Raw genomic sequence first — 72,089 nt, 5'->3', positions numbered from 1 at the left:
TTACATTTTAGTGTCAAAATTATCTCACGAAAATAATTTTACCGATTTGAAAAAATTTCAGTGTAAACACAGTTTAACAGAATTTAAGAAACTTTAAAAAAATATATCTGATCTTGAATAATTTTAAGAACAAAAATCGTTCTTTTTTCAAAATAATTTTGTATTTCCAAAAATTACGTTTTTGAATTCTAGTTCTTTTTTTTTAGAAAAAATTGAAACTTTCTTAAACAAAAATGTAAAACCCTTCTAATTTGTAAATTTTTTCAAACGCAATGGTTTAATTCCCTGATACCTGGTAATATATAAGAAAATCACGTGGAAAAGTAAAAATTATTACGAGCGAGTTTTGAGGGCAGCAATGGAAGGATATCATTGCGGGTGTCTCATTCGAATCATTTTTTTAAAAATAAAATTACTATCCTTTTGCATTTTATGAATATTCACCTGCCAAATGTCATATATAATTTTAAGAACAAAAATCGTTCTTTTTTCAAAATAATTTTGTATTTCCAAAAAATTACGTTTTTGAATTCTAGTTCTTTTTTTTTAGAAAAAATTGAAACTTTCTTAAACAAAAATGTAAAACCCTTCTAATTTGTAAATTTTTTCAAACGCAATGGTTTAATTCCCTGATACCTGGTAATATATAAGAAAATCACGTGGAAAAGTAAAAATTATTACGAGCGAGTTTTGAGGGCAGCAATGGAAGGATATCATTGCGGGTGTCTCATTCGAATCACTTTTTTAAAAATAAAATTATTATCCTTTTGCATTTTATGAAAATTCACCTGCTAAATGTCAAAAGGCTTTGAATAAAATGCTAAAATTCAAAATCAGTTTTATAAAACCGTTTTTAGGTTTGGAAGATTTTTTTTAACGTTGTTGGTTTTTTCAGTTTTGAACAGACATCCAAGTATTTACCACAATCATGAATATCGTAAATATCGAAATTCATGAAACAGGACTTATTCAGATCACTTTATGTCCCCTAAAAATAAAACAAAAATATTTGAGTTACCATGTCTAAGTTTTCAAAACCTAATTTTGATGAAAAACTTAAATGTAGACTGATGTCATTTAATATTGAAGACAATAACACATTTTATTTCAAGTTGTTTTTTGTTGAATATTTTTGTAAGAAATAATGTCCCTCAAAAAAATTACCATGGCTTAAGAGCGTACTAAGTCATTCCACGTTCGCGTAGTACGGCTAAGAACGAGTCTCTGAACTTCATAGTACGGCAGCCAAACCGTCTCAGTTAAAAAAAAGGTGTGGAAAAACGATGTTCGAATGCCAAAATTGACTTCACAAATAGTTCTTAAAGCCTTTCTTTGAGTTCTTCATAAGAGGCTTAAGTACGTTTCTGGATCAACATACCAGAGATGCAATGTAGACTCCTTTTAACTTGTATCATATTGGAACTTTTTTTCCATTCGTAAAAATTTCGAACTCTATATTTTAATTTAACATAGCATTACCATGGAAGAGAAGGCGAAAAAAGTGGGTCCCCCGATTCCGTCGGTTTGTCTGTCTTGTCCCCTACAACCCACGCTGCTTCTTCAAACTGTTCTTGTAGATTGACTACGAAATCTGACCATCAAAGCTTGGATGATTTACTTCTCTCTTCCTTGAGCACTCATCAGAAGGTTCTCTTTCATCTTTTGCACTTTTTCTTTTTCATTTTTTAGGGTTTCTATTTGTTTCATTTTCTCGAAACGTGCATTTTGTTTTTCGACGCGCTCTTCGACGTTTTCGGACTTCGAAGAGAAAATACAACTACAACAACCTATACAACTTTTTTAGTAAAAAATCGAAAATTCGAATTTTCTTAAAAACAAACCAATCTTTTTAAATTGTCGCTTCTTTCAAATATTTTTGTATTGCTTCAGAAGGGTACCCCCCATAGAACCGTTATTTTATTTTTAAATTTTCTCAAGAACTAAAGAACGGATTTCAATAATTTTTGCCTGCACAAGCTCTTATACTTTCTCGAAGCATGTTTAAGATACATCGATTTTTTGGCCAAATAAATCGACTTCTAAAATGGAAAGTAATTAGAGTTCTTTTAAATTGTCAAATAATTGTTAATAACAATTAAACTTTGCAACATAGGAAACATTCTTGGTATATTTTTAAAGAGAATATATTTGTCCATATGTTTTAAATGTAGTCTGTTGAAAATTGTCTTAGAAGGGAAGACTCTCAGTCAGTTTATCTTTTTTGTATTGATAAACTGGACTAAAATCATTTCATCATTTAATTAACTTTATGATTTGTGTTAACTTTGTTTAAATATTTTAACTATTAAAAAAGTGTTTTTTAAAAACTTCAACTAGCGCAGATGTCTTTAAAAACATCAACTCCTTAAACACTAAATTCCCTCCTTGCTCCTTAATTATTGTCACTAAATTCATAAAATAAAAACTATTGACATTTTTCGTATCTACGAGTAAACATATGAAGTTATCATGACATAACCATCCGTCGTATAATCATCAACATCATCGTCCGTCGTTATATTGTTGTCTATTTAAAAGCGAATATTGCTGACATCTGCCCAAGAGACGCATTACGATCATAATTTATTGTCAAAATAAAAACGAAATTTACAAAAAAAACCTTAAGCTATTCGATAGAGAAGAATCAAACGATAGAAAAATAAAACTAATGACATAGATGGGCCTCATAAAGAAAAGGGTTCGCGCTCGTGATGTTTTTTTTTATTTTGTTTTTGATTAAGTCTTGTAGCCGAATGGTGTGGTCGACCGTTTGTCTCACTAATGAAGACATTTTTGGGAGGACCCAACCAACTAAAAATAACAAAACGAAAGGCCATATAAAAGGGTTAGAAACATTTAAAACGATGGACGATGGGCAATAAATTAGCTATATTCCAATCGAATGTTTAATTGTTGATTATATTAATGTTTAGGACACATAAAAGTCGTATAGAGAAGAGGACTTGAGGCAATAATCTTCGTTATACCTGAATGAGTTTAATATCCGGAAAAATAACGACTTGAAAAATATATACACAGTTTCCTTCTTTTCATATCACAAATGTTAAATATAAACATGCCTTTTGAATGAGACGACAGGACGCATGAAAGACACACAATAAACACCCACCATAACCGCCCAGAGTCTGGCTAATTTCAGCCATTGAGTCCACTTAACACTCGCCCACACTTGACGCGTCGCCGCGCCGCGCGAAAATAGGCGAACATTTTCAATCCGGGAAGTAACAAAGTGGCCATACACAATATTCGCCATTACCGCATATTCACAGAGCTCCACAAATCTAGGAAAGCAACATTTTACGGTTGCCAACTGAAGTTTTTCAAGTTTATAAGTTCACTGTTTTTAATAAAATGGAAGGATCAGACATTAAACCTTGAGTGAAAATTTAAAGTTTTCGAAAAAATAGGATTGAACAGGATTCAGTTTACTTGAAGAACTTGACGTGGATTCTGCCTCCATTTTAGCTTTTGGTTGATAACATAAATGTGATACCATTTGAAAAATGCTCAACATTTCAATATTGATCGAACAAGTTATACAGCAACGTTAATGTGGTTTGTATCAAAGTATACAATCAACATTTTAAAATATCCCTTAAAGGTTGACTTTTTGTGTGAACTACTCAAACAGATGTATTTGTAACTGTCAAACCTAGGTTAGGTTAGGTTAACGTGGCTGAGGATTAGAATCCACACACTTAGGCTAAAAGAAAGGCCCATTTAAAGACCACATGAATCTAGAGAATTACTTCTTACTAGTTGAACCATTTTGAACTTGAGTGTCCCGTAAGACACCTATTAGGGAGCTAACATGAAGTCTGCTTTGAGATAACAAGTCTTTAGAGCGCTTTAGGTCCAGTGAAGGCTATATGAGTTTTTTGGCTGCGCATGTTGGTAAGTTGTGCCACCTAGAATAGATTTTTTCAGCATAAGTTTACATGTACCTATGGGTATACCTATTTCCTCCCTTTCAGGTGAAATAGGCATGACGGTTCCATGTTTAGCGAGTTCATCGGCTCTACAATTTCCCGTGATATCTCTGTGGCCCGGCACCCAACATAGGTGAATGTTAAATTGCTGTGCTATCTCCATAAGAGACGATCGACAATAGAGGGCCGTTTGAGATTTGGTTGAGACACCATCAAGAGATTTAATAGCAGTCTAACTGTCAGAGAAGATGCGGATATCAGAAGTTGATATCACGTTTTCTTTTAGCCAGGAAAGAACCTCTTTGGTCGCTAAAAGTTCCGCTTGAAAGACGCTACAATGATTAGGGAGGCCTCATTCGTCTTGGATCCATCTGTATAAAAGTGAATACTCTTGTTATCCAGGAGTTTTTTGTCTTCCCATTCATCTCTGGATGGAATGGATACCTGGAAGTTTTTTTCAAATAAGGGTTTAGGAATAGTGTAGTCTATGTACTTTGGTATAGAACCAAAGAGGTTCAAAATGATGGAATGCCCCACATTGTTGTTGGTCCATTGAGATGAGGCGTCAAGTCTTATCGCTGTACTCGCTGCCACTTCTTTACTGAAGATGTCGAGGGGTGTCAGATGGAGGAGAGTGTCTAACGCTGCTGAGGGTGTGCCCCGCTTATGCAGAGACATGCAGTGCGTTGGACTCTGCTGAGTTTGTCGTCATATGTGACTTTCTCCAGTGCAGTCCACCATACTGTAACCCTGTACATAAGTATTGGTCGGATGACCGATGTGTATAGCCAGTAGGTTATGCGAGGTTAAAAACCCCATTTGCTTCCTATGGCTTTCTTGTAAAGGAAAACAGCTGCTGTAGCTATTTTAAGTCTTTCCTGAATATATTGTTTCCAACTTAATTTTTTGTCCAATATCAGACCAGATATTTGGCTTCATTGGTAAAAATTAGTGGTACACCTTTTATGGAAGGAGGAACAATTAGTAGGATCTTGTATTTCCGTTCCGTGTGAAAATGACGAGGTCTGTTTTTTGAGGATTAATACTAAGTCCGCAGTGATCAGCCCATCTAGTGAGCATATTGAGTGCATTTTGGAGGAGGTATCTCAGTGTATTAGGATGTTGCCCTGTGACGGCGATAGCAACATTATCGGCATATGCAACCACTTTGTAGCCTTCCCTCTCAATTGATGTTAGTAGTTGGTTAACCACTATGTTCCACAGGAGAGGGGACAGAACACCACCTTGCGGAGTGACTCTGTTGTACTGACAGACCTTTTTGTGCAAAAATCTCCAAAACTAGAGTTGATGATCCTGTCAAACCTAACTGCATAAAAAAAATGTCAACACAGTTTTAAATTCTCAACTGTCAACCCAATAGAACTGTTGATGTACCTAGAAATGTAGAAAAGTTGGAAGGTTTTAAAGATGCATAATGGCAACCATTGGCCATTTATACTTCATGGCGTCGTTGTCGTCGAGGCTCCAGTGATCGATGCTAGTGCGGGCGCATTTAAAGATTCGGGATGAACATCTCAGCGATCCAAGTTTCAACAAAAAAAAGGAGTCTCCACCATGCATTGGTGATTTACTTGCTTTAGGTTTAGAATGAAGTCTGAGAGGAATCAGCAGCGCAAATCGCCTAAAGCCTTAGCTAGATGCTAGACTCACAATAGAATACGAAATGAGATCATCAAATCTGATTCTGATTTCTGACTTCGACTCCGACTCTGTTGTTGTTGTGCACAGAATGCAGCTTTTGAAAAGGGTGGTTTACGTTTGCTTGACTGACGGGGGAGCTCAATATAATAAAAACCTGGAGAGATCTTAAAGTGTTGTTAATAATTGCACAGCTTCGGGGCTCTATATAAGCATTATAATGATGATAATGATGATGGGGGCGAGGGCTATATTCGCGCCGCTCCATTCGGTTCGCGTAGGTATATATTGCTGCTTTGTAAGTTTCCGCGCGCGCGGCATTGAATGTGGATTTCATCAGATGCTGGATGTGGTGATTTGGTAATTGGATATCGTGGGAGGGAGAGAGGCTTTTTTTCTGTTGCTGTGTTGTATAGAACTGACATGGGCCGCCTCACCATCAGAGCTTGGGCCAGGCATTTATACAAAAGTAGATAAAATATTTGCTTTTGTAATTTGATCTGAAGCTGAAGGAGTGAGGTCTTCTCTTTGGCGACCTTCTTGTGCAGTATCTAGGTACACAACATATATAGTATTTTTGTTGTATTATGTTGTAGGTAAATTTTTATAGAATGGGTAAAGAGAAAGGCTTTACACGCGCATTCACTTTATCGATACCTTATGATGATGAAAAAAAAAAAAATCGTGAGTTGTATTAAAAGTCTTTAGATTCTAGTTAATTACTACAAGAATATTATTTTATAAAATATATAAGTGGATATAAGCATAGATAGTGAAGTTGGGTTAAGCTAAAATAAAGCCTTGGCTTGACTTGTCTTTGACTCTGGGGCGTGTGTAATTTACTTGATCAATTTTGTAAAAGCTTAGGAATTTTTATATGTTGGGAAAATAATTGTGGAACAGAGAATTTAATATCAAAGCATGAGAGCCTAAAGTTAGTTCGCGGTCATTATGTTAAAAACTTGACTAAGAAGAATCCATCACACTATACAGAAAATGTTGAATTCCAAAACGGGATGCAATATCACTGTAAGAAATGTCTGTTTTTTTTAATTAAAAATATAACTGGAGGCGTCACACGTATAAAATGGCTGATTTGAAATTGCATCACACACTAATGGGATTTTAACTACCTTTAGTTCTTAGCTAAGAGAGTTTTTCATTGGTTTAAAAATTCTTATTAGTGGAATGCCAGCAAAAACCAGAGATATCCCATATTCTTGATGTGCGGCTGAAAAATTAATCTCTATACTTTAAAGTAATAAAGCGTAAATTCAGCCAGCTTTTTGGATAAAAGTATTAGTAACCATAACGAAAAAGTTAAAACATAGCGTCGGGGTTTGAATTCGTAAGACTGGAAGTACCACTCAGCGAACACCGAAGAGAACAGAATGTAGTCGGAAGAAGACAGGTCTAAAAAACAAGAGGGTTGGGATTGGTTTCGACAATTTTTTATTCGATGGTGCGTTGTAGTGGATCAAGGTAGCAAAATTCCATCTGCCTTTCATTCAATTCATGTGGCACCTATTTTTCTATGTTTTAGACTAATCCCATGGCACAAAGATGACTTTAAAGGATGGCAATTGCTCGGTGAACATTTCATACAATTGGACATTGCCCTCATCAAAAGAGCCTCCAATTTATGGTGCTTAACCTTCTTGCGCCGTTTTTTTTTGTTGTTTGTTCGGTTGGACACAATAGGCCTGCACAAGCATTCGATCCGTTGAGATTTAACAGCCGATATCTTCGAATTGAATCAGAAAAGCAAAGTATCTTGCGTATGCACTTTATTGCCCAAGTTTAATTTGACTTTGTGTTATGAAAATGCTGACAATATTTACTGATTATTGTTGACAGACCTCAAACTTATGAAAGAAAAATAATATGTCCATGGTATAGTTTAATACGTGCTCTAACGCCGTCTATGAGCAAGATCGCTTTTTACTTTTGAAGTTATTCACCTCAGGGCCGGATTTAGAGGTCCAGATGCCTCGGGACAGTAAAAGAGCAGAGCCCCTCGCCCTAAATTATTTCCAAAAATAAAGTATACCAATTTTTTTCACTCGAGTTTTTCAATAAATAATTTCTTGTAAAGCCAAATAGATATAAACAGAAAAAAAGAACTATCTAAAATTTTAGGGTTAACGAACGGAACCTTTCTAGTTTTTTTCGACAAAAAATCTTTGATGGTTTCGTTGAAATCCAGTTCTCGGAATAAATCGCTTTCAATGCTCAGAAGAGAAAGCTTCGATAGGCGGTTTTGTCCCATCGTGGATCGAAGCCTATTTTTTATAATTTTCATTTTTAAAAATAAGAGCTCTCCAGTGCAATTCGGTACCGTCAACCCCAAATACATTCTTAATGCAATTTCGAGATTTGGGAATGTAGCTCTAAAATTTTGATTTTCGAGAATTTGGCGATTGATCTGTTCCATTGTCCTTTTCCTTTGTGTATAAGTCAATCAAAGCCACAAATTGAACCAACTCATTACCAAGACTAGGCTCGAAATCATCCGAACATACTTTTACCAATGCCTCTGTTGCAGCGTGCAAATGTTCGGAATCCATCTTTTTGATGTGATTCAGGAATCCAAATCTCGAACGTACAGCTTCATAGGCATGCAATCTGTCAGTAAGAGAAACGGATAGCTGGTCAATCACTGGGATGAAGGCGGATACTTTGTATTTTTCCATGGGTGACAGATTTGTGTCTTGTACTTTCCCGTAATCGAGCGGATTCAAGCTCATATTTCTCGTTCTGGTGCGATAGTATGGGATATTTTGTTGTCTGCTTCCTCGTATTTATCAAAATCATTTGGTTTGAATTCCACGAATGGTTTCAATGATTCTAGCGCCGCATTGCCGATTCAAGAATCATTTTTGGATCATGCAACATCTTGTTTGTAGCTTTGAATCGCTCCAAGATATCGTTCCAAAATGTTGTTAACAAAGCGGTTTCATCTTCTGTAGAAGGTGCGTTGCTTCATTCCTCACGATGTCTTTTTGGTCTTTATTGGAAGATATGCTGGTTAGAGCTTTACCGATTTCCGAATTGCCGTTGACTAAGGCTTTCGTAGCTTCAGCTCGACAAGACTAACGAGTATCGCTGAGCTTTTTCAAGACTAAAAACTGTCCGCCTTTCCTCTCCGATACTTTCTCAATCAGAATTCGGTGCCGCTCTGTACTGGATGTGAAAAAGTGTACGAATTCTGCACGAAATCAAAGAACCCCTTGTTAGTGGAGGGGACCTTGTTAGTGGAGGCCTCGGGGCTTCCGCCACGATAGCCCTCCCCTTAATCCGGCCGTATCACCTGATAGGTCTCTACCCAAAAGAAAACCTCGCGTTTCATTTTTCAAAAGGAAAAAGAGTTTTTATCAAAAAATTAAAACCGAAGTATGAAGAACATAAGTTCAAATGAAGTCGATACCGTTTTTTTGTAAATAATTTTCATGAAAACTTGCTAACGTCAAATTTTGTTTCTGTAAGAAAAATTTCCAAAGCCACTACAAATTGAAGTGCAAACTAAAGTTAAAGTTATTTAAGAAATTTAGATGTTTTTAGAAATTTACTTTTCTAAGTTAGAATAAAATTTGTGTATGGCTCCATTTTGAATAAGATTTGGTTTTCATGTACTTCAAATCTTATCAAGCGAATGCCGATAGAATAAACATACATATCTTTTGTCAATTCTTATGGTTGACATTTTTTTCCTCATTTGAATATAATATTGTCATATTACTTTATTACATCTAAAATTCAAATATTAACTTCGACCTAAATTTCACTGCTCAGTTCAACTTTTCAATTGAGTGCACCTGAGTTATTACGATGGTTTGCTCACAGACCGCAATTTATTCAACAATTAAACTTCTAACACCGATAACATCTCAAAACATACTCATCTTGCGGTATTATTTTCATTTATTTAAAATCCCATTCCGACACACAAAACGTATTTGAAAAGTTACACAAAATGCCTCTTTTTAAAACTCCCAGACAGATAAAATCATAAATGGTGTTCAATTACACACCCAACTATAATACAAAACCCTACTTTCAAAATATTTTCACAATCCCCGTCTAATTGTTACCAAAATTGCCAGCCAAAAAATTTCAAAAATTAAACGCACCATTCAAAATATACAAACACACAAGCAGCAGCGGTACCTTCACCTCTATTTAGTAACCTGGGTTTTGAGATGTATATCTCACAGTTTCGTACAAATATTAAACACAAAAATTTAAACTTCGATAGCCCAGGCGCAATCTCCATCCAATTACCATGCCCATGAACAAAATAATTACCCAACAATGGTAGGATAATTAAAATATCTTTTCTGACAGGCGGTAAATAGGCTGTAGAGAGCAAGACATTCCACAGTGGCGGTAGTGGCGGGTGGCAGCACAGCCCTCCACCAGAGAAAAAGAAAGAACAAATTAGTGGGTGATGTACCTAGCCATGTACCTTCATAAAGTATCAGACCTTTTTTTCGAGACAGATTTCATCTTATTTTGAATGCGTGCTTCATGATTTCAGACAAAGCACATCATTTTTTGGGGAGCTATAGATAAAACAAAGGGAAGCGACCGAACCAACCCACTGAGCATGACGTAAGTTTTAACTTTGTCCCAAATCCTAATAGACCCTGGGTACAGCAAGGTAGATATAACGATGGTAGGGGTAAACGAGGGGACGATAGACGATACGACCGACGACCACCTGCCCTGCCATTTGCAAAATATCCCAAAAAGTGAGAGAAATATGGCCGCATAAATTATCTCTTTATGATCGGACAAACTTTCTCCACACACAGGGTGTGAAGAAATTAGAGAAATTACAGATACGGATCCCGTAAGTAGCTGCTGCTGGCCTAGAGCCTTTAATAAGTCCATAGCCTAGATAAGGTGCAAGTGCACGGGCTCGAGCACACAAATAAAGGACTAAGAGATAACAATGACGACGGAGACCCTGGTGGCCGGGCCGCCACCGCCGCCGCCGCCGCCGACGACTATCAGAGGGACGACCAACCGGGCACGGCGGCGGCGGCAGAAAGAAAAATCACCCCGAGAAGAAAATTTTTGCTGATGGGTTGCGCCCGATAAGGATATAAATTTCATTTTTTCGTTGTTTTTCTTTCTATTTTTGTTTTGTTCGATGCCCATAGAAGTTGAATGTGTTGTGTGTTTTAGGTGGTATGAAGAAGGCGAGTGGAGCGACTAATGATTCCACTTTGCCTCAAACAAATTGGTTCCTTGTTGCGCTTCGACAATGACGGAGGGTCCTTTTTTTCGGCTGTTCTACGTTGTTTGACTTGGCCGGTCGTCGTCGGTGCCAGTTGATTTTGTCGGGGGTGTCCTGTCCATGTCCTGTATTCGCATCGCACTCTCTTTCTCTGTCTTTAAAAGGTTGCTATGGAATGGACGACGGAAACAACTATGAAATAAACAAACACAAAGCGAAAATGGACAGAGATAGGACCTCTAATTTGATACCTAGCACTTGGGAAGCATGTTTGATGCTTATCGCTGGCGGTCAATGGTTGTTATAGCGTTAGGTCCTGGGTATAATTTTTTAACGAGTGATTATTATGTTCTAATATGACAAGGGTGGATATTTATTTTTTTGACTCTTTATACCTAAATATGGTGTGTGTGTGTGTATAAGGTATGCCTTATAACTACTTAGCTAGTAGCTATTATTGTTAAGAGATGCCTTTGGGGCGGAATTATGTGTCAGTGGAAATATAAATATTTGCAAATATTAAAACAAGAAAGGTGGTATTTTTCTTATACAAGCTTATACGTTCGTAGGTGCCTATGTTGTGCCTATAGTTAATTGATTTATATATCCTGTTGAGCATATACGAACTAAGTTTGAATACTTAAGGTTGATTGTGGACAAAAGAATCAAGAGTGGTCGAATTTTTGTAAAGGGATTAAAGTAAAAGATAAGGTTAGAAATCGGCGCACATAACACCCTTTTAGATGTTGGTAAAAGCCGGGGAGTTACTACTTTGTACACAATTTGTGAATTAAAGCGTTCTTAAAATTACAAAATCACATGTTTGTATGTTTTTCATTTGAAAATATTTATGGTTTTGATACTTTTTCAAAGGAATGCATTTTTTGAACAATTGTTGGCAGTTCAAAAAAATTATATACAAAAATGTTCCTGCTTATTTCGAAAACTTCCAAAAATTAACTTAAACGAGTTGGAGAGCTTAATTTATTTAACCATGCAATTATTAAAAAAGTACATTTTAGGGGGGTGAGAGGGAGGAGAAAGTGCGATATTATCTTAATTTCTCGAAAATGTTACTTTTTAAAAATTGTGATTTCCAATTGTTATAACTTATGTAGTAGTACCCATTAGTGCATTGGACTGTGAGCCCCACCTAACAACATAAACCTGACAAATACAGAGATGGACGAAACAAAAAAACGAACGATGGAACGGACAATACCAAAGTACAAAGAACGAGACTAAATGGACGCTTACAGAAACGAGACTATTGACGCACTGCGAAGGCACAAGAGTGGCTTACTGACAAGACTCAAAAACTTGTACAGACGACTTACAGGCCCACATGACTTGGAGGTTAGGACACTGAAGTCGTCAATAAAAAATGACAATCTGTTGATTAAGGATAACTACAGGTTATCAATTAACAAGTACTTTGACCGCAAGATCCGGACAGTTAATTCGAGTGACCCTAGTATGTTCCCTTAAATCAACAAGATATTCAGGAAAAAGAACGACAATGACCTTCCGATTCTGAAACTACAAAGAACAGAGACGTACTCAGGGCAGCGTAAATAGATCCAAAGGAAGCCATCTTTGACGATGACTTTTACATAATTGAAGATCCGAAGGAAAAAAATGGAAGCGGTGGGAGCTGCTTTCCAGCAATTGTATAAGGTGAATGTAAGCATTCGCCCCAACCACGGCCAGGAAAACAGAGCCCTGCTTAGTCACTTTTACCTTCGAAATGATATGACACAATGGCGATCTGAGAACCGTGGTTTCATGCGGTTCAATGACGATTCCTTCCTTCTTCCGAGCATCAGCACATTTTTCGAAAAAATCATTAATAGGGCTCTGACTAACTAACAAAATAATTCCGGATAAACAGTTTGGGTTCAAGGGTTCATGACACAATTCATGCTGCGTCTAAACTCGTTTTTGATATCCAATGGAATAAATCAAAACAACAATGCACAGGTGCTGTTCTGGTTGATTTGGAAAAGGCCTTTGACACCGTATGGTTAGAGGGTCTTTACCTAAAACTGAGCAAGCTTGGCATAGCATTGTTTTATATACTTTATGATATGCTTAATGGTAGAAAGGTTGTTGTCAAAAGTGGCAATGTAACTTCTACCACAATATTCTCAATTAAAAATGGTCTTCAACAGGGAGCGGTGAATTTGCCGATTCTCTTCAGCATTTACACCAGCGATCTGATAGGTAGTCTTACAAAGGCAATTGCGTACGCCGACAATCTAATTGCGTACAGAACGGCCCGAAAGGTTGAGGTTGTTATAATTCTCTTGCAGCGTGATTTCTACAAGATTCAGCGATATTGCGACGACTGGAAACTGAAAATAAATGTCCAGAAGTCAGAGACAATTCTGTTCCGGACTCCGTTGGCTAGGGCCACGAGGGATACGTGTAAGAATTGGCGCAAGATGGTCATCATTGATCTTCACGGGCAGCCATTAGCGAGCAAAAGTGTAGTGAAGTACCTCGGTATCTGGTTAGATCAGTATTCATAGTTTGGCAGACATATAAATGCTGCTCTGACCAAACGGCTGTTTCTTAGCAGTCGTCTTGACCCCAGAGTGAAGGTAGTTTGCTACATGGCCCTGATACGGCCAATGATCGTTTATGGTTGTCCTGTGTGGTTCAACGTTGCCGCCTCCGTCAACAAAATATGAAAAACAAAAATGTTAGATAGTTAGATTTGCTGCTGTTGTTGTTCTAGTTTTAAGTAGTTTATAGGTAGAATAGGTAGTTTAAGTAGTTTTTAATTAAATATAAAAAGTATACTGATATTAGTTTTTTAAATTTTCTAATGAATACAAAAATAAGTAAAACTGAATTGTAGTTAAAATAGATCTTAGGGCCGAAAGGCATTAGTGTTAAGTATTATTGTTTAACTTAGAGTGTCCGTATGGGACCATTAAGTTAGTAAGAAGTTATGGATAATTAGGCTATTTTTATGAATTTTTGTCTATCTTTGCTTGTTAATAACTTCCCAAAGAATGAAGATTTGAAGACTAGGAATTTTTCTGCGATATCTTATATAACTTTTTTTTTTAAAGAGTCACTCAAATTTTTTGAAGTTCAATAGTACTTAATAATAATAAAGGAACACTTAATATTGTTGGCATCAGTCAATAAAATTTAGCTGAGTTATTATTTGAAAAAAAAAAAATTAAATTTAAAATTGGTACTTTCTCAAAATTTGCAATAATTTTCTATTAATTTCATCTAAAAACAGTTTCTTAAAATTGATTTTTAAAATCAAATAATGAATTTTTGTTCGAATTCTCTAAATATTAGGAAATTTTAGTTTAGAAAAGTTGTTTTATTCAAAAAATCGATAAATAATGAAGACTTCTTCGATCACAAAATGTCAAATCCTTCAGCTTTCAGTAAATATTGGAGTATTAGTTTTTTACACTATGATTAATGGGAGTATTGTAATTAAAGTTTCAAACAAAATTACAAAAATCTTTTTCATTGAAATTTGTTCATTTTCAAAATGTTCGATATTGCGATTATTGGGAAAATGCAAGTAATTTTCTTACGAATCTCTGCACGATTTTTGTAACCTAAATATCTTACGAACCAAAGACGCTAAAGACTTGAATTAAATTTTATATAATATATTGTAACGCGATATCAAAGAAGTATATTTTTTGAAAAAAATCCATTTAACGGATTTTTTTTTATAAATCAAAAAAACTAAAAAAAATTTGTTACCCCCAAAATTTTACGACTTAAATATGATTTTATCTCCAAAACAATTTTCCGCAACGAAGAATAATGTTTTTGCCATCTGATAAAATTTTAAGAAAATTCGAATTGACTTTTTTTTTTATAAAAATAAAAATCTAAAAAAAACATTACTCAAAGTTGGTAAAAATTGAATACAAATATCTTTTCAAAATCTTGAATTTTAGGCTTCAAAGTTATTTACCTAATATGAAATATTGTTTTCAACATTCTAAAAAATGTTAAGAAAAATCGAATTGACAGTTTTTTTTACAAAAAATAAAAACCTAAACAAAATTAATAAGAGTTGGTAAAAATTGATTTTCGACTCGAAAATCTTTTTAAAACTTTAAGATATTGGCTTTAGTTTTCATTTATCATTCAAAAACTATTGTTGTCAATATTCAGTAAAATTTTGAAAAAAATCGAATTGACAGTTTTTTTACAATAAATTAAAAACCGAAAAAAATTAACAAAAGTTGGTAAAAATTGATTTTCTACTCAAATGTCTTTTCAAAAATTTGATATAATAGGTTCTTACCAATTTCACTTATAAGAAATATTGTTTTCAACATTAGGACAAATTTTGAGAAAAATCGAATTGACAGTTTTTTTACAAACAATAAAACTTAAAACAAAAATGTATAAAAGTTGGTAAAAATTGATTTTCTACTCAAATATCTTTTCAAAAAATGTATATATTGGATTTAAACTACTTTTATCTTTCAAAAAATATTGTTGTTAACGTTCAGTAAAATTTTGAAAAAAATCGAATTGACAGTTTTTGTACAAAAAATTAAAAACCTAAAAAAAATTTAACAAAAGTTTACTTTTGACTCAAACTCCAAACTTATTTTATTTCACAGAAAATATGGTTTTCGATTTTCAGTAATTTATATAATAAAATCCAACAGTCCGTTTTTTCATAAAAAATAAAATCTACAAAAAATTGTATGCAAATTTGGTAAACATTGATACGAGTACATATAGACAAACTTTCAAGCAAGACAAATCGACAGACGGGATGGGAAGTTATCAGTGTGGGTCGCATCCCAGGCTCTTTTTTTTTGTTTTAGAAACTTGACTGAAATATTTATCAAAAACCAACATTTTAAGTTGTTTAGAAACGGCTTACTTAGACTTAAGAGGCTTTTACGTAAAATTAAAATTTTTGGATATGATTGAAAAGTCGGTCTTACAGTTTTAAAATACGATATAACTTCCGTAGATATAACCACTTACCTAATTAAACAAACATAAATGAAAGAAAAATGTAATTTAAAAAAATGCGTATACGTGCTCGACAAATTATAGGAGACCGTTTTCTTATCGAGACATTTGCTTCTCTTGAACACTAGGTCATATGTCTATCATTGTTTTATCGTTATTTTTATATACAATGCTCTTTTGAAAAGGCCAGTTGCATACTGCTAGAAATGCTTATTAACTTATCCTTGAGCACAATTTTGGACGTACTAATAAGTACAGGATATCTTTCTTTAGCCGAACTACACGAATGTGGAATGTTTAACGAGGCTCAATATTTTCCACTTATTACAATGTGCAGGCATACAAAACCAAATCCTATTCCCTTTCATAATTGCTCGTACCTTTTCTAATCATTATCTTGACGTTATGCGCTAAGTGTCATACTCAAAATATTTTATTTGAACATGGACATTGATATTAGCATACTCAAGTGAAATAATCATAAGCATTTTATGGGGTTTGGCATCAAGCTCTCTTATCGAAAATGCATGCTTTCGGTTTTTATGAGTCCCTGTAGTTAACTTTCGGATCGTTCAAAACAAGTAGTATTGGACCGATTCAAGTCTGAAAACCACAAAATAAATGCTGGTGTGCCCCAGGGCTCTGTTCTATCTCCAACACTCTTTCTCATTTTAACTAATGATCTTCTGTCTGCAGCTTCTAATCCAATACATTGTTTCGCTGACGATAGTACTCTTAGCTTTTCATATTAGTTTTCAGACTCACATCCCTCTTCTTCGGATGTGAAAATGCAACGACAAAATATGATAAGCTCATTAAATTCCGACCTAAACAGCATTCTTGAATGGCGATAAAAAAACCGCGTGGAATTTAATGCTTCGAAAACGCAATGCTGTCTTGTATCGTTAAAGCGAGATATACCCTTTGCTATTATCTATGGATGGCACTTGCATCAATGAGACTGAACATCTCGATATTCTCGGTATGTGTGTCACCAACCACGTCTTGTGGAATGATCACATACGCGATGTCGCCAAAAATGTCGCAAGATGTTTGATTTTCTAAGGCGATGTAAGACGTTTTTCTCCCCCCCTGATTTGGCTGTTATTTACAAGACTTATATACGTCCAAAGCTTGAGTATTACTCCCATCTCTGGGCTGGTGCTCCTGCAACTTACTTAAGCCTCTTGGATAGTATTGAACGTAGGGCATTTAAATTGAGAGATAATAATATCATCATAAGTTCATTTACTTCGCTTTAACATCGTCGTAAGGTCTCTTGTCTGACCCTTTTTTACCGTTATTTTAAAGGCTAATGCTCTAGTGAAATAGCCAGTTGCATTCCTCCCCTTAAACAGTTCAACCGTAATACTCGCGCTTCTAGGAATGCTCATCAGTACAAGTACAGATATTCGTTCTTCTGCCGTACTACGCGAATGTATAATGCCTCTGTCTTTCCTAGTCATTGCAATATTCAGGAATTCAAAACCAATTCGCACCGACATCTCCTTTCAAACTTTCTCTCCCCTTCCTAGTGCTCACACTGTGTCTCTGCATAATAAGGGTAGCAATATTCACTTTAGTGTTCATCTTCTCAAACTTCTAAGCTGTTATTCTCACTGTTATAATGATAGAAGACTTAATTTACCCTTATGTCAAGTATGAGAACCCTTTCTTCAGTCGCACTTCACGAATGTGGAGCGCCTTTCTTTCAAACTTCTTTTTCCATAATTGCTCGTGTCGTTTAAGTTACCATATGATAATCTCTTCTGTGCATAATATGAATATCATTCTTTTCATCTAGAATACGACTTATTTTCTTCAAAGAAAAATTCAACTGGTCCCTATTGGAAACATTTTAACATAGATCGTTGTTTTTCATGCACAAGTTTATTAAAAGTTTGAGTCTACTGTTTATTCATGTTATGAGAATATCTTCATATGAGGTCCATCTCAGGAAGAATTTCAGATGCAGTTATTTATCATATCCAATCAAGATACTCATCATCTGCATTTTTTTGGTCTTCATCTTAACGCCACCATTTGTACACGATTCCTCGTATTTTGATGAACATTTTTGTTCTGTGTTTTTAGTGGATTTCCAATGAATTCATCATCATGTCTCCAACATCAACGTTTCATTAATTAACTCCAAAACCATTAGAAAACGAAACAAAACTATAAAAACATCAATCGTTAGCAAAACATCCTTTCTCACCAGAAAAAGAATTATGTATTATGCTTTTTTCACTCCTTTCTGTTAGCGTCTGTTAATTTTTGTGTTTCCTCCAAAAAATATTTATTTGATTTATAATAATTATTATTTCTCCACTGGAGAAGATCATGATCACGAATGATTGAACGCCTGATGATGGTGTTCCCAACATTCTCCCCTAAATATATGAAGACCCTGAGAGACTCCAAGATCTCCAAGTCTGTCTGATGATGTGAAAAAGTTCGCCCAGTAGTCAAAATCGCAGAAAAGAGGTAAACCCAAAACGTCATCGATCTCTTCATAACTGATATCTTGTTGAAAATTAATAGATGCGCCTACATTGGGACACACACATCTCAAACCAAAACATCATCAAAAACGCTTAATTATTTGTTTGTTTAAAGAAGAAAAAAAAATCAAAAAAAAAATCAATCTGGGATTTTGATTGATTAGAGAGGGATTCTTTTGGATCTTCTACTTCTACATATATCCAGAGAATGAGTTGGCGCTGATTGCATCAAATCCGAAAGGCGACGCAAAATCAACTGGTGGCTTGGAAAGGAAAACACACCATTGATTTTATTTCTTTTTGAATGTTCAAGTGACAGTTGCTTGTCAGATGACAGTGGAACTAAATGGAAATTAATGGATCACACGCCAACGATGAAAGGTTCTTCAATTTTGTATTTTTTTTTTGTTGAAATGAAACTTTGTTGCACTGTCAACACGATGGGGATATAGGGATTTTTACTTTTGTTGTTCCTTTTTGTTATGTGTGACACCCTTTTCCAAGAAATCGAAGGAATTTGTTGTATCATTGGAAGGAAATCGATTGATCATTTTTGGAAATTTCTATTAATCGTTTCTAGTTTTCTTGTTCTTGTCAAATTTTTGATACTAATCTTGATAATTCTCAGCCAATAGATATCGAAATTATTGGGAAAATTATATCAGTCAAAAGATCATTAGAAAAATAAAAGTGTACTATTATAGAAAGTATTGGAACCTGTAGTTATGAATTTTGTAAGAAAGAAATAATCTATCACCAACATCTTTACATTTGAGTGATCTATTATGAATTTGATTTAAAGAAGAGAGGGAAACAGACTACCATTCATTTGGGGTCGACATACAATTTTAGGTAACTTTAATTAGTGCCCTAACGCCTTTACAGCAATTTTGGGTACGTTTGTAAACTTGGAACGAAAATAATAGCATTTCATTCTGATTGGAAATAAAGATTTCAGCAAACTTCAAGTTTCTTTATATTTCGTGCACAATTAAAGGGTTTTGACTTTTGACTACTCGTAATGCGTATAAAGCTTATGTATACTGTGAGTGTTATGAAAATAAGAAACGATGCAAATTAGTTAAGTAGTTTAGAATATCAAAAAGGAACAGTAAAACAAAGTTCGAAGAACATTCCACATTCATGATGTGCAGCTCAAGAAAGAATCTCCTTATTGACAGAACGTCTTAGGTTGAATTTGAATTGTTGAAAGTTCAAGTCTCACTGAATTGTTTGAGGGGAAAGGGGGATAGAATGTGCTATTTTGACGAAACTATAGGCTTTATCAAGTTATCTGTTTAAGGCAGAGAATTCTCCGATTTTTTACGATTTGAAGGATTTTATCTTGGAATTGTTCCCTTTGACAACTGTGTAAAATTTTTCTCGTTTCAGCTTCAGCTTCGGCTTCGTCTGGGTTACGTTGGGCCTACTTCGAGGTTGCTTTGAATGACAATTCCAATATGACATTTCTAAAATGGCACTTCTCTCATTAGCAGCTGTTATTTGTTCTCAAAATGAAAAAAGTATAAGTTTTGAAACCGAAAAGATTGAATTTATCGCGGAAGTAGCTTACAGAGCCTATAATAACCCATGGGAATCCCTCCAAATGCAAATGTATTTTTTACAGCTGTTAAGCTGTCAGACAAAGTAAATGATCAGCAAATTTTAACCCGAGCTTCAGTTTGGAGTCACATTACGTTATTTTCCTACGATTATCAAATGAAACGTAAGGTCGAATCTTCATTGTGATAGCATGCATTGAATTCCTATGGCTAAACTCGTAAACATCACGCAAAGCCGAAGCTGAAGCATGTTTGTGTTTCACTAATGAGCATTTTTGATGCACTTCTGTAATTTCATCATCCCATATGACGGTACCTTAAAGAATGACGGAATTTTGAACTTCAGAAATCATTCAACATTCGTGATGTGCATTAGGCAAAATGATATCTATGACTGACAGTTCATCTAAATTCAAGTAAAAGGTTATATTGATGAACATTTCTGGGAGTTCGAGTACATCGGAAGAATACTTTAAGGAGGGGCTAATACACAGATCGAAAAAAGGCATCCTATTGACTATTTTGGTAGTCAATATGACTATTTGGTAGTCAATTTTCAGCTGGATAGTCAATAGAACAATTTTCGGTTGTCAATTTTGGGATCCGAAATTTTTGTACAATTTGGTAGTCAATATGACAACTGCGGTAGTCAATATGACAACTGCGGTAGTCAATACGACAACTGTAATAGTCAATATGAAAACTGCGGTAGTCAATACGACAACTAAAGTAGTCAATATAATAATTCTTGATAGTCAATTTTGATAATCAATATGACAACTGCGACAGTCAATATGACAACTGCGGTTGTCAATAGGACAACTGCGGTAGTCAATATAATAATTCTCGATAGTCAATTTTGGTAGTCAATAGGACAACTGCGGTAGTCAATACGACAACTGCGGTAGTCAATATATCAATTCTCGATAGTCAATTTTGGTAGTCAATATGACAACCACGGTAGTCAATACGACAACTGTAATAGTCAATATGAAAACTGCGGTAGTCAATGCGACAACTAAGGTAGTCAATATAACAATTCTCGATAGTCAATTTTGATAATCAATATGACAACTGCGACAGTCCATATGACAACTGCGGTTGTCAATATAACAATTCTCGATAGCCAATTTTGGTAGTCAATAGGACAACTGCGGTAGTCAATAGGACAACTGCGGTAGTCAATAGGACAACTGCGGTAGTCAATATGACAACTGCGGTAGTCAATATGACAACTGCGGTTGTCAATATGACAACTGCGGTTGTCAATAGGACAACTGCGGTAGTCAATACGACAACTGCGTTAGTCAATATAACAATTCTCGATAGTAAATTTTGGTAGTCAATATGACAACCACGGTAGTCAATATAATAACTGCGGTAGTCAATATGACAACTGCGGTAGTCAATATAACAATTCTCGATAGTCAATTGTGAGTAGTCAATATGACAACCAAATTGTCGTATTGACAACCGAAGTTGTTGTATAGACTACCGCAGTTGTCATATTGACTACCTAAAATTGACAACCGAAAATTGTTCTATTGACTATCCAGTAGTCAATTTTTAAAAATAAGGTTTCCATATTTTTCTGTGGGTTATGATTGATGAACATTTCTGGAAGTTCTAGTACAACGGTAGAATACTTCAAGGAGGGGCTAATGCAACTTTCTATTTTCATAAAAAAATCGTCCCTGCTGATGTGCGGATTCCAGGCGTAGAATCCTCTAGTTTTACACGCTACGGAGTATTTTTGCTTCGAGGTATTATTTCCGGTAGCTGTTCATAATTTTTCTCCGACACTTTTTCACTAACTTCTTCTAACTGTGTTGAAGTGCAATCAGGTGCATTTGTTGTCCAAATTTTGACAGCTAAGTGCAACTTTCTCCGATTTCTTCGGTCTTATATTTTTTTGCGAAGTATACAGTTTTTTTGTACAAATTAAAAAAAAAAATAGAGGAAACAGATTTAAGTGAAGCATTTAACATTCCTGATGTGCTGCTGAAAACAGAATCTCTATAGTTTACACTGATGGGTATTTTGAGTATTATGGCAGATTTTTTTAGGGGGGAAAGGGGTATGCAACTGTCCTTTTCGCCATTTTTGTCAATACAAATATCCAATAAAGATTTGAAAAATTTCCCGTGGTGCTAACAAGTATTAGTGAATTCCGATGGAAACTTTACTTCCGGTAGCCTCCATTACAAAATGCTCTGATTACCTCCAAGTTGGTTATTCGACAAATAAATGTAATTAAAAATATTACCAAGTAGAACAATAATAAATATTTCTCTTTTTTTTCGTTAAATATGTTTTATTTTATGTATAATATTTACCTTTTATAATATAGTTTGTTTTTTTTTTGTTTTATTATTTACTAACATTATCTTACTATTTTATTTATTTTGTTAAATTAATATATATATAATTTTTTTTATAATAATGTTTCATAATATCACTCATCCTTCAATTATATATTATTGTTTTTATTCACACAAAAAATACATTTAATAGGTTATTGTTGTTTTTGTTTTTACTACATTTATTTTTATTATTATAAATAATATTTTTTTTTCCACATAACATAATTCTATATGTTTAGTAATTTTTTGTATTTTATTTATGCATTTTTTGTTTTCAAATTTAAGTTAGATCCAATAATATACAAACACTGAGATAAAAATTTTGTAAGAATTTTAATTCCATACATTAAGTTGTTTTTTTTTTGTTTTTCAATTTTGTTATTAAATAATAAAAATTAACTAAAACTGTACAAAATAAAATATAATATAGTTAACAACAATTTTTTCTTTTATTTTCTTGTTTATTTTTTGTTTTAATTTAGGAACGAAACTTGTATACAATGTGAATTAAAACTAAAATAAAATATTTAACAAAAGTTGTTTTAATTTTATTTTTCATAATTTTAAGAAAAAAAAAAAACAAAAAACAATTTAATAGAGAAAAAGATAAAACTTAAGTGAATTTACAATTGTGTTTTTTGTTTTCATTTTATTTACACTTATTTATTTATATTTACAAATGTTTTTATTTTTTTTAACAATAATACTGATTTTTTTTTTAATTTAATTTTCTTTTTGATTTTCATTACACGGGACGACATATCTTGGTTTTTTTTCATCTTTTTTTTTTTGTAGGAATATTGAGGCTGATAAAGCGATAAAAGCCCCACCATATTTTTATTTATACATTAAATTTTATATACTTTACACTAAGGCAATAAATAATAAATAAATTTACTAAAAAAAAAGAAACACTAAGCGGTTTAACCAAATAAAATTCGTTATAGAAAAATATGTTGCCACAAATATTTTTGTTTTAGTTTTTCATATGCATCAGATGAGGGAGTTAATCGGGTTCGTCTGTACATAGGTTTGAAAAGTCTCCAAATTGCACTCACACTTACGTTCACGCACTCATCACTCCAAGTGTCCATTTTAATTTGGCGGACTTCTAGGAGTTGGAGGATGCTGTGGTAGCTGATAGGGGCTGAAACGTTGAAAGTGTTTCGCTCGCATATCCGGCGATGGTGATCCGGAACTGGAGGGCGTCGAAGCTGGTGGTGGCGGTGGTGGAGAACGGGCTTGATTTGCTGCATTCGCACTAGCCAAGAAACCAGCTTGCAGTTGAGGCCATTGCTGCTGCCAAAGACCAAGATTGAGGGCGCCTAAGGTGGGACGCTGGTACATTTGCGGCAGGAGTAATTCAGTGTATGGAGACCTACCCCACATCTGCAGATGCTGACGGGCTTTCTCCAGAATTGCCATCGAAGCAGCATCGGCATCTTGCTGCGTGAATTGTTGCATTAGAGGATCAGGAAACAGACGTAATGGTGCTCGGAGATGTTGTTCCAATAAAAGGGCATCCATTGGATCTCTAAAAATAGAAAAGATTGAAATGTATCACGTTAGTTTTGAAGTACTTCGGAAGGGTTCATATTGATTTGTTGAGGTTTCTTAAAGGTGTATATTTTGAGTCTTCGTGCATCGTTGTTTATAAACTGACCTACCTATTATTATTACCAGCCAAATACGACATGATAGATTCACCAAAATTATTATCAGCAAAACAAAGTCTTCAGATTTTAGATTTTTGTTTGATGTTCCACAAAGAATATTTTTCATCATTGAATTTTGTCGAATTATTTGTTTTGGAATTTTATTGGACATCATTTTATAAACGCGAAATTGGGAGAAAATAAAATTAAGAGACTGAGATGAAAATTATGAAAATTTATGTGTTTTGCTTATTTTTAGATAATAATATACGAACATTTTGGTGCCACCTTAACCTCGTTTTTGACTGATAGTATATATTTTTAGTATTATTTGATAAAATGTGTGTTAAACTTAATTTTAGTATGTGTTTAAATCTGTCAAATGATTTTTAAATGAGCTGTCAGTAAAGCTTAGGACGATGATTATTTTTAGAACTGTCAAATGATTTTTAAATTAACTGTCAGTAAAGCTTAGGACTGATGATTTTGAGATCTGTCACTAAAAAAATGACAAACAAAAATGAAACAAATCGCGAGAGGTTACAAATACGTGTGAAATTATTGAATGAAACGTCATTGTCAGTCATTTAAGATCAGATGACGTTTAAAACTTTTAGATGTCATTCTTTAAAACACCTGTCAATTGCTGACAATATTCTATCAATTTCAAAGTCTTAAATGAATAGTAAGCAGAATACTGCATTTTAAAGCAACTGTCATAAACGTCATTATCAAACATTGGCAGATCAGATGACGTTTGAAATTTTTAGAAGTAATGTAAGATTAATTTGAAACGAATAATAATTTCAAGTGAATAATTGGTACTAATTGTTTTCTGTCATTGAGTTCGGAATTTGATTTGTAGGTTTTCTTTTTATTGGAACTTCATAAGATCTGTCAAATGATTTGTCAATGACTGTCAGTAAAGTTTAGTGCAGACGATTTTCAGATTGTTTCAAATTTATTAAAATCACATGAATTTACTATTATTGCGTGGAAATATTGATAGAAACGTCATTAAAAGTAATTTTTAGATCAAATATCGTTTGACGTTTTCAGACATATTCTTTAAGACATCTGTCAGTCTGAAAGGTCATTCTCAGCCATTGGCAGATGTCACTTGAAATTTGCAGTTGGCATTTAAGAGATTGGAATGAGTATAGTTAAAAGAAATTTATCAAACTGCATTTTGAAGGAATTGTCACTTAAAGTCATAAGAAGATTTGTCGTTTTGAAAAACAAGTTAAACAGCCATTTTTAGTTCAAATGGCGTTTGACGTTTTCAGACATATTCTTTAAGACATCTGTCAGTCTGAAAGGTCATTCTCAGCCATTTTGAGATGTCACTTGAAATTTGCAGTTGGCATGTAAGAGTTTGGAATGAGTTGTTAAAATTAAATTGTCAAACTCCATTTTGCAGGAATTGTCACTAAAAGTTATAAGAAGATTGATCGTTTTCAAAAATGAGTTTTAAATAAAAAAGTGACAGTTTTTCGATCGATAAGTGAAGTTTATTTTTTATTGGATTCGTTATTTTGTAAGATTCGTTAGAAACGTCATTGTCAGTAATTATTCGACGACGTTTAAAATTTGTAGATATCTTGTATAATTTTAAAAGAGAACTTAGGGAAAATTGTCAAAAAACAGTTTAAACCAACAAATTTTACGAAAAGTCATATACAAATTGATAATTTTTGAAAATATAAACTGACAGTTGTTCGATGATCGAATTTCCTTACGTGAAATAAACCCAACCTATAATTAACTCCCAGAAGTCCAATTTTTTAGTAGATAATTGATAGTAATTGTCACTGTTTCCAGTTTCCTGTCATTGAGTACTCGTTTAATGAAATAATGTTTTTTTGAGGCCCTAACGCATGCACCTTCAGTTTTAAATTGTCATTGAGAATTGTTCCCTCAAGATAACAGACAAAATTATGGTTGGTCTTATAGGCCATAAAACAAATGGAATAAAAATGCTAAATGAACTAGTTTACACGTCGATATTCCGAATTAAATTCCTCAAAACACTGAAGAACAAGAAACAAAAAGGTAGTCGTCGTCGATACAATTTAAAATGCAAAACATTCAGCAGCAACTTATAAGTTCATACAATTTAGCAACCTCAGAGAACCTTAAAGAAAAACAAAAAGTCATGAAGACCAAAAACTAAAGAAAAAGTAAAAACTCAAGCCAGTATAGGTATCTGTATAAAAGATGATAATATAATGATCGGACTTTTCGTGTTTCCCATCATCAAAGCTAAATTCGCCGGCCTGTAATTTGGTTGCATATCCCGAAAAGGGGTTTGATGTTGCGATACATATATTTTTTGATATTTTTGCACCTATCTGTGTCTTGTTTTTGCACACGTTTTCTCCTTTTTTTCTCACTTTACTGTGTCTGTCTTCTGTTTTAACCTCTGTTTTTCTGTATAGGTTTTGTTTTTATGACTTAACGTACTCTACAAAAGGTTTAACCCTTCCTTTTTCAATTTAAAAAAATAGGTACAATTTTATTCTACAGGTGATGTTTTATTTGTATTTTATACCTATGGTGAATATATACATGTACGTATGGATTTTTGTGTCAAAAACTCACCTATCAAAGTCTGTCAATCGCGAGGAATCTCGAAATCCTTTCGCAAATGGATTCGAATCGATTTTCAGTTTGGTTATCAATTGATTTTGATATGCTGTTACAGCAGTGAACACAGTTTCGGGAAATACAAATGTTTTATGATCGAGCTCTTGAAGTTCCTTAGGTGAAGTTGGTATACTTTGGCCATGACTTAGACGAACCAAATGTATCCTTGGTTGATAGCGATGCATTGAATTTAAAACAATCTGAAATTAAATAAGAACAAGAAAAAAGAAAATTATTAAGAGTTTTTTAAGATATTTAAAGAATGTCCTTATGGTCTAGTTTCAATAAATTCTGGTAGCCTATAAGACAAAAGTCGACCAGTAGAGTATAAGGGATGAAATATGTGTAGAGATATTTATTATGGGGTTGTTTAAGGCAATTAACCCTAAGTTGTCAAACATCAGATAAGGGTTCAGGGTTGCACTCTATATATATTCACTCTATACAAAATTCCTCACGGCATAATAAGCATCCCCGACAGTAAAATAGTACAACAACAAAAAAGGAAAGTTTGTTACCCCCAAATGTGTTAAAGTGTTGCTTTATCAATTTTTTGTTGTTTTTTTTTCTTTCTTGTTTTAATATTTTGTTGCTTTTTGGAAGGACATGCGCATTTGATAAAGGGTAAATACATTTATAAAAGAGGAGGGGGACATTGTGAAAAACCATAATAATGGGTGTCTTTTTTGTACTATTTACTAACATAAAACAGAAGAAAATGGAAAGAAAGAAAAAGTTTGTTGGGTTGGGTTGGGTATATGGAAAAGAAGGATTCTCACTGCTGGCTGATGCAGACTATTTATGCGGGTTAAAGAGAAAAACCCTTAAACGAGTAGAAGACACCATTGTTACTTCAGGCGGTGTCTAGTGTGGAATATTAATATACCCAGATACTTTTATGTATGTGAAAAGATACATATTTAGATACAAATGTGAGTTACATATTTCTTACTTTCTTTTTTTCGGATGATGCGCAGAGAGAAAAAGAGAGTTGTAATGAAGTTGTCACATGTTTTAAAGGGAACACAAACTACTGCACCTTTATTATTTTTTCATACGGTAGAAGAATTCTTCTCAGCTTTAAAATAGTCAAAAATGTATCTAAAAAAATTGATTTTAGAAGAAATTATTGGAAAATTGCTTAAAACAAACTCAAAAATTTGTATCACTTTTTAATTGATTTTAAAGGAATTTTTTGGGTGCTATATTTTTGAATATTAATGCAAGTTCAAGGAATGTGAAGGAAAAATGGAAACTGCCCTCAGTCAGAGACGTCCAATGTTTAATTTGAGTTGAACGTAGTTTTTTTTTCAGCAAGTGAATTCGTTTTGCAACATTAAAAAGACTTAAGTGACAAATAAACTTAATTTCTGTATTTTCAGCCTGTTTTTAAAACATCTAGAAGTCGATTTTTAAAACTGTAAAAACGGCTTTTTTAATTTAGTTAAAAAATTTGTACTTGGAAAAGTGTCTTACGTGTAACTTAATAGTGCTTAATAAATTTTAAATACTTTTGAGTACTTTAAAATCAATGTTTCGAAACAAATTTGTTTGTGAAGTAAATTCTTTCCTTGAATTTTCCTTGATTTGAATTTTGCTATAATTTTGGAAACTGGGTGTATCCTATTGCAACATTGAAAAACTTTGCAATTTTTTAGCCGATTTTAACAGATAAATACAATTCTGCAACGTCATTCATTGCATATGTCGTCTTACATGGAAAGAATGCGTTGATATCGCAACGAAAATGCCCAATACTTATCGTACAAAATAGTTCAGGATCATTTTAAAATTTTCTGACGAGGTTATAACATAAATTGTTGAATGTCAACGACACAGAAATCTCTAGTGTCTTCAAAGTCGGAAAGACAGCGAAGTCTAACTTTGGATTGTTGTCTGATAATAAAGAAAAAAAGTCTGAAAAACTCTTAATTTCAACAAAAGTGCTGCGGACCTTGCCAAATAGCAGCTGGTTAGTCCTTGGTGACCAAGCTTTCAGGACGCGTTATGTCATAAATTGGTAATTTGGAGTTGCTTTCTTGTTCTTTGGACTTAAAGGTTAAATCTGATACCTTTGAATCCATTTGAGGTTATTTAAAAAATAAAAGTTTATGCTAGCAAGTCGGAGAATAGCTGTTATAGCATCCGAATGGTTAAATTCAGATAACAACGCACCCTGTACGCAAAAGCAACTTTTCTAATTGAAAAGTGTTACGAGCATAAGCGTCTTTTATTTATAGTTCTTTAAATCCAACAATCACCAATCAAAAAATATTGCAATCATTCAGACTTCAAATGATTGCATACATCTGAAAAAAGTGTAAATGCATGAAGTTTTCAAATCATTGCGAGAAAATATTATGGCAATATTTTTTGATGTCAAACGACTTTGAACTTCAAGTGAACTGGTTGATAGTTTGAAAATTATGATAGCAATTTTTTTAATGTCTTTCGAGCTTCAGTCTAAATGAATGCAATCTTTTAGTTAAAAAGATTTCGTTCACAAAAGATTTCATTCACAAAAGATTACATTCTTTTATGATTCTTCAAAAAGAGAATTTAAAGAATTAAGCATTTCATTTAATTTTTGTAAAGTTAAAATTCATTGTTATGAACAGTTCCTAAAAAGTACTTAAGCCACTTTACCATTTGAGCAAAAAATAAGGTCCTGAGATAAGAAACACTTTAAAAAGTGTAAATTGAAAAGTGAAAACCACAGTACTGATACTTTGAGTAAATATACTTTTTAATACTTCGATATCCCCTATATCAAAAACTCAACATGGAAAAAGTGAAAACTTAAAAAAAAAAAAAACAAATAACAAACTCTATTTCTTTTTCAAACTCACCTGTCCATTTTTATCCATTTCATTGTTTGTTAATTTCACTTTTTCAAATGAAACAACTTGCTTGCGTAACGCCTCACAACTAATTGGACTATCTGGATGGGCATATAATCGTGCTGGCGGTGGTGGATCAGCTTTACCAGCAACCAACCATGATGATCGATGATATGCATAACGATATCTTCTTGAATCTACAGATACAATATCTAATAATACAGCATATCGATCGGCTGGTTGTACTTGTCTTAAAGGACCCGAAAAACTTATTCGTACAGTAGGGAACATCCGTCTAAAGATACAAAAAAGGACGAGAAAAAAAAAGACAAAAATTAATAAATTATTATTATAATATTTTTGTTAATGTTGTTTTTTTTGTGTCAAAAGAAAAAATATATGTATAGAGAATAATTAAGAGAACAAAATTTCCACGTAATAAATTAAACCAGAGAACAATGCACGCACATTCTAAAAATTCCACTATCTCACCTAACTAACAACAAAAAAAAGGACCCTTCCTGTGGCATTAATGTCATTCTTTTGGTGTAATTCTTTGCGACGTGGTAACATACATTTTGTTTGTATTTTTGTGTCTACAAATATCCTTTGCCCTTTGGTCCGAATAATAAAAACATAAATCGTCGAAATTCATGTAAATTAAGTTTCATCGCGCGTTCGTCCTTCACATCGCACGAACTAATGTTGTCTTTTATACCATTCTACCATCCTGACCGACCTGGAAACAATAACAACAACAACAACAACAAAAACTCGCAGCACACCACCACCACCGCACCACTCGTACCGCTTGAATCTTGTGCCGCAAGTATATTTCTACAACTTCCTTCTTAACTGGTTCTGTTCTGATGTTGCCCCATTCTGGTAGAACGGAGGTAGATACAGGTATGACTGTGCCACTGACTTGAGACTATACCATATCTAAACATAACACAGAAGCTTATCACAGGTATATCTTCGAGTTTGAAGTTTATAAGCTGGCAACATGCGAATGGTTTGGTTATATGGTTCGACTCTAGAGAAACAAGAAATTCCGATTTCAACTCGCCGAGTTCATGGATGCGAAAGTAAGGTGGTTCGGTAAAGAGAGAGATATGCAGGGTATCTGGGTGTCTATGATGTGTTTTCTTAAACTAAAACCATCATTTGGACACTTACAAACTAAGATACAAAATATCTGTTAATAGTTTTTACTCATTCACACTAAAGATACTCATATGCCTACTTGTAGATACTTTTTCTTGTGTTTTGTATCTTTTTACCTCTTTTTCATAGCCATGCACTTCCATGATGTAAAATTGTAATGTGTCATCATTAGCATACGTAATTAACAATCCATGTGTGTCTTTTTTTTGTGTTGTTTAATGTTGATAAACTTTGTTAATCATTCTTCTTTCATGGTTTCATGTTCCTTAAAATTGTACTTTTTTTTGTTTTAATTTCATTTAATATTAAAGACAACATCTTAATTAAATCTAAACGCACCTTTTACAACGATAACGAACCATAAAAATTATTTATTTTTCTTTTATGCATTCCTCGTTTTATTATTATTATTATTTTATATTTTTTTTCTATGGTGGTACCAGAGTAATTTTTGTGTATGCGGTTGCAGTCTTCCTTTTATTTTTGTTGCTCTGGTATCTTTAAAATCAGCCAAGCATGCATTCACCCCAAAAGAATGACCCATAAAATGAAATAATAATTCCACAACCCAAAAGATACACAAAGGAGTGGAAACGAAAGGGAGACTCAAAAGAAGACACACCAAAAAAAAAATAAAAGTGTAAATTAACAAAATGAGAATAAATAAAAATATAATATCTCAAACTTAAAAAAGTATCTTTGACGTGTTATCTTCGTGGAATTCATAACTTAAACTTTTTGTGTCTGTTTAGTCTTTCAATACAAAAACTTGTCTTAGAAAATTTGCATTTTTATGAATTATGATGATGATGTGATAGGGTGTATTAGGTGTTCGTATATATATATATTTTTAGTGTTAATAATCGTAGTGTGTGCTCGAAGTGTGAAAATTAAGTTTGACTAATTAAATCAATAAGAATTTTAATTTAAGGTCTTTTTTTTCGTTTTTTTTTGTTATTTAAAAAAAAATGTTACACTGTTGGGCAAATTTATGTTTATAACTTGATTATTAACCAAAATTGAAAGAAGACAAAAAAATAATAAAATAATAAATTCAAATATTAATGAAGAGATAATTTTATGACTTTGAAGGGATTAGAAGTGCTATTTTAGTGTATACTTAGTTGACGGAAGTTTTTTTTTTTTTTTGAATTTCATGTTCGCTTTTTATTATTTCAAATTTTTGTTGTTGTTTTGTTGTAAAATAATTTTAATTTTTTAATTTTTGAAACCATATTTTTATATGAGACTAAGATTTTAATTTTATTTCGCTATTTTTATGGCTTCTATTTCGTTAATTCTGTTTTTATTGGTTTATTATTGCTTATATTTCCATTTTTGTTAAAATTTGGTTTCAAAAATTAAGCTAGAAATATTATGAATATCGTTCAGAACTAAAGACTCTATTCTACTTATTTTTTTAAAATTTTAGATTCGGGTCATTAACGGAAGCGGGTCAAAATACTGTTTGTCAGAATTCTGTATGATCAAAATATTTTGTTTTAAAAATTCTGTAAACAGTCTGAAAAAGAGGAATCGTAAGAAATTTTTTACCAGACGATTTTTCTCTTCCAGACTATTAACAGTATTTTGAAATATGATCAGAATTTTGATCAAACTGAGTTTTAAACACACAGTATTCCAATACCAACTCGTCATAAATTCGGTTTAATTAATTTGATGGAAGCAATTTTTAGTCACAAAATTCAGACTGAAAATTTTCCAAAATTTGAGTAGTAAGCCTTTTCGTAACTGTTTCTGTTTTAAGCCTTCATTGATTGATATGTTTTTTGCTAACGGTTGTGACTCTGGCTTATGGAAGGTTGCTCTGTTAAGGTTTCGTTAAATAATGTTATGAAAATTAATAAAATAACGGACAACACAAAATAAAGTACATTCAAAAGAGACTCCGAAATTGAGCACTGATGTTAATGTTAAGACCTTTTTCCCTACTTTTATTCTTCATATAATTTTTATAATAATTTTTTGAATCATTCAAAAATGTTCAAAATCATTTTTGATGCCAAAAATCTCAAAGTTTTTTGTTAAAAAAAGTATTGACATATTCGTAAGATCATTGTTTTAAATTTCAAAAGTCTTTTAAGTGAAGCTATAACTTTGTAACGTTTGACTGAAATGAATGAAATATTTCAAGACATTATTTGTAAAAATTTATTTTTCATACAAATCAAATTTCAAAATTTCAGCTTCAAAGTAAATGTTTTCTAAGTATTGCAAAAGTAACGAAAATGAAAAGAGCTTTGCAGAAATATCCTTTTTACTATAAGTCAGTACTCATTCAGATGTGTGAAATCATAAAACAAAAAATTAATTTAAGAACATTTTAAGACTTAATAAATCAAAAATCTTTCAAGTGACCACTGTGGCGTATACGTAAGATTTTTTTAATTTTATTTCCTAGCAAATATTTCACAGTTTTTCTGTTTTCGTAATGAAACTAAAACAGAAATTGACATTAAGTGAATAAAGGCATTTGATAGGGTTTGGCATCAGGCTCTCTTATCAAAAATGCGTGCTTTCGGTTTTCATGAATCCCTGCTTCATTGGATTAGTAATTACCTTTCGGATCGTTCAATACAAGTAGTATTGGATGGATTCAAGTCTGAGAACCTCAATATAAATGCTGGTGTGCCCAGGGCTATGTTCTATCCCCAACACTCTTTCTCATTTTAACAAATGATCTCCTGTCTGCAACATCTAATCCAATACATTATTTCGCTGACGATAGTACTCTTAGTTTTTCATATTCTTTTTCAGAATCACATCCCTCTTCTTTGGATATGAAACAGCAACGACAAAATATGATAAGCTCATTAAATTTCGACATAAACAGCATTCTTGAATGGCGATTAAAACCCGCGTGGAATTTAATGCTTCGAAAAGGCAATGCTGTCCTGCATCGTTAAAGTGAGATTAACCCTCTTTGCCATTATCCATGGATGGAACTTGCATCAATGAGACTGAACATCTCGATATTCTCGATATGTGTGTCACCAACCACCTCTTGTGGAATGATCACCTGCGCCATGTCGCCAAAAGTGCCGCAAGATGTTTGGGTTTTCTAAGGTGATGCAAGAAATATTTTACCCCTTCTGATCTGTCTATTATCTACACTACTTCAATACGTCCAAAGCTTGAGTATAACTACCATCTCTGGGCTGGTGCTCCTGCAAACTACTTAAGCCTCTTGGCTAGTATTGAACGTAGAGCATTTGAATTGATAGATAATAATATCATCATAAGTTCATTTACTTCGCTTGAACATCGTCGTAAGGTCTCTTGTCTGACCTTTTTTTACCGTTATTTTAACGGCTTATGTTCTATTGAAATAGCCAGTTTCATTCCTCCCCTTAAACAGTTCAACCGTAATAGACGCGCTTCTAGGAATGCTCATCAGTATACCCTCGAGCAATACTTCGGCCGTACTGTCAAATACAGAGATTCGTTCTTTAGACGTACTACGCGAATGTGGAATGCCGTACCACACTCTGTCTTCCAATGTGCACCGACATCTCCTTTTAAACCCTCTCCTCTTCCTAGTGCTCACACTATATGAGCACTATTTTGTTTTTGTTTTATTGGATCTCTTATCAAATCTTTAAGAACTTTTATATTTGAGTTGTCCAATTTACTTGGGACTTTGTATTTCAAGGATTGAGGGGACCTGCAGTTTGTTTGTCGATTCCGAACGGCTTATTTGAGAAAAGGCATGAGATTGAACCCAAGACCTCTGGCATGACAGTTCAACGCACTAACCATTACGCCGTAACACAATATAGGACGTACAAAAACAAACAATAATGATGAGAATGTCCACTGTGGCGTATACGTACTATTTTTTTTTTTTTTGATATTTGGCATATATTATACCATTGTTATACGTTATGAATTGGCCAATTGATAGAGAATTTGAAACTTAGAAAAATGTTAAATAGAAAAATTCAATACAATAGTTAAGAAACTCGTCCATTTCCATTGAAGAGTTGCAAAATTCTGTAAGCTCGAAATATTGTATGCTACGGTTTCGTCGTAATGTTGTACCAGTAAAATTTAGTTTATCAAAATACTTAAAATTAAGAACGTTGTATAGAAAAATGCTGAATGAAAAAAACTTGAATACTGTATCTCAAAATTCCTAATCTTAAAATACTGTATCCTCAAAGATTGTATGTTTGCATAGTTTTTTAGAAAATAAGTCAAAACTCATATTGATTCTACCTAAACCAAGTTGAAATTCAACCAGATGCTGCCCTAAAATAGCACTTTCATTAATTTTTCACATTTTATATAATCAAAGCTTAAGCTTGGAGAAGAAAGTACGTACCTTATTTCAAATCAACACGCATATTTATGAATACTTATTCATGCAAAAGTGAAGAAATATACTCGTATATATCAATCGCAAGGTCTCAAGTATTTAGCACCGCATTTCAGTGTGAAAAGCAAGAAAATACAAAAGAAATTTTATTTAAATAATTCGCCTATTAACACACTAATTCCTTTGAAAATACAAAATGTCTTACACCTAAGATCCTTCGACCGAAAAAAAAACTGAACACAAAAAGAAACAAATCCAGGATATAAAATATAAATGGCGAAGAATAGTTGTAAATTACATACTAAAAATGATTTATGAATTGTCCCACGCGGTCATGCAATCAATTTATTTAATATATACATAACTACCTACATAACTCCCCAAAACTAAACTTTGAAATATACAAATGAATGAAAAGAAATGAGAACAGAATTTGGATTAAATGACCAAACAACTCCACACATCTATTTTATAGGTTGGTACTACTACTTTATAAGTTGGCGCTCCAGAAATCCGTCATGAAACATGATTCCTTTTCCTACATACCTACATTACATATATAAAGAGCTAGCAACTTTATTATATTTTATACCTATCTAGGCTCTAAATCGTGTTGTAAGCTTTAACTTTCAACCAACTGCTGCGCTTGAAAAGTAATTTTTAATATTTTCACATTATTCACGTCAAAAAACACAGAAAAACACACCAAAACCACGACGATAGCAACAACAACAATAAAATACTCGACTAAAAAAGAAAGAACAAAAACAACACGCAGATATTATAATTCAAATATCGTGCTAACGTGTTAACATTACATCATAATTTTATTCACAGAAAAATGTGTTTTAAGATTCATGAACACAAGTTTTAGAACAGGCTTAGATATAAACCAGCCTAAATGTCTTTATATTGAGACCTATACAAATGCTAAACTATGTTCCCATGTTATGGAAGAAATTGAACTATATTTTAGGGGGGAATTGGAGGGAAAAAAATTATTAATTTTTCTTTCTATCTATGAGGTTTTTCCCTATTTAGATACACGTTTAGGAAAATTAAGATACAAAAAGAGAAATGAGGTGAATTTTTGATTCAAGCTTAATTCATATTGACCCACGGGCACACGCATCGAAAGTTCTTAGCCTAACAACAACGTCAACAACGTGTGGAGAAGGTATAAATTAGTCAAAGTGGGTTTAAACGCACCAAAGACAAATAGAACTACCACCATTATTTAGTTGTAGATACATTTGTATCTTTTTTAGAGGAGGTTTTTCTGTTTATCTATATTTAAGTACTTATAAACGCCCACTAACGTCTATATTTGAAATCGATTGACAATAAACGACCAATTTAAACCATTTTATTCTTCTTATTTCACTGGAAAACCATCAGAAGACAACGCACCTTTGTTTGCTTGAGAATCAAAAAGAGATACAAACAAGCAGGAAAATTGCTGAGTAACTATAAATGCCTTGCAAATTTAATACGAAAAAACGCACCCGCATAAAAATGTTGTTGAAACAATGAGTAATAATTTAATTTATTTTGCAATTAATGTGCGAATTGTTTGCTTACGTACAACAAACACACGCACACACACACATTCTCTTAAATATTTAAAACAAAAAAAAATATGTTTACGGGAATTATGTAATTTGAAGTCTTTGAACGGGAATTTTAAGTGAGGAGTTGCGTGTTGTTTGCTCAATTAGCACACGTGTTTCAGTTAGAATCGAAATGTATAGGGTGTTTTTTTTAAAGCTCCTTAGAGATTAGATGGTTGTTGTTTTATGGTTTGACAATCGAGAATGTCAAACTTTTGATGACTTTTATTTTCAGTAAAATTTGGCAGTTACTTAGGAAACAAAAATTGTTCTCGAGGTTCTAGAGCACTTCTTCCATTTTATAGATTTTAGTGATGGTACTTATTTCTGATTAAGTAGAAAAGAAGATAATCCTCAAGCCATTAGTAAATTATTTCTAAGGCCATTAAAATTGACATTTTTGTGTGGCTTACACGCAGGTGGCATCTTTGGTCCTTCTTTCTTTAGAGATGAAGAAGAAGCTAATTTTAAGGTGCACGACAAGAGTTATCGAGCTATGTCGACTGTTTGTTTGTTGTTGCTTGACCATCAATTTCTGCAAAATTCATTAAGTCACAACTTTATTTCGAGAAGTTGTCCTAACTGGTAGTCTGACTAGTGAGCGACTTAAAGTTTATTTTATTGAGGCTATGTTCAGTCTTTGATTTAAACCAACAAATTACTAACTTTTGAACCATTGCAAATATTCAAGCTCCCATTGACGCTATATGGAAAAAGTAGTGAAAAAATTGACTGATCAAATGTGACGGGAATCAAATTGAGTGCATTTTTTTGGTGTATTGAGACTTAAGGCTGGCAACGCTATTTTAACTAGTGGCCACTTTGACAGCTTTCAAATGATTTATTTTAAGTTTGGCTAAACATTTAACAAGAATAGACTGATGCCTAAGCAACGTCAAATTAAGCAAATTCATTTTGAAAAGTATGAAATGAAATGAAATTTACAAAAAAAACTAATTACCCGTGTCTTTGGACTGCCATGCCAGAGGTCTTGAATTTGATCCCTGCCTGTGTCATCTAAAGTTTTTTTTTCACGGAGACTGCCTCTTGCGAAGAATTGAGAAATATACTTCAAGAGTAATTCTCGTCATGAACAGTGCTTTTTCAAATTAGCCGTTCGGATTTGGCTTTAAACTGTAAGTCCCCTCCATCCCTGACAATATTACTCGCACACAGAAGCTGTAGTTTTAACAAGACTTCGTGGCACTAACCCAAATGTCTTATAGCTCGTACTGCCATTGATCAAAGGAAACATTTGGTTACAGATTTCTGAGTTGGCCTCCAAGATCATTTTCTTAACACAAATTGAATATTTTATGTGGGGGTATGTAAAGCCGCTAGGTCTTCGACGATAAGTTTGAAATAATGGACAACATGAGGCGGATTAACGCCCACAAATGTTAGAAAGAGTCATCAGAAACATATTCCATAAATGGTTTAAGTTTAAACTACAGTAAATGAAATTTGAGAAACTCATCATCGTTTTTTTTACCTTAAAGTTAAAAGCCTCTAAAAATAACACCCTTTATAAATAGAATTAAATTATAAACCAGCTTAAAAAAAATAAAAAACTGATCCCAGCAATACTTCTGTTTAGATTTCAATTTTTTTAAATTCTCAATCTCTCAAAAAAGCACCCTATATCTTTTTATTATAATATGTGAAACTTTGAACTCTAATGTAAACTGATTTCTGTTTTGAACTGGTTACTGAAATATCATTAGACTGCATTTCAAAATTTTTGCTCAATCATCATAGTTTTGTAGGGGAAACTGGGGCAACTTATGTCAACACATCTTCACTTTTTCAAGTCCTTTCAACAAAAACAAAAGAATAACCACAAATGTATCAAAATTAGTCAAATTAATTCCCCCATTGTGACGAATAAATAAAATAAAACAAATTGAAATCCCTCATAATTTCCCAAATTTACTTTGTCTTAATATTCCTCACTTAACCCCGATTTAACTTAACTATAAAACTCCAAGCGACCTAGGTCGCGCGAATCATCATCGTCATAATACCTCATGCGGTGTTTCAATTGCTTAAAACGTGTCGCTATAATATCCTGTCGATTAACATTATATTGACGATGACGACGGCGGCGGTGGTGATGTTTGGTGATATGATGACGTTAAGGACGACGACGACGACGAGGTATATGGAATTGCGGGTATCCTTTTCATTTGCTCTTATAACCCCATTAATAGCTTTCCGCTGTATGAAAACTTACCACCTTTATAAACCTTTACACACAAAAAAAAACCTATAAGAGTATATTTTTCAGAAAACACCCAAATCCTTTCTATATTTGATTGCCCAAAAGTAAAAACCCTTTTTTTACTCCTTTTTATTGTTTCAATGTTTATGTTATGTTAAGTTCGTTTTTGTTTTTGGTTTTATTTTTATTGTTTTGTTTTGTGTGATTCGTTAGATTATTACAATCCTGCGAGTCGACATGCAAATCGCGCATTAGCGCCAACATTTTCCGCGGCGACCAAGTCGGGGGTCTCACTATACAAAACTACAACACTCTGAGGGGAAGATATAATTTTATTTTTTTCTGTTTCTATATTAACTACAAATGGCATTGTAATTGTCCTCAGAACACAAACCTACACCTAAAAATGAGAAAGAAATTTGCAATGCATATGTCATCGCCAAAGCGATATCAATCTTCAAGAACTTCGTCACTTTTGATGGTTGCAAAATACACACATATATAAGTCCCAATTGAGTCTACATGTGACTGTATCCTTTTTGAAGGTAGACTATATTATAAGAGGGGTCTATTGAATTGAAATTTTATTTTTATGTCCTGTGGTGAAAATGACCGTTACGAATTGCAAGTGCCAAAACATGTTCACACGCAGAGTTAACACAACCAAAAAAAAGGAATTAAATAAAAAGGAACAAGGACCATGAAATTGAGAGAAGAACAAATAAAAATTCCTAGAAAATTCTGTGTGAGGTCGTTGGTGTCGACACCATTTTTCTGAGGCCACAATCGATCAGCCAAAGACTTAACAAAAGAAACAAGACAATTAAACATCAACCTGACAACCCCGGGATGTCAACAACAACAGCACAGGACATCAGCACAACAACAACAAAAAACACCAACAACTGTCAAATTGGAATATGAAAGGTTATCTGTGATGTGTGTCCTGTTTCTCCAGCAGTGCAACAAGCTATTTACACCTTCACCTCCAGATTCCTTTATTTATTGTTGTTTTTGTTTTTCTTGTGCCGAAAAACCGGACAAAGGTTTTTTGAGGAGTAAGGGAGGTGAACCCTGAGGGCGTTTGTGTGTTTGGGATCGCAAAAAAAAAAGAAAACCTATTAAAAGAGGACGTCGTCGGTCGTCGCAAGCAAGTAAAGGAAGGACGACTGGCAAAGTGCGTATCGAATCCTATTATGTCATCTTAAGGAAGAAATTAAACACAAAAAGTATGAAAACAGGCTTCAGAACTGAGATGTGTATGTTTTTGTTATGTTGTGATGTTATTGTCAAAAAGGACACCCACAAAACCGATTGTGTATATCGATATCCTGTCAAACAGGATTAGTCCTATATTTGTTTGGGTAAAAGGTTTTTCTTTACTTTTTTTGCCTCGTTGTGGGTCCCACTTATTTCTGTTTGACCGATTTGTTGATGGTTAACGGATGCAGATCATAAAAACAAGGTGGACGACCGACTAGAACTGGAATTGGATAACCACCACCATTGCCATCGTCAAGAGAAGACACAAAAGGAATTTCAAGAAATTCCACGCACAGTCTGTGGTCTGACAATAATATAACCTCGCGCGCGTCTCTCGTGGTCACACTCGTATTTTTACCATTTGGACTCAGGTGCGCAAACGCGCGAGCATATGACGATGATGACGCGATCACTTTGACTTCTTGCACTTTTGCTCACAAGGCTCGTGGTGTTCTGTGTGCGCTTTGGAGCTCTTTTAGGTCTTTTTTTTTGTTATGGATTCGAACTGTGAGACAGCACGAGAAAAGAGTTCGAAGTAATGACCCGAACCATCATAAATATGTCAAAAGGATGAAATTAACTCGCTGCATGGCGCGAGGCTCAAAATAAATATACACATGTTCTGAGATTGTCTTGTCGATTGGTGAGTTGAGTATGTGCGTTCAGTATGTGCCAACGTTCGTCGTACTGCATGACCGCCATGTACACATCGTTATCCTGTCAGGATGTTTGTTTATCACATTTTGTTTGGGTGAAGAAAAAAGAGAATCGTATAAAAATGAAATAAAAAAGAAGAGTTTAAATCAATAAAAATCGATGTAGAGGTGAAATCATAACGTGTAGTTGATGATTTTACAGTGAGCTTAGAGCCTGCAGGGTGCTGCGTGAAATTCAGGAAAATATTGAATGGTTACATGCAAATGAAGCAATTGGAGATGTGTTCGAAGAAATTGTAATAAGGAGAGAGCCTGAAGAAGAACTAGAACAGAAATAAAGTATCTAAAATAGACTAAGCCAATAAAGTGGATTTCGAAGAAAAAGGAAGCTAAAAAAGACTGCAAGAAGAACTAGAACAGTAACTGAGAAATTGCGCTTTAATTTTCCTGTACGGAAGAGTACTCCTTTTGAATGAGAAAATGAGGAATAGATTTGATTGATACAACAACTGAAGGAATAGTTGAAGAGTTATTGATATGTTGAAAAATCCTCAATATTAAAACGAAATCGAGATCAATTAAAATATACAACAAGATTTCGAAGAAATATAAAGTGAAGGAGTACCAGAAGAAGAAGCAGAACAGTAGGTAAAATAATATAGCAGGATAGTGATAACGTGAAATTTAAATCCAAGAATAGTTAATAAAAGATAATTGCTGTTAAATTGGAAAAAAAACTGTCCGTTGAGAACCAGGGGCTAGTGACTTACAACTCTCAACCAATTCTGTGTGCGAACATTACTGTTAAATTGCATAGAATTAAATTAGACAAAAGAATTGAAGTTGAGTTCGTAGACGAAGAAAAAACAAAAGGCCTTGAAGAAGTGCTAGAACAGAAAGTAAAAGAAGAGCTTTTTTTAAGAAGAATTGAAGTAGATAAGTTGAAATACATAGAGGAGAAAAAGTAAGGAAAAGATCTTCATAAATAAAAATCAATAAATGAAATAATCAACGGAACGCAAAATTATTAAAGAAATCTGGAAGGTTAAGGAAATGTTGATATTGCAACAGAATCAAAAGTCATTCAAGCAGTTCAACAAAAGTTCGAAGAAGTTTAAAGAAAAGGAGAAAAAAGAAGAGCTAAAAGAATAGATTTTGAAACACAGTTAAGGTAGATAAGTTGATGACAGTGCAAAAAACGTTCTTACAAATAAAGCTGCTGAGTAGTGAAGAAAAATAATTATTAAGAAATCTTAAGAAATAGAATTGTCAACAAAAAAGTGTGGAAGAACTGCTGAAATGTTAAAAAAAATAGTGAATTTTGGAGTGAAGAAGAGCTAAAAGAAGAACTAGGACAATAAAAAAATATTTGTATGTTTTTTGACTATTAACCTTAAAAAGTTCCAGAAGAAAAACTTGAACACAAATGATGAATAAAATTGATAGATATTATTAATTGAATGTAGAGGAAGCAATTTATATTAAGTTCGAAGGAAAATAAAATACAATACTACTGGAAGAAGTGCCAGAGCAGATGATTAAGGAAAATGAAGATAAAGACGAAAATACAAAATAAAAACACTAGCTTAAATTATTCCTTATGTTTAGAATATTTAAAACATTACAAACTCATAAAAGGAACTTCAAACAAAAGAACAACACTAATGGCACGTTTCCATTTTTAAAAATAAAGGACTTAAAACTGTAAATCGTTTTTTAAGTGCAGAGTTCACGTATACGTAATGAACAAACTTATGATTATGTACATTCGTTTTTACTCTGTTATTTCGCGGCATGCAATTATACAACCCTTTTTGCAACTCCCTAAGGAGCAATATTTGAACAGGAAAAGCTATCTTTTAATTCTTGGATTGTATTTTTGTTCTGTATCTTTTTTGTTAACACTTTAAAATAAATGCTATGTAGAAGAGAATATTTTGACTTACCTTCCAGTTTTGGTAATAATCATTTCTGTGCCAAGTTCATGAAATTTATCCCATAACTCTTTTGTTTCCAAATGACATTGTACTGGTTTCAGTTCATCGCAATTGCACGATCCGGTAATTTTTGGTTGTGGCTAAAAATAATAAGAAATAACAAAAAAAGATACATTTAAAGTTTTATCCAAAAGATAAGATACAAGAAATTGATAAAAAAGTATTTTTTTGTAAACAAACCTGAGCTGGTTCCGGTGACAATCTGTCATCTTCTGTGGATGGACTCTGTGGTGACGAGCGATTTTGTTGACCTCTCGATGATCTTGATGGTGCTTCTGAATCACTACACTGTTCCACATCAACATCAACATCATCATCGACTTCGGGAAAACGATCAACCGACAAGGGACCTGTAAGTTTTTTTTTAAAAGAAACTATTCTTTAGAATATTAGTTTCTATAATTAAATTGAAAATTGAAATTAAATTGAAAAATTAAATAAAAATGAAAGAACTAATTAATTCCTATGGGGGATAGTTAGATTATATATGCATCAAAATTTATAATTTTTATAACCAAAACAAAATATCTATGACACTATAAATACATGTTTGCTCCTCATAAATTATATCTTCCACACGCATCTTCATCGTAATCTACTTATTGGTTTATGAAAATTCAAATAGAAAAAAAAAAATAATAATAATCAAATCAATGTCAAATCAAGACATCAAAATTTAATTTATATATACTTTAAGCAATTTTGAAGATGATTATTAATTTATAAAGATGGGGGATACCCTCTTTTAGAGATAGTTTCGCCTCATAAATTACTACATACAAAAAGATACTTTATGTAATTTTCAACCTACTCATATTCACTTATGCGCATAGGAAAAAAGGCTATGCCAAACGATGATGATTAAGTTGTAAAGCCATTATTCTCATAACATACTCGTATCTATTTAATTAACCCTCAGATATGATTGGCGCATCGTTTGAATTCATTTAAATGGCCGTTTTGGGAAATTTTCGCCGGGTTGATTTTTTGGTTTCTCCCTGATGAGTGTTGTTGTATGAATGATGTTTATTTGTTTTCCCTTTTTTCGAATTAAAAATTATATTTCTATCATCATCATATTTTGAATGGAGGTATTTATCACCGTCATCATCATCATCATCATCCTCAACATCGTGTAGATACTTTTATAGTTAAATTATAAGCGCGGAAATTGATTTGAATGGTCTGATGTGTACATGCAGTGGTTATGATGTGCCAGATTTTAAATTAGATAGAGCGAGATAGAGGCAAAAATATGACACAGATTATAGGTTGTTTTTTTGAATAGCTTTTGTGATATGGTGAATAAAGTATCTATGCGATTCTAGAAAAGATACATTTTTGTATCTATATAAAATGTGAAATGTGTAAATGGTGAAAACACTGAAATGTCGTGCAATACTATAGTTGCCAGTTTGCCGGCCCTAGGACAGAAAGAATGTCATGTTAAGTGACAATAGCTGTTTACAATATGAGGCATGCCTGTTAAGTTTTATACTTATATGTACCTAGGAAATATATATAACTTTTTTTTATTTTTTTAGAGATTTAATTTTGATGATAAGAAGCGTGTTAACAACATCATATTCGCATTGCCAACTGTTTACTAATGAATTTTTGTAATTAAATGACAATACCGTTCGTGAATGTGGGTATAGAGGGAACCTAAAGTGGGAAGGTTTCTATATTGTATCTGTTGTATAACTGACATATATTTTATCTAAATGTATGAAACGAAAACAACAACCTTTTTTTAAGTACCCACCTCTCTAGGGTGATACAGATTTTATTTTTTTTAAAACATGCAATAGAAAAAGTGAGGTTAGTTGATATTTAAAACGCTATAATCACACTAATCATACACCTGTTGACATTTTTACTTTGATAATTCTTCTTATTTTCTGTTTTTTGAATATGGCAAAAGTTGTTTTTGAAGTTATTTTGTTGAATAATTTCAGAATTTTTAGATTGCGACAGCAAACAACTTAACAAGCGTTAGAAACAAATTCTATCCTTTTCTGGAAAAAAAATAAAATTAACATACCCAGAAATCCTTGAGAAGAATTACGTAGCCACTAGAGGTTTTAGGAGTTTTTGCTTTCAAACTTTATGTTGAACTTTAGAGACTTCCAGCTAAACAAACTATGAGTTTATGTCTTTAAAGTATGGTAGAAAAAGCGCAGGCCCAATGATAGTTTCTTGTGGCACTTCTTATCAAATTTTTAAAAGCAAGAAAATCGTATTAAGTAAAGTATTGACATGTTCGTTCCCTTAATTTGACTTCAAAATTAACATGTTTTCAGCAGTTTAGAAGACCTATTTCAGCATAATGAAATGAATTACATTAAGTTAAAACTGATTTAGAAGAAATTTCAACAGAAAAAGAGCAGGAAGAAGAGCTAGAACAAAAATGGAGAATACATCTGATAGCTGTCATAAAATGCGACTAAAAAAATGAAATGAAAAATATTGTGAAGAATTAAGCTTATGAATGTTAAAGAATGAAAAGCAGATAAATCAACGAACAAAATTACTGAAACAAGAACGAGAATAGAAACCCAAAAATCGTACATAACCGAATTTTGAAAATACGTTTGATTTTTTCTTAATTCATTAACTTCAAAAAATGTATGAATACAACCAGAAAAATGAAGATAATTGAAAGTAAATAAGTTGACTAACAAAGAAGAAGTTTTTTCATATACTAAAATTGAAGAAATAGAATATTGAACGAAAAATAAATGAAAAATCACTTAAATGTTAAACAAATTTCAATGCCTAGCCAGAATAAAAGTTAAGTAAGCAATAAAAGAAGAGTTCGAAAAAATATAAAGTGAAGAAGCGCTTAAAGAAGAACTAGATCAATAGAAAGAAAAATATGGAAATTTCCATCTAAGAAATGAAAATTTCGTAACAGAAACGCTACGGAAATTTTGAAAAGGATGAAATAGAACACACATTTCCGTTAAATATGAAGGAAATATATTTAAAATAGGCAGAATAATTACTGAAATAATTGAATTAAATAGTTTTAGTGACAATAAGAAAGTAGTTTTACAAATAAAAATGGACATATAGAATATTTTACGAAAAAAAAACACATGAAATATGATAGAAATGTTAAAAAATTGTATTAATTTAACAGAATTAAAGTTGGTTAATCTATTAAATAAGTGTTCGAAGAAATCTTGAGTAAAGAAGTGCTTAAAGAAGAACCAGAACAGTTGAAAGAAAAGTATTGCGAATTTTGTTCAAAAACGTAAAACAAGCGACAATTAGGTATCGAAATTTCAGTGAAATATTGAAGAAATCATGTCAAATATAAAACATATCACATTCAAATTGTATGGTTTATTTGTTTTCCATAAAAACTATCTTTTCTAGTCTTTCATATTACATCAGTTGTATGTTTGAAATGGTTGCAACAGAAAGTTATTAATTTTGTTATTAATAAAAGATTAATGCCTATGTAAATTGCAAGGTCTTACTTATTATATTTTTTAAATTAATATTGTTAATTGTAACGTTGTTCCAATATTCAATTTGTCATTTAAAATTCAACCCGTTTACATTACAACAAAATGTTCTCTCAAACTGTTCGATTGAGCATTTGAATCATTTGTCAATTTGGATTTCTTTTTCTTTATTCGATTTGAATGCATTTAAAATCGAAGTTTTCTCTTTCTCTTTTACCTTCAATTCTTCTATAAAAGATAGATAGAGGTATAACTTTTTGTATATTTATATTTGACCAGAACAAATTTAATCGACTACTGATGCCAGCCTCTTTGATTATAATGGATTAATCGTGATTATGTAGAAAATGAAGTGTGTGTGGATGATACACACGTGCATTCATCTCATTTTCAAATAGATATTGAACTTCTTTTCAAACGAAATTTAAAAGAATCAAATAGAACAAAATATTGATATCGAGAACCGGCATATTTCAAGATTGATATACCCACCAACAAAGAGTTAATAGGCCGTAGGTTGAATATCTTTTTATAAATTCAGCAAAAAGATACATTTTTTCTTCAAAAGTTTCAATATTGAAAACTTTAAAGGCGCGTGAGTTGCTGATGCAATTTCACATATAGATACAATATCTATATCTTTTTACATCTATATGCGAATTATTTCGCAAAATGCAGTTAATAGATGATTGCACACCTTAATGAGTGGAAAAACGCTATAAGCAATAAATCATTGATAATATATTGTTTGTATACGCATTTCCGATTTTAACGAATATAACAAATTCACTGCCCGCACGAACTTTATGAAATTCGATTATTGCAACTTTGTGTGTGCAATAATAAATAGCTTCAAAAGATATACAATCATAGGAAATAGAAAGATAGTTATAGATAAAGTATCTATCTATTATTCACTATAATATAAGACTATTTATCTATGTTTGTTTGTTTATTTTGCTGTAACCTAGCTTAGCTTGTAGCTACCTATGCGATGCGCATGCTTAACATGCTCGGATGGTTTTTATAACACCTTTTTATATTAGTTAATTAACTGTTTGGTCATTAGATAATATAATATAGAAAATGCAAATACCAATACCTACGAGTATATCTAACTTTAAGACAGAAATATAAATTAAATCGAATTAAATGAGTACACACCAGAAAGTATCTATATCTTCATGCTGCGTATCTATAGATACTTTTAGACGAAAAAATAAAAGTAAAAGTATCTATAATTCTACACGAGTAGGCTTTAATATCTATCTGTATGTCTATCTATAGGAACAGCCAACACACTTGGCATAGATTCTTTTTTGTCTATAGTATCTATCTATCGATTAAAGTTTGCACGTCATTACCTACGTTAGCGCAATATACTTTGATCACATCCGGTTAACTTTTCTCGAGACAAAAATTGATACAATTAAAAGACTGCCTGAGCTATAAGTTCAACTGGAAATTATTATGAACTTCTGTTGACACTTGATGCAAGGTGAGAGTAATTTTCCATCGGTAGATATAGAGGTAATTAAAGTTACAAAATTGTAATGAAAAAAATGTAATTTTTCTAACAAAATTACACAGTGAGGTGTGAAACTGTATCCCATCACAAAAAAAAGAGTACTTAATTAGTTAACCTGTTGAAAGAGTTATAACTATACAAATACATACGCCATACCTATAAATGTATCTATCTTATACCTACCTGTACCTGTGATTAAATTATATCTACCGTGGAATATATTTGTATCTATTTCTCTGTGCGGAGTATCTTTTAGCTACTAACCGATAATTTTACTTTGTATCTTCATGGTTTCTTGAATTGAAATAACAACTTGTTTTCTATTCTTTATGAGGTGGTAATCTCAAAGAATTAATTAACTGTTTTTTTTTTGTGTTTTGTTTTTTCATCCAAATAATTAACATTAAAAACAGCAACAACAACAACAAAAATGTGTATGATTAAGTTGCATAAACATGAAACTTTATACAACAACAAATGGTAGCGATTTTCTATGTCATGGAAATGGACAGTAGCTCTGTTTTTGTTGTTGTTGTTGTTGTTCTTGTTTCGTTCTTCGTTTTAGGTTTTATTTATTAATATTATTAGCTTAGGTATGTTTAAAGGAATACGAATTATGAGCTTATAGACTTATTAAAATAAAAAAATAAATTAATCCAAAAGATATTTGTTAATCTAAATCAGTGAAGCATCGAGTTTCGGTTTTAGATTTTTTTTTAAATAATGAATTAAATTAAAATTTAATTAGGAAAAGGTATGTTATGCTATTTATGCTTGTATAGTTTTGCTAAGCTATTTGTTAGGCATAAAATAGAATTGACGTTACATTGTTGTATCTTATATAGTTTAGTTGTATCCACAACATATAAGAATGGCAAATATGATGTTCAATTAGACTTATACAAATTGAAGATGTCTAATGCGGTTGATGGTTGGAAACACGCCATGGGTATAGGTTTAATGTCTTATTTTTGAATAAACTCAAGCTCAAATGATTTTTTCTAACAGTTGTAGTTTAGTAGGAACTTGAAGACTAAGAGAATGGAGTTTGATGATATTTATTCTAGGCATAACTTTCGAAATGGTATCCGTGGCATGATGTTTAGTGCGTTGGACTGTCATGCCAGAGGTCTTGGTTTCGATCCCTGAATATGCCATCTAAAGTCTTTTTCACAGGAACTGCCTCTTGCGAGGAATTGACAAATTCTCCAAAAGTAATTCTCGCACACAGAACGGTTGTGAGTTGTAAGTCCCTAGGCCCTATTTTTCAACGAACTGTTGCGCCACCCAACTTATTTATTTATAACTTTCGAATTTAATATTAGTCACATAAAATATCAATTAAATTTATTTGGAGAATTGTAAGATTTCAATACATAGAGATTGAAATGAATGCAGGATACAGTCAAATCTGCTTAACTGATGCAATAATAGAAAAAAGAACCATTGGCTTGGTAAGAATCTAAAACAGACTCAGATAAGGCAAAAAATCGATTTATGAGTCTTGATAATTGAGCATTGGGTTTCGTGATCTTGATGAACATTTATTTGTGATACAAAGTCAATAATTAAGACTTTTTTGTATTAAATGAATTATTAGAATGTTATTTTTGAACTCAAAAAATATTCATTTGCTCAAAAAAGGTCTCAAAACATAACAACTTAATTAAATTATATATTTTCGAAACAGAAACGGAACGTGTTATAATTGAAATTGTTTAAGTCTCTGAAAATTTTTAGAACACCAAAGTTCTTTGAGCACAACTACCATAAAAGTATTCGAGCAATTATAAAGGGTTTTACAATAAGAGGTTGTATTTCAAAACTAAATGAAAAGGTATTGCTTAAGAAGGAAATCAATAAAAGGTTATTTTAATCTAAAGAAAAAAGCACTCCACGGCGGTGTAATCGCGTTTTTTTAACTTGTCAAATGTCAAAAGATGACAGATAAAAAAGTGACAGCTGCCCAAATAGTGGACTATTGAAATTGAAAACAAAACTCTTAAAGGAAACCCCATTTATAAAAACTTATGATTGATAATTATTATGATTTCATAGCTCAAGTGAATAAGTTTAAACAAAATGCGAATCAAACTTTTTTAAAGAAATTTGATGGGAATGTTTTAAACTTCTTCATGTTATTATCAACAATTAGGAGATTCTTCCGAAAAAATTATTGAAATATTTAGAAATTTAACATGCAATACAAAATTAGATCAGTTTGGCTCAAAACTTTTGGCGGCTAGTGTGTCTATAGAATAATTTCGTACTTATATCATTATTTGGGTCTCTGGTCCGGCTTTTTCTAGAGTTCAAAAGAGATTTTTTTAACTTGCTTTGAGGTTTTTTGAGAAAATAATGAGGTACATAGGAACGTTCTTAAGGTATACAAAATTAAGCCCCTTATTACGAGAAGCTAATCGAACGTTCGTCTTAAAGCGAGCGTTTGAGAAATCCAGTGTAGAGCAAAATTAAAATGGATTCATTTCGACGCTCAAATGGGTTAACATCACTTTTTCCAAAAAAGTTGGTTTTTGAAGTAAATATTTAAATGGTATTCACGAACTGAGTGATTTCAAAAACGTTCGCTAACAGTCGAACGTTCGATTCACTCCTCGTAATAAGGGCCTAAATAGGGAAAAGTGGGGTAGAAGTTATGCTTAATAAAAGTTATAACTAAGGAACAATCTTAAAATCAAATAAAAATTAGGAATGTAAGCTATTTCCATTTTAAATTATCAGTTTTGAAAAGTGTCCTGTTATTTGCGTGAGGTTTACCAGGAAAATATTCCGTGTCTAATAATGGAGCGTTGTTAGCGTTAGCGTCAGCATGACTTGGAGTTAAGAAATTTGTTATTAAGCTCGATGCAATCCTACCTTAGTTGTACCTTATTTTTTCAATTAGGTGGCGCAACAGTCCGTTGAGAACAAGGGCCTAGCGACTTACAACTCTAAACCCTTCCTGTGTACGAGTAACTTTGGCAGGGATAAAGAGGACCTACAGTTTTAAGCCGAATCCGAACGGCGAACGAAGTTGAGAAAGCACTTTACATTTCAAGAATTACTCTTGGAGAATTTGTCAATTCCTTGCAAGAGGCAGTGCCCTTGAAAAAACTTTAGATGGCATAGGCAGGGATCAAACCCAAGACCTGTGGCATGGGAGTCCAACGCACTAACCATCTTGCCAATGTGCTCGAGCTGAGTTTTCACAATTTTGATTTTAGTTTTTTGGGAATTTCACGGTTTTTGAATCTCACTTCTTTCAGGAAAGAATCTGGTGCCCATTTCAGAACTTTGTCCCTAAATTAGAACCTTATTTCAAACTACCTAAAAATAACAAGAAGTACCGTCCTAATCAAAAATATTACTGAAACAATAGAAATACTAAAATTGACAAGGGTTCTACATCTACATGTACCACAGCCTTCCCTAAAATGTACTCAGACATATTTATAAAAACCTTAATCTTTGCAGACAAATGTAATTTCCTAATATCTAAATTTTTGAACAGGAGGATTACAAATATTTTATTGAAATCATAAGACATCAATATCCTATTTTCCTATCACCGTCAACCCTGTCAAAATGTTACTTATAACGTAAACTTTACCGTCGGCGTCTTCAAATTGTACAGAATTTAAGCTTGATGATGAAGTTAACAATGAACTTGCACAACCTTAACCTTCCTAAGATAAATCAAATCATTTCCGCACTTAGTTCTATACTTAAGCCACAAATTTTTCAATGAGGGCGTACATTTTCAAAAACTTGTTTTCGGAAATCTTAGATCACATAAATAAGTAAATGTATTTTTAAAAACAATCTTAACAGATGCTGTCACTAATATAAATCTTCCAACAATTAATTTGAAACGTTAAACAAACAAAAATACTTAATTTGACAGTTAAACGATTGCACACATAATTTGTCGGACTAACTCGAAATCAATCTCAAACATTAAATCTAAAACTCAAAACACTGAACGTTTTAAAACGTTGTAAAACAGAAACCTTTTTACTTAAATATTCAACCAATCCTAAACCATATCGAAAAGCTGTTGAACAAAACAATTTTTTCAAAGCCTTAAACTTGACACTACAATTTTTTGACAACTTTAAAATATGAAACAACTTCAATGAAATTAACTTTTCCCGTCGGCTAACCGCCATCACGACTGATTTGATTTTCCCACCCACTTCGAAAGACGTCAAAAACATAAAAACCCCCATAAAACAGAAAAAGTTTAACAACTCAAAAAATACAAAATTATCTAACGTATCTAACAGCCTTATAAAGCAGGTTTTTGAAATATAGGCAATGAAAAAAAAAAGAATTCCCTCCGGATAAGTACTCACTCAAACTCCTTTCAGATGGTTCACGACTTGAGGCACCACCTCGGGCCATAATTGCTGCAATTGAGAAATCCGTTGCGCCTTTTGATGCTGCCAAATTACCGTTGCAATGGTTTTGTGTACCCAAAAGCATTTTTTTCTCCTCGTATTCGAATAAAAAACCCCAACTTTACTCTACAACAGCGTTTTTATTTCGTTTCGTATTTAAATTAATCCTGAAGATCACAATTTTTCGACATAGGTGCAAGTTTAATTTTCAAAAATAGCGCCCTCAAATAAAAAAAAAAACAATTCAAAATCGATAAACAATCAGGTACACTTCCAAAACAATCAAAAAAACAAAGAAACAATCAAAAAAACACAACTCAACACACGTTCAAAACACGAATCTTTTCGAAATCGATTCGTAGTTTATTCAATTTTTATTTCGAAATTGAAATTGATTTATTTTATAAAATATTCCGCACTTGCAGTTGTTGCATGTTTTCGACACAAAATTTTCAAGTTTTATCCGCGTTTCAATTCAATTCACACGTGAAGAATAAATATCTTATGCACTTTAAGTGTCAGCAGTTTGGTTTGATGGGGTCTAATCGAAAACAAATTTTTGGAGAACCGAAAAAATCGAACAGTCCGAATGGTTTGACTTCGAGCGTAAATATGACGACGGTAACGGTAAGAATTCTATCTACACACCGAACAAAGGCCCAAACAGAGAACTTTGCGTTTTTCTATTCAAACAACAGAAAGTATCTTAGATAGGTACGAGTATCTTTGTGTATGATGGAAAGGTTTATCTTTATCTAAAGGATTTCGCAACTTGTTGTTGTTTGTAATCCGAAAATATTGTTGATAGATATTGTATCTTTTTTGTCAAGTCAAAGATATTTTTTTTCAAAATGATGGAAAAGCCGTGCGTGTGCGAACCTTAAGGCAAACAACACCGAACTGAAGACACAACAAAGCCACGACCCAATCGTCACCACCATTCAAATTCATTCACGGTGGGCGAAGTTGTTTCTCACCGAACGAACCACCGAACGGTGTGCTAGACAGAAAAGATACATTTTTTTTCCAATAACAAAACAGTTGAAATGAAAAAATAAAACAAAAAAAAACAACAACTACAACCATCCAGAAATCATCACTATAGTGTGAGGGAGATAAAGAATGAAAAAACATGTCCAGCGACCACAGAAAACAAAAGAAAAGTATCTAAGTGAGAGAATGAAGCAGCCAAAAGCAAACAAAAAAAGTATCTATAACGAGAAAACAGGGAGAGGTTTAAGAACTCACACCAGATGGACCGGCCTAATCCAATTCGAATTCAATTCTCGTCCCCGCCATTGTAGTGTGACAGAGAGAGATAGTTGCATTCGAGAGAGGGGAACATATGTTTTCTTTGTTTGCTTTTGTGTGTTTCTTTTCACACATTTGTGTTTTTGTTTCGGGTCGGGTTGGTGGCGGGTATGCGGATGATAGAGCGAGAGAGGGAGGTTTAGTGAGGAAGAAGAGAGAAAAAAATGAAAAATCTGCAGGTCCCCTTTTTCGACATTTTGTTTTATGGTAATCGATGTCTGGTTGGCACTGGTACATCCCTTCAGAAATGTGTGTTGAATAAGTGTGGTATTGTTGAGTTTTGTTAGAGGCACTGTGGTGAAAATACCAATTCCACCTTGTTCCAATGAGGTTTTGATGATGAATGTAAATAAGAGCGATAACCACGCCCACCACGACGACGATGGTGAGAAGAGATGATAATTATATTGTTGCATGTTGAGTTTTGGTTTTGAGAAAATGATTATGTGCTGAGGGGAGTTAACAGGTGTGGTGAATTGATAATTTGGTGTTGAGAGAATGATTTTTTAGATGTTTTTTTATTTAAAATTTTTGTATATTGGTCTGCTTCAAGAATGATGAAGTTTTATGTAAGTTAAATGCAGTTTTTTGACAAAATAAACTAAATGTTTCCTTAATTTGACATAATTGAGGTGAATTAAGTCAAATGTCAATTTCTTTGCTTATGATTGAAATTCTTGACACTAAATGATTTTGTATTCTTTTCAGATATATGTTCCAGGATAAAAATCCTTGTTTATGCTCATTAACACATCTTTGTTTAAAAGTAAGTACATTTATCTATACATATGGTGAATTTCTCCTTCCAAAATTGGTGAATATAAGTTATCTTTCATATTATCCCCCCAAACCAAATCAAAACCAACCTCAATCAACCACACCCCCATTACAAAAAAAAACAAAAAATTGAATGAACAAAATTAAAATATGGATGGCGAAAGAATCACAATCCACAATCAAACCTTTAGCAAAAGGTAAGGAAGAGTAAATTTGTAGTTACTTTTAAATAGAGGTAGGTATAGACTTATAGGTATTTAAAGATCGCTTTGTACCTATCTTAACTTAAATTGAACTATAGGTGTAGGTTTTGCTGAAAGTCATGTTAATTTTTACGAAGTGCTTATTACCCAAATGTAAATTGGATAAAATTGTTACTTTTGACACTGTGGTGAATTTTTGTTGGTCTTGTTGACGTTTTGTGTGACAGAAAGGGTGAATCTATTTCTAATTTTTCCTATACTGGCAAAATGGGATTGTTTTTATCTTTTTAGGGGAATTCATTTTATTTAAAAAGTGTTTAGGTACTTACATGAGTCTTTTTATAGTTATGTACATAACACTATTTTTGTTTGGTGAATTTAATAGAAAGTTAATATTTTGACTTTTGGATTTAAAAATGGTAGAAAAATGGATACGTCAAAATCTTCAATTATAGACTATTGTCGGAGGAAAGTGGAGCATAATATCCTTCTAGATAAGGCATAGAAATTATTTAGTTACTTATTCAAATGAGTCTTAACTTTTAGGTCTCTTTAGGATAGATATTTTAGTTAAACATAATATTTGAAGCCTTCATTTTTAATTGAGTTCTTGAAATTGTCCGCCGACGGCGATGATTGATTTTGTATTTCTTACTTTGAAACACTTATTCGATAGGATTTACGAGTGTAAATTATTTTCATGATATTTTTAGAGTACAACATATCTTAAACTTTGTTGTCAAATTGTCAGTGGAAAACATTTGACAACTGTTATTGCACTTTGTTTTAAAAGTAATGTCAATTTCTTAAACGGGTCCCGGGTGTCTATTTCCTCACTTGAATGTGTGTTTTTTTTTTAAATATGACAGTCATTTTACGCATATTTGTTTGTAATCAATCGCTTTTAGTTTATGTTTGCTTAACTATAAATATCTAATAAAGCAGTTAAATATAACTAATAAAAAGTGCGTTTACACCATAAGGATCATAGCTATCACATCTTATCATAAACGAGGCCACTCGTTAAGTTTCGTTCAAATTTTGAAAGAACGAATTGAAATTTGACAGCTCAAAGACAACCTGTTTACAAGAGTACCTAAACGAGGCCATTCGTTAAGTTTCGTTCAAATTTTGAAAGAACGAATTGAAATTTGACAGCTCGAAAAAAGCCCGTTTAGAATTAGTAAAACGGAAAACACAAATAAGAAGGATTTGAACAATTTTAATTATTAATTCAATCAGTTTAAAAGGCCAACCATAATAGGCATAAGCAAACATAAACTTATGTCAAAAACCCAACGAAAATTCACTTAAGTTTGTAAAATTACTGCGAATAGCCATAATGTAATTTTTCTCACATATCTACATGTCAGATTTTACTTATGCGGCGAGCGACTGGGATCACTCTTGCTTAAGTTAACGAAACTGAGAAAAATTGAACGAAACGGAGCTAGACTCCATTATGTTCACTCGTATGGAATACTCTGTATTCGCACGTTTACTTATGCGCGCATAAGCTAGCTTATGCCTATTAGAGTTTGGCCTTAAATGAGGCCATTCGTTAAGTTTCGTTCAAATTTTGAAAGAACGAATTGAAATTTGACAGCTCAAAGACAACCCAAAATACAAAGAAGAAGGATTTTAAACAATTTCAATTATCAATTCAATCTTTTGAAGACCGTACCGTCCCATCTTAATTACATATAACCAATTTTTCGTTAAGTTTTTGACGTAAGGTGATGTTTCCTTAAATTCCTCTACAAAGCTAATTGTTCGTCTATGAAATACATACCTATGTACAAATCTAGGACCCCAATTTGTATAGAATTTTAAAAGTTCAACTTTTTAGACATGTTTACTGGTTGACAGGCCATGGAAGTCGAGCTCACATTTTTATTTGGTTTGGTAATAATAAACCTTGCTAAAATGAATCTCATCTTTGAAAAGGTAAATTAAGTTTTGATTAAAGTTAACGTTGAACCCCTGTTAAAATTCCTTCCCTCTAAGTATACTTAAAAAATATTCTAACAGTCATTTCATAACCGTCAAAACTCAACAGAATTATATTGAAATCTGATATCGACACCTCCTTAAGAATTTCTTTCTTATATTTTTGTTTTTAACTTCCCTTCCTTGACACTCTTCCGGCCTTGATCCAATCAACTTTCACCTTTGTCGGGACATTTATTTTCATTCAAATTAAAAAACAAAACAAAAACCAACTCTGAACCTAAACTCACATCTTTCTCGGTAAACGAACACCAATTCGTCCTTGAAGTCCTTTATTTGAGACGAACCAAAAAAATGAGAAACAAAAATACACAAATACCCGTAATCATTTTGAATGTCATTCAATTCATTCAGGATGCATTTAAAAAACACATCAAGGGGAAACAACAAACAAACAAAACTTAACTAATAAAAAAATAAGAAATATTTAAGGAAGAAAGAAAATTATGATTGGTCGCCCTTTCATCCGTGTCGGCATTTTCCGCCAACCGACACAGTAAAGTAAAAACAAAAACAAAACGGAAGACTGTCTTGAAACAAAAAAGTCAAATGGTACAAAATAAAAGAAGAAATCCAAAATTGCATGACTTTTGATGATGACTTCGAAAATTGTCTCAAAAAAAGGACATGTGTGTCCTGTGCCGTGCAATCATCGTCATCCTGCGAGACCTCAAAGACCCAGATGACTCTATTGGTGGTCTCTTTGATAACTGTTACCGAAGTGGGTATTTAAAGACATACAAAAAAAAGAGGGAACCACACGTCACTGACACTACCTTTTTTTAAAAAAAAATAACTGAAAATTCAATCAGGACCCTATTGATATTCTTTTGTTTCTTATACTAAAGGTGAAGGTATAATTCCAATTAAATATTCTTGCATGGAGTATTCTATTATTGTGTTTTCTGCAGAACAACAAAAACCACAAAAACAATGGACTCTCATTCTAATATTACGCATATTCTGCAGCAATAAAATTGTATCCTTTCATCCATCTGTGTCCCATTAGAAAAGCTAAAATAACAAACATTTCTAGTATCTTCTATATATAGTGTACAGCAGGGCTTAATGTACCTGCTCCCGTTATTATACTCCAACTGTAGTAGTTTTGGGGGTTATCGCATACAACATACATATAGAAGAAGTAAGCAAACAAAAACAAACGTCAGCTTGGCAAATATCCCTATTAAGGATTGTAAATCCTTGATGAAATAAATGTGAGTTACATATATGAGAAAACAACGTTGGTTCGTTCGTGCTGGCCATTAGATTCGATATGAGAATGCGACATGTGACGACAAAGAATATGGTGGACTTTCTATACCACATATACCTCTACCTCTCTCTGTGATACATATATACCAAAAGAAGAATATAAGAACGACAAATCCTTTCCACGTTCCTGCATTAAGTGCTACTCTAGGACACATGCTGCGCTGCGTTTTGCATAATAAAATTGATATACCGTCATCGCACTATATAATATTTCTGCAAAACCCCCAACAAAACTATACCCACTAAAAGGATATTCTATTTTTTTGCAGAAGAATATAAAGGACACACCATATATACACACATGGTGGGTAAAGGTACTCCATTGCTACTATGCCGCCGTCACCACTACCGCCGCCGTCGGTAACAATAAAGGATAATGATGGAAGAAAAAATTGCTTTGGAAATATTGAAAACAATATTTCATTGACATTTTGTTGTGAAAGGGGGTGATGGTGGTTGTTGGTATAAGTATAAGGATGAGGACCGCACAATCTTAACGCTTTTCAGTAGCCTAGCAAAAAGAAAAACAACAACAGAAGGAACCACTTAAGCACTGAAAGACACTTGAGTCACAACGCATATACGAGGAGGTAGCTATTTATGGTATATGTAGAATGAAAAACGCAATCAAAGTACCGCAAAAGGACTAATTTCAAGATTGGAAAGATGATATTACAGAAGTCCTTTTAGAGTAGAAAAAAACAAAAATATCTTGAGCCAACACGGCTCAAGTGTGTTCTATTGTTTTTAGTGTCAAATTGGTGATTGCAATTGAATATTTTTTCCCAATGTTTTGATGGCGGTTATGAGTCTTTGAAATCAAAAGTCTTTAAGTTCAGTAGGCACTGTTATTTAGGTTTGCTGTTTTGTATGTTGGTGGTCCTGTCACTTGCTGAAGATGTTTCTTGCCGAAAAGTGGAACATGTGTATTTATATGTTAAGCATCATCATTAATCAAGTATTTAGGGATGCAGTGTGACGTCAACGGTTCTTCACTTCAAAAACACAGCCCATCGAAAAGAGTCCTTCGAAAATTTGCTTAAATTGCAGTTTGACTTGTAAGATAAAAATAATTATACAGGTACAAAAGGATATAAACGGTTATGTGTGTCTTTTAAACTCACACAATGACCGTGAGAAATTGTCTACAAAACCAGCTCATTAAGTGAATTGTTCCGCCTCCTGCGGATGTCAAAAACAAAATAAAAACCATTAAAATTTTCTTACTATCTTAATTTTAAGTTTGTTTTAAAATTGCTTCTCAAAACATCCCAATTGTATTTTTATTTAGTTTCTCAACTTTTCAATTAAATTTCACGAATATAATGCATTTGAAGCGTTGACCTTGATTTGACAATTGTGCGAACGAAGCGTGTCACCTTTCTCAATAGGTGGCAGAAAGTCATCACCTTGAATTGACTTGACAAAAAAATTAAGCGACCCTTAAATAACACTATTGATTGACATTAGTTCATCAGGAGCAACAGTAACGTGATGATGAGAAAGTGCCAATGTGAATTGCTTGGAGGTATACCTATTTAAGAGTCTGCGTTGTTTTCTGGTTGACCGAAGTCCTTGAAGTGAAATTTAATTGCGGAATGTACGAAAAAGTCGTTAGAAATAATGTCTTAAAATGGCAAGGAAAATTTTCATGTTTTTAGTTTTTGAGACGAATTTTCTGATTGTTATGTGAACACTGAGTTTTTGATAAGATGAAGTAATTATTGTTAAGAAAAAGAACCTTTAACATTAAGATATGAACTTTATGTGAGTGGAAATATAATTTTCAACCTCCTGTTGACAAGGATCAATAAGTGATTGATTATTTGAGATTGATGCCAGTTGCCATAATAGCAATTTAAAAATATTATGTTTCTGTCTTCAATTGGTATGATGTTAGGATTTCAATCAAACATTTGTCATTTTCTAAAAAAAACCTATCTAGAGAGTTTTCGTGTGAAGTATAGATTTTTTAAAAAATGCCGGCTTTCAGTTCACATAAAAACAGTTGGCCGCTTAGATCGTAAATCATATTTTTCATTCAAAAAATTACTTAATAGTTTTACAAAAAATAGAAATAGACAAATTTTGAAGTCGGGAACTATTTAATCGCTCTTTTGAATTATTTTTCGAATTTTCAGTGTGTTATGAAAGTTTTAATACATTGTTGGTGTCCAAAATTGTGTTATTTTAACAATTAACGCGTTTGTTGCACATAAACTGCCCTTGATGCTTTTTTGGGTAATTTTGCCTACCAATTCAAAACTTTAAAAAAATGCACCTTACAAAAAATCGTATACTTAATGGTATTTGAAAAATTCAAGATTTTGATTGTAAAATACGAAAATTCAAACATTTTTATTTTCAAAGAAAATTATTGTCAGCGGGCTTCAAAACACCACAAGTGTACTTTTAAGACTTAAATTTTGAATAGATAAAATACCTATGTTTTTTATTTCAAAAAGCTAAAATTACTGCAAAAAGGAAACAAATTGCAAATGTTTTTTCTTTTCATAAAAACTGTCGCCTTATTTTAGCGGATAATTCTATAACAAAAAAATAGTTAATTTAAAAATCAGGATAAGCAGTTTTTATTTTGTTTGAGATGTACGAATATTTCAGGGCCCAAATATGTCTCATTGACTGTCATTCTAGAGGACGAACTTATCCAACCCCTCATGAACCGCAATCCTGACTCATAAATGCTTACACGGGCCTCTGTCTCTGCCCAGCATTAGTCTGTTGTCTGTCCCTAAACAAGGGAAATCTGCAAATCCGGCTCGAAGGACCAAATGTTATGTCTAAGCTTTTTGTTATAAAAAAATAGTAAAAAAAAGAACAAAGAAATAAAACATCAACTTTAAATTAAATTTTTAGTCACAAGACTATGTTTATTCGATCATACAACAATTCCATTAATTATTTGACATGTACCTACCTCATTTGTGGACTGTATTTGATATTTTTTAGAAGGTTCATTAATTCTTATTTGTAATTGTACTTTCGTACATGAGATGATAAAAATAATTCAAGCAAAACTTGTTTTTTTAATTGCTTATTCTATTGGATTTTTAAAGCTCACTTTTAAAATAAGTTTTCTAAGAAAGAACTTAAATATAAAAAACTGTGATGGCAACTTAATTCAGTATTTTTTGTTAAAAAAAAAAACTTTCTTAAAAGACAAAATGTCCTGAACTGAAGTAAAGTTGCTTTCGAAACTTTTAAATTGAATACAAAACCATCCATAAAATGTAAGATGTACATTTTTGCACAACAAATTAACATTTAAAAAGCCATAATTTTGTCAAAAAAAAAATCATAATTTTTCGGGAGCCCACCAAACTTTATTTTTACGACTTTCAAGTTAGTACTACATTTTTCGAAATTTAAAAAACTGAGTATGTAGTTAGTTGTAGATTTTTTTCTTGATCCTCGCTTGGGTTTTTTTTTTTGTTTAAAAAGGGGTATGTAGTGCTCAATAGAGACCATGAATCCAGGCATAAAACAAAGATATTTGAGAATGTAACGATGCAATTATTTGTAGCTTTTTTGTTTAAAATTAGTTGTACAAAGAAAAAAAATCAACCATTTTCCTACTTTACGTTTTTGAATACCCCTGTCTTATGTTTAGACTCTTGTTGTCAAGCTTGCACTGCATACTCCCTTTTTAAAAAAATCAAAGTAAACAACATTTTTGGAATTTCCACATTGTTTGTTCACAACTAATTTTCAACAAAAAAGTTACAGTTGAATGCATACTTAGTTTTTTTTTAACTTCAAAAATTGTATTGCTAAATTGACAGTCGCTATTTTTTAAGTTCTTCAAAATTTTGCTAACTTCAGCCTTATTTTAGAGAAAAATTGAGGATCAAATCAAACATAAGTTACACTTTCTGAGAATGAAATTTTTGGATTCTACCGCAAACTGTCTGTTGAAAATGTTCACTTTATGTTCGCACTGTTTTCGTGAAATATTCTCTAACAAAAATAAAAGTTTAGTTAAAAACTCTGGATGAGAAATTTTTATTTTCTTTTTAATTTTTTGGCAATTTAAGGTTAAAAATCTTCCAAAGAAGCTTTTGAAATTGAAGCTAAAACGTCACAGCAAATTTCTTACGAAAGAACTTCGAAAATTTTGCAATTTTAAAACATTTTAAAAGCTACAAAGTCCTATGCTAAGCAAACCATTTTCTTAGATACCGCTTAAAGATTTTGATAACTTCAGACCAACTTATTTTAGCCTAAAACTAAATTACTTAAATATAATGTGAGCTTCAAATGTCCGGTTTGCTCAACAAATTACGGATTAAATGTTCTTGATATTGCCCGAAAGTGAAAAATATGGAGCTAAAATTTGATATCACATTCAATACGATGAGACCCCGACTTTGTAAATCAAGGAATTTTGTCTGAATTCTGTAAAGCTGATTGTATTTTTGATGGTTAGATTGTACGAATTCTAATTTTTCAAATTTTAAAAACTTTAAGAATATCGTCAGAAACTCATTTGAAATATTATATTTGAAAAAATTTTAGAGCAAAATATATTCTAGGACCTATGAATTTCTGAGTTTTCCTAAAATAAGGAACAATTTTTTTAAGAAAAAATAGAAAAATAAACATTTTTGATACACCCAAACATTTTGAAGATTATTTTTTTTGTATTCCTTCACAAAGTTTCCTCCAAAGTTTGCTCTTTCAAAAAATAGCAAAAAAGTTTTTTACCAGTTCAAAATTAAATTTGTGATTTTTTGAGGAAATGTTTATTTTATTTTATGCTCTTTAAAAACTTAATTTAAAATTCTTAGTCTTGGAAAAGGAAACAAATCACTCATAAAATGGTTGAGCGTGTTATTGAAAGAGTAAAATAGTTTTTTCTTTTATTTTTCTTAATGTATTCAATTAATAAAATATTTGTGTTTTATACAATTAATCAACTTGCAATAACCAAAATTATGCTTTAATGTGCTATAGTAAATTCTCCTGTATATTTATAACTTTAATAATGAATAAGATAAAATAAAAGTAAGGTGTACAAACCGTCACTTTAAAATTTATAAAAATGTGTGTCTTTTTGTCAATTAAAGCTTTTCCAAATGTTTTCTAAGATTTATTAAAAAATTACAGAAAATTGCTAAGATTATTATTTTCAAAACTTGTGTAAATTTCCTAAGGCTTATTCTTAAATCTATTTGCAACTTAGTGCAGCATCCAGTTAACCATAAAACATATTTTTAAAAAGAGGCTGGGATGTGACCCACACTGATAATTTCCCATCCCGTCTGTTGATTTGGCTTGCTTAAAAGTTTGTAGGTTTCCATGTTGGGTTATAAAAGTTGTTAGTTGTAAAAATTTTAAAATATTACAAACAATTTGTTCATATAAAGAAATAGTTTAGTTTGAAAATCTAGGTTTGTCAAATAGATTTTTAGTCGAGAACAATTTTTCTTAATTAATTACAAATTGGATGAATGAAATTAATTTGAGAGATATCAAGAACCGAACATCAATTTTTGCAAAATTTGCGTACTAATTTTTGAGTTTAATTTTTTTTATGAAAAACGGACTGTTGGATTCTTATAAAAAGTACTGAACCTCGAAAACAATATTTTCTGTGAAATAAAAAAAGTTTGAAGACAAAATTTTTAATTTTTGAAAAAGCTATTGGAGTCAAAAGTAAATTTTTACCAAGTTTTAGTACTGTGTTCTTTTTATTATTTTTTGTAAGAAAACAGTATATTCGATTTTTCTCAAAATTTTACTGAATGATGGCAAACATATTTTTTTAAAGATAAAATTAGTTTAAAGCCAATATCTCAAAGTTTTGAAAAGATATTTGGGTCGAAAATCATTTTTTACCAACTTATGTAAAATCTTCTTTTGAGTTTTTATTTTTTGTAAGAAAAACTGTCATTGGATTTTTTCTCAAAATTTAACAGAATGTTAAAAACAATATTTTGTATGATATAAAATAAGTTTGAAACCCTAATATTAATTTTTGAAAAGGTATTTGAATCAAAATTTAATTTTTACCAACTTTGAGGAAGTTTTAAATTTTTAAGTTTTTATTTTGTATAAAAAGAACTGTCAATTCTATTTTTCTTAAAACTTTACCAGATGTTAAAAACGTTATTTTTCGTTGCAAAAAATTGTTTTGGAGCTAAAATCATTTTTTATTCGTAAAATTTTAGAGGTGAAAATTTGTTTTGTTCATTTTTTTTTGTTTGATTTATAAAAAATAACCGTTAATTGGATTTTTTTCAAAAAATATACTTGTTTGGTATTACGCTACAATATAATATTTACAAATTAATTCAAGTCTAATGGTGTTAAATCACACGATCTAGGAGGCCAATTGATCACCGAAACGAGAGAGTAGACGACCTGGAAATGTCTCATGCAGTAATTGAATTGTTTCACGGACTGTATGACATGTGGCACCGTCTTGTTAAAACCACATATTGGACACATCAATATCATCCAATTTTGGCAGAAAGAACTGTGTAATCATGTCACTGCTTGACCAGGATCATTTTCAAAAAAATATGGCCCAATTATGCCTCCAGCCAAAAATCCACACCATACAGTCACGCGTTGTGGATGCATTTGTTTTTCGACAATCACATGTGGGTTCTCCGAACCCTAAATGCGGCAATTTTGGCGATTGACAAAGCCATCAAGATGAAAATGTGCTTCATCGCTTAGGATGATTTTGCTCGAAAAATCAGGGTCCATTTGTTGATGTTCAATAATCCATTCAACGAACTCTCTTCTCTGTCCATGGTCATTAGGCTGCAATTGTTGTGTTAATTGAATTTTGTAAGCATGAAGACACAGATCTTTGGTGAGTATACGCTGTAGAGAGGTTCTTGAAATTTGCAATTCTTGTCCACGACGTCGAATTGAGGTTCCTGGATTGTCAGCAACACTCTCACGCACTGCTTCGACATTCACATTTGAACGGCTTGTTTTTGGACGACCAGTGTGTTTGGCATCTCGAACGGATCCAGTCTCCATTAGTTTTTCAATTAATCTCTTCACAGTTGACGAAGTTAAAACACTATTCCGACCATATTTTGTATGAAATTTTCGAACTGCAGCCGCCAAGCTTTCACTATTTTTGAAATATTCTTTAATAATGAAGACACGTTTTTCTATCGTGTAACGCTCCATTTTTAATAATCCTATACTGTTAGCTGTCAAATTGCTTTTTTTCAGGGTTGCCAACACTTCACTGCACAAATGGCGGCAAATTCAAATCTTGCGTTAATTTTGGGACACCCTTTACATCTTTCTAAAAAAAATTTATTTCGATTCTAGGGACCTTGAAACGTCGGGAAATGTCAAAATTTTCAATTTGAAGTTAAAAATATGAAATGAACATAAATATGTCTTTTTCCCAAATCAAGTAAGTTGTGTTTGTATATAAAATTATGTACAGAATCACGAAAACAATTTTTGGTTAAAGTTAAATTTATGTTTTCAAAATTCAAGTTATCTCAACATACAAATTGGCAATCTTTAAAAACAGAAATCAAAAAACATAATTCTTTCCAAATTAACTTTCGAAAAGATCATACAAGATTAGATTATTTAATAGTGAAAAAAGTAAGATGATAAAAATAGGTTTTTAAAAAGGACATTAAGTAAAATGAGGACAAATTGCAGTCCTCTTTTAAAAAAATGAATAAGAACATGATACTGAGAAAGAGGACTCTCATCTAAAAAAAGGACATAATTTGAAAAAAAATGCTTACGTCAATTTGCTTTTAAAAATTGTGAATTTTAGTATAAATCTATATGCAAAAAATAAATTTGGACAAAAATCAGTACAATAAAGTTAGCAAAGTCTGGAATTATTATAATTTAAAATATATTTTAAAAAAGTTACTAATCTAAATAAAACAAAAACTAAGCGTGTGTTAGTTTTTGGTTATACCGTATAAAATTAGATTTTTATTTAATTTGTCTGCTCTTATTTTTTGTAAGCAATATTCAAATGCAAATTTTAAATTCTTGAGTTCAGCAGTAGATTTGTATCTAACATAATTACGCTTTATTACTTTTCGTACCCCCTTTGCCGCTTCTATTTTCTGCTAATTCAAATGTCTCAAAGCACACCTTACCCATGACTAATCCTAACTTGTCTCCTGTGTGGTTTTCCTTTGATCAAAACAATCATTTAATCGATCTTATACACCATATTTTTCTAGAGAAATCAACACTCCAAAATAATACTTAAATCATCAAAATAAAATAAGATAAAATTAATAAAAAGAAAAAAAAACTATTAAATATTTGAATGTACACAAAATATAATATTGACGCGACTATCTGTCTATTATTCTTGATCAATGAAAATACCTCCATCAAAATCTCAAACAATGGCTACACTAAGTCTGCGATCAAACCCAAAATAAAAGACACCAATGGAACACAATGAACGTCAAACAAAGAGAAATCCATAAATGACTTGGCAATCCGCATTTAATAATCGTCATCGTCATCTTCGTCGTCTTCGTCTGATTGAAGAATTTTCTTAAAATTCTGATAAAATCAGATTCCAAAAGGTCTGAAGTCACCATCCACCATACAAATGACAATTATAGAATAGCCTCTATATCTCTCTGACACCGCACGAAGGCCCACATATAGAATGGAAAAGATAGACAGATAGACGCAGCAGGTAATTCACCTTTAGAAACCTTGTGTTTTGGACAGTTTATCGATTTAGGAATTGATATATCATGTATACGAATAGAGCCGAAAAGTGTGATATAGCGATGCGGCACTCCCTTCCTCATCCTGATGTGTAGGCAGCAGGGTAGACCTTAATAAGCAAGCGTGAGAAATTGATAAGTGATGCATGCCGGACCCTATTTTCACGCGCGCGACTACAGCATCCCCTGCTGAGTCGAGGACTGTTCGAAATACAATAACCTGCATATTCCGAGTCAAGTGCGATGTTGACAATGTTGAATGTTAACGATGACGAAGACCAAGGATATGATCATCATCACCTGAATGTCCCTATACTACACCTATCATATATAGAGGCCATTAAACTATTAAGCCATTCAAGATCGATAACAAGCGAGAGACAGGGAGGGAGAGCGGAAAATTATAAGAAACGCGCCTAAGGACATCATCACACAATAGATGTCACACAATAACCGTGAAGGACACAATAATAATAAATAGATTCAATCGTTGTGTGTTCTTGTGTTTCGATGCCAAGACGACGACGACGACCCTGGGAATTAAAACTGGAAAATTATCGTATTAATCATCCTTTTATAGAAAGAAAGTAAACCCTGTTGGTTTGCTAGTTAAAGGTATTTTCTTTCTCTGATGGTGCCAAAGGTTTAGGTAAATCGAGGCCAAAAGATGGTAATTTATGTGTACGGCATCCATAAAATAGTAGAAAATATTTTGATTGGAAATTAATTGAACAATCGAATTGAATATAGGGTTGACAACATCAACACGCAGTGTGCGACCGACGACGACGACGGGTGTTATGTGTGGTCCTATTTACATTGTAGGCAAGGTAAAGGTATATTGAAACTTCCATTGCGCATATAGAATGAGTCGGGATCATCATTTATCAACATAAAAACCGAAAAGGTGGTGCAGCGGTGCGGTGGTGGAGAATTGCCATCAGTTGTTGTGTAACCAATTTACTTCTAACCACATTTATACTCCATCGCTATCGTCGGAAAAGCAGTGTTTTATATTACCAAAGGTCTTTTTGGACGAAATAATTATAAACATTAACTTGTCGTAGGAACTTGCTGAGTAAAAGGCTTTCTCTTGTTTCAAAAATTATATGAATTATTATTAAAATGTGTCTGCAAAATAAATGGAAATTGGACATTTTGAGTTGGACAAAAATACAAATTTAATTTGTTTGACTAAAATTTCAAACAATTTCGTACAATATTAAGAATTTAAGGAAGTTAAATGAATTGTTAAATTACTAAATGCGTATGAGTTCTATTTTTCAAGTACTGTCACTGCATAGGTGGACCGTTTTTAACGACTGTCAAGTTAGCAAGCACTACAATATTAGAAATTTAAAAAACTGCGTATGGAGTTAATTGAAGTTTTTTTGTTGTAAATTAGTTGTTGAAAAAAAATGTGTATCTTGACGATTTTCCAAAAAAGTGGTATGTAGTGTTAGGTTGATATCAATTAAGAACACTTTTAGATTTTGTTAAAACTAAGGAAGCAATTAGTTAACAATTATTTGTTGTAAATTAGTAGTAAAAAAAATCGAAACGTTTTTTTACTTTTATTTAAAAAAAAGGGAGTATGTACTTCAACTTATCGAATCTCACTGAATCGATAGGAGACCTTGAACCAAAGGTGAAAACCTTTGAAACTTCTATAAGTAAAGCTTTTACAGTCTCTTGCCCAGTTAAATATAGCCATGAAATCCTTCCTTCTTGGTGGAAAATGACCAGGACAATTTTCAATATCTGCCACAAACATAAGTTTTACCAACCGTATAAAGACTCTTAAAATTTACCAGTAAGCCCTGTCATCAGCCAAAACACAAGGCTGGAGAGAATACTGTCAATCATTCGAAAACATAAAGGACTCCGAAAGGCTCAGCAAAGTTTTATCGAAGGAACATTGTAATCCTTCATTTCTAAATAAAAAAACCTGTTGGAACCTGGACAGACTCTCCAGCCTAATCTCTTGAGAGTGATAACCCCGAACCGCTTGAAACCACGTAGCTCATGTGGAGCAAGTCAATTCCGTTATAACCAGAAAAAATATTTTGTGGGCCATCAATACTTTTTCTCCATATAAATCCGCAGGCATGGATGGGATAATGCCAGTTATGCTTCAAAAGTTGCATGATGTGGCAGCTCCATGGCTGGAACAAATTTTCAAAGGATGCCTCCTTCTCAAACATGTGCCCATGTCGTGGAGACAAGTCAAGTAGTTTTTAGCCCGAAAGTGGGTAGACGAGGTCACGCATCCGCGAAGGATTTCAGACCAATAAGCTTAACATCTTTGATTACCATATTAGAAAAATCCTAGTTGGACGACCTCTCCCAAGCTCTCAGCATGCTTATCTTAAGGGCAAATCTACGGAGACTGCCCTCCATGAGGTAGTGCGTAATGTAGAAAAAACAATCCATTATAAAGAATTTACTCTTGCCACCTTCCTAGACATAGAAGGTGCTTTTAACAACATCCTTACAGAATCCATAGAAGAATCGCTCGTTAAGTTCGGTGTAGAAGACTTCATTCGAGAAGAATGGATTATTTCCATGCTCAGTGGAAGGAAGATTCGAGCCACTCTGGGCAATACAATCGCAACAAAACACGTGAGTAGGGGAACACCCCAGGGTGGTGTCCTTTCGCCTCTTCTATGGCTTCTGGTCATGTATATAATTCTCACTAAATTAGAGAGATGTGGAGTGAAGGCGGTAGCCTATGCGGATGATTTGGTGCTATTGGTGTCAGGAAAGTACACTTCTGTGATAAGTGAAATCACGAAGTCAGCTTCGAAGAAAGTTAGCAGCTGGGCCACGAGTTGTGGACTAGGAGTTAACCAAAGTAAAACTGAACTGTTGCTCTTTACCACCAAAACTAAAGTCCGCCCTCAACGCTACCTCGACTCAACGGTCAAATCCTCGTTATTTTGAATCTTCTACCAATCGACCTTTTTATTAAATACATACTTTCCTGCAGCGCTATTAGGCTGAAGGAATCAAACAGTTGGTTGTCAAAAACTTATGGTCACAGCAACACAACGAAATTGATTCCCTGAGATATTATCTCGGTAGACACTGACTACTGCACTCCTACTTTGAGTAAGGGTTTTAAGGTTATTTTCCCATCCAGAGAAGATTGGAAGGATGACATCGTGCCGATAGGTTTCGACACAACCATCTTTACTCACGGGGCTCAAAGATGGAGTGCAGAGTTGGTTCTGGGATTTTTTCTGAGTCCCTAAATGTAGCCAAATCCTTAAGGCTTCCTGACTTTGCTAGCGTTTTTCAGGCTGAACTGCTGGCAATAAGGGAGGCTTGTAAGATACTTAAACAAAACCTAAACCAAAACTGAAATGCGGCTATCTTTACAGACAGTCAGGCAGCTGTCAAAGCCATTAACTCGGCCATATCCTTATCTAAATTGGTCCAGCAATGTCGCGATGAGCTTTCGAACCTGAATATTAACCTCGGTGTCACCCTGATCTGGGTTCCGGGCCATAGTAATATCGTGGGAAATGAACTGGCTGACGAGCTAGCCAGGCAAGGATCGGACCTTCATAGCTCACTTGCAGAAATGGTTAACATTCCTCTTGGTGCTGTGAAGGGTAAAATCTTTTCTATCTGCCAAACTGAATAAAACAGAAGGTGGAGCAATTTACCCAACTGCATTATATCTAGGAAGATATGGCCCACCTATAATAAAACCTACAAAATCTTCTATGCAGGCCAAGGCAAGACATAGCCAGGTTTGTTGCGGTTTGTACCGGACATAAGCCTATAGGAGTTCATGCAGAGAAGTTGGGTATTACTTACAACACCTTTTGCCGTAGCTGTTGTGACCAAAGAGAAAGTGAAACGATAATCCATTTCCCCTGCAAATGTCCTGCTTTGGCAAAAACTAGAATAAAATACTATGGAAAAGCATTCTTTCAAGAACTTGATGAGCTATCTGAGACAAAGATTAGAGACCTAATCTTTTTTCTCAATGGGACAAAATGACTCTAACATAATCGGTATGAAGTTTCTCTATAAATCTATCCCCTTCAATCAAAGGACAAACGAGTTTTTGGTATCAGAACGGCGCACTACAGCGCTAATTGGATCTCAGGCTAAGTTGCCTTGAGATCGCCATTTCTACCTACCTACCAAAGGTCTTGAACACAAAATTTGGTTTCATTGCCAACATCACTTTATTGTTCCAAAGTTAAAAATTCTCTGCATAATATTATTTTTCAAAAAGCTAAAACAACTGGAAAAACTCCACTTTGTTGAAAATGTGTACCTACTCTAATACTTCGTTTCTATTGCTTTCTTTAAGAAGGATATTGGAATTAAAAAAACTCAAATTTAGGACTTGATTTTTTCATCTAGTTTAATTTTTTCAATTTCTCGCATTGATCATGGTTTTAAGAAGTTTTTTAAGCTAAATTTTCGAAACAAAAGCAAAATTTAAATATTTTAAATACAGCTTGAGCAAATAATTTTGTTTTCTGGCATAAGTTAAAATCCAAAAATTCGCACCTCAATTTTTGGAAAAATTAATACAAATAATAATTAAAAAAAAAATAAATATATAGTAATAACTGCCCTAAACATTTTACGTAGATTCATATTTTCTTAAGTTCAGTTTTGTGAATTACGCTTCAAAAAGTCCACAAAATCCTATTCAATTTTTGAATGTTCGTTTTTTTTTTAAACCAACAAATATTAACACCTAATTTAATACAAAAAAAGTCAAAATTGTAAAAAAGTTGTTCAGATTTCGGGCTGAGTTTTGTAAAGACTTACCCCTAGATAATATTAAAACGACCATTGGGCCAAACTAAATATAAGTGTAGAAATATCATTTTTGGCTTAACTTCGGTGAAATCTTAATTTAAACAGAGCTCTCTTATTTTTAGAAAAATTATACAAGGAAAAGAGACAAAAAGGATGCATTTATGTTATTTTCAACTTGTGCGTTTTTGAATGTTTTACTAAATTTGCTTCAGTTCAGTTATTTACTTAAATCTTCTATTCTTCGAATGCTATTAATTTAGGGATGGAAAATTAGATATCCACTTTAAACATATTTTTAAGATGGTTGCGTTTTCCTGGTGGTATAGCTCTAAACATGGTTTTCTAAAATTCCCCAAATAAAAGTATGATTTTGTTAAATTATTTTAAAATTTTGTAAAAATATTATCTTTTTCATGAAAATTTACATATGGTGCAATGTGTTCCAAACTACAACTTTTTCTCGAAAAAATTTTAAAAAGGGTACTTGACTCCTTTTCACCCACTAAATTTTTTCTCTGCAATCAAAAATAGGAGAGCTTTTACAGAAGTGTTAGAACTTATAAATTTAAAAACAATTGGATGGCGCAACAGTCCGTTGAGAACTAGGGCATTGTGACTTAAAACCCTCAACGATCCCTGTCCCGAATCCAAACGGTTAATTTGAAAAAGCACTTTTCATGACAAGAATTACTCTCAGAGAATTTGTCAATTCCTCGTAAGAGGCAGTACCCCTGCAGGGATCGAATCCAAGACCTCTGTTTTGACAGTCCAACGCACTAACCATTATGCTGCGGGTACTACAACTGTGCCAAGAACATCATCTTTTTCCTAAAAAATTACATAAGCTGCAATTTGTACCAACCTACAACTTTTTCTCGACAAAATTTACAAAAAAGGGTATACTTGACTCTCTTTCACCCCCTAATTTTTTCATTTCC

General features: G+C 32.7%; 1 protein-coding gene across 4 annotated transcripts; it reads right to left on the bottom strand.

Moving 5' to 3' along the window:
- Window positions 1-22,945: 22,945 nt before the first annotated feature.
- Window positions 22,946-53,003, bottom strand: LOC129950231 (T-box protein H15). Of its 4 annotated transcripts, none has more exons than XM_056062097.1 (7): window positions 52,020-53,003; window positions 42,841-43,034; window positions 42,610-42,740; window positions 29,417-29,702; window positions 26,523-26,767; window positions 23,934-23,999; window positions 22,946-23,800 (listed from the first exon to the last, which is right to left on the bottom strand). In XM_056062097.1, exons 1-7 carry the CDS (start codon window positions 52,147-52,149, stop codon window positions 23,362-23,364), a joined length of 1,491 nt encoding a protein of 496 aa, XP_055918072.1. In that variant the 5' UTR covers window positions 52,150-53,003; the 3' UTR covers window positions 22,946-23,361. The 4 variants fall into 4 exon arrangements, with proteins under 4 accessions (XP_055918072.1, XP_055918073.1, XP_055918074.1 ...); XM_056062098.1 differs by having other exon boundaries at window positions 42,841-43,010; window positions 52,020-53,000; XM_056062099.1 differs by lacking the exon at window positions 23,934-23,999 and having other exon boundaries at window positions 52,020-52,997.
- Between the last annotated feature and the right edge of the window lie 19,086 nt (window positions 53,004-72,089).

Source organism: Eupeodes corollae, chromosome 3 (assembly GCF_945859685.1).
Source record: "Eupeodes corollae chromosome 3, idEupCoro1.1, whole genome shotgun sequence".
Lineage (NCBI taxonomy): Eukaryota > Metazoa > Arthropoda > Insecta > Diptera > Syrphidae > Eupeodes > Eupeodes corollae.
This window is presented reverse-complemented; position numbering and strand designations above follow the sequence as displayed.

What these genes read in the sequence shown, in the direction of transcription:
- LOC129950231 (XM_056062097.1), bottom strand. Translation starts at nt 52,149, where the DNA reads ATGCTTTTGGGTACACAAAACCATTGCAACGGTAATTTGGCAGCATCA. An exon ending in AAATGGATAAAAATGGACAG is followed by an intron (nt 26,768 to 29,416) that starts GTGAGTTTGAAA and finishes ATTTAATTTCAG; the next exon opens with ATTGTTTTAAATTCAATGCA. An exon ending in TTGGCTGGTAATAATAATAG is followed by an intron (nt 23,801 to 23,933) that starts GTAGGTCAGTTT and finishes TTCTATTTTTAG; the next exon opens with AGATCCAATGGATGCCCTTT.